At 44.4% G+C, this 54,212-nt stretch overlaps 3 protein-coding genes and 1 pseudogene across 4 annotated transcripts; all 4 read left to right on the top strand.

The window, feature by feature from the left end:
• The first annotated feature begins 3,338 nt into the window (after nucleotides 1-3,338).
• LOC138814567 (sulfotransferase 2A1-like) lies at nucleotides 3,339-11,904 on the top strand. 2 transcript variants are annotated; one of them, XM_070003563.1, is made up of 6 exons: nucleotides 3,339-3,503; nucleotides 4,508-4,710; nucleotides 6,199-6,325; nucleotides 7,959-8,053; nucleotides 8,474-8,651; nucleotides 9,852-11,904. In XM_070003563.1, exons 1-6 carry the CDS (start codon nucleotides 3,368-3,370, stop codon nucleotides 9,962-9,964), a joined length of 852 nt encoding a protein of 283 aa, XP_069859664.1. In that variant the 5' UTR covers nucleotides 3,339-3,367; the 3' UTR covers nucleotides 9,965-11,904. The 2 variants fall into 2 exon arrangements, with proteins under 2 accessions (XP_069859664.1, XP_069859674.1); XM_070003573.1 differs by lacking the exon at nucleotides 3,339-3,503 and adding an exon at nucleotides 3,541-4,398.
• Nucleotides 11,905-18,079: 6,175 nt separating this feature from the next.
• Nucleotides 18,080-26,477, top strand: LOC138814563 (sulfotransferase 2A1-like). The gene is made up of 6 exons (XM_070003549.1): nucleotides 18,080-18,270; nucleotides 19,623-19,834; nucleotides 21,128-21,254; nucleotides 23,305-23,399; nucleotides 23,803-23,980; nucleotides 25,733-26,477. The coding sequence occupies exons 1-6, from the start codon at nucleotides 18,135-18,137 to the stop codon at nucleotides 25,843-25,845; spliced, it is 861 nt and encodes a 286-aa protein (XP_069859650.1). The 5' UTR covers nucleotides 18,080-18,134; the 3' UTR covers nucleotides 25,846-26,477.
• Nucleotides 26,478-34,879: 8,402 nt separating this feature from the next.
• Nucleotides 34,880-41,439, top strand: LOC138814556 (sulfotransferase 2A1-like). Its single transcript, XM_070003536.1, has 6 exons — nucleotides 34,880-35,069; nucleotides 36,417-36,628; nucleotides 37,885-38,011; nucleotides 39,579-39,673; nucleotides 40,049-40,226; nucleotides 41,085-41,439. Exons 1-6 carry the CDS (start codon nucleotides 34,934-34,936, stop codon nucleotides 41,195-41,197), a joined length of 861 nt encoding a protein of 286 aa, XP_069859637.1. The 5' UTR covers nucleotides 34,880-34,933; the 3' UTR covers nucleotides 41,198-41,439.
• Nucleotides 41,440-48,791: 7,352 nt separating this feature from the next.
• Nucleotides 48,792-50,145, top strand: LOC138812098 (GRAM domain-containing protein 2B pseudogene; annotated as a pseudogene).
• The last annotated feature ends 4,067 nt before the right edge of the window (nucleotides 50,146-54,212 follow it).

The raw sequence follows: 54,212 nt of genomic DNA, 5'->3' as shown, positions 1-54,212 counted from the left end.
GAGCCACATCTCCTCTTCTGGGGTTTGGATTAACTGGAAACGAGAGCTTCATGGACTTTTCTGCCTGGCTTGGCTTCCAGGTACGGTCTTCAGATCTCAGCCTCCTGAGTAGCTGAGATTACAGATTTGAGCCACCAGTTCCAGGCTACAGTACTGAGAGGTAAGAGATGTTGGATGAGGGGAGAAACAGTTCATCAAGCTTTTCTACTGGTTGCAAAGATTAACTCCCATCCTTTATATGTAACTCAGGCCATGGAGCCCTGACAGAACCATGGAGAAATGACAAAATTACAAGTGTGAGGAATGACCCAGAACTTTGCATGACTAGAAATACAGGAATTTCAGATTCAAGTGAGCAACTCTGAAACCCACAGCCATTAAATTCTTTTTTAAAAAAGAAAAATAGCAAGATGCTGGTGGCTCATGCCTGCCATCCTAGCTATTCAGGAGGTTGAGATCTGAGGATCACGGTTCAAACCCAGCCTGGGCAGGAAAGTCCGGGAAACTCTTATCTCCAATAACCCACCAGAAAACTGGAAGTGGCGCTGTGGCTCAAGGGGTAGAGCACTCTCCTTTAGCTGAAGAGCTGAGGGACAGCATCAAGACCCAAAGTTCAAGCCCCAAGATTGACAAAAAAGAAAAAGAAAAAATATATATGAAAGATAGAGTTTGGTTATCTGGGAAGCCACTGAGAAGCTCTCTCAACACCTGGGAGTAGAAAAAAGAACAGGGGACTTAGATCTGACGCTCACAGTTGGAAGCCAACCCAGGCAGGAAGTCCTTCAGGAGCTCATCTCCAGTTAATCAAAACACTAGAGCCGGGCGCTGGTGGCTCACGCCTGTAATCCTAGCTACTCAGGAGGCTGAGATCTGAGGATTGCGGTTCAAAGCCAGCCCGGGCAGGAAAGACCGTGAGACTCCTATCTCCAATAAACCACTAGAAAACCGGAAGTGGCGCTGTAGCTCAAGTGGTAGAGCGCTTGCCTTGAGCTGAAGAGCTAAGGGACAGCGCCCAGGCCCAGAGTTCAAGCCCCATGACCGACAAAAAAAAAAAAAACAAAAAAAAAAAAAAACACTAGAAGTGGCTCTGCAGCTCAACTAGTAGAGAGCTCGCCTTGAGCTGGAGCTCAGGGACAGCTCACAGGCCCTGACTTCAAGCCCAGAAGTGGAATAAAACAAATAAACAATCAGTTTTGACTCTGACCTAAAAAGTGTTTGTTTGTTTTTGGCCAAAATGGTATTTCACTGTGTCTTGCAGTGTTTTCAAGTAGAATAACCCACACCAATGCCTCAGCAGACTGCCCTGCTGGGAGCCGTGGGCACGGGTGGGAGGTGCCTTGTGTGTGTGTCACAGCTCAGACCTTGCACTCAGACTTGTGTTCCGTTGTGCAAATGATGGATTTGGGCCAAGTTGGCATGGAAGGCACTCAGCTTGGGTTCTGTGAGGGCCTGCAGAGCTTTTTGTCCCAGTGAGAGGCATTGGTGCTGCCTTTGGTGACCTGCTTCACATGGGCAAAGGTTGTGCCACAATAAAAGAAAATTATTTGGAAAGCCACATCCTGGCTGCACTGTGCCAGGAGAGGAGGGGAGAGGAGAGGGGAGGAGAGGAGAGGAGAGGAGAGGAGAGGAGAGGAGAGGAGAGGAGAGGAGAGGAGAGGAGAGGAGAGGAGAGGAGAGGAGAGGAGAGGAGAGGAGAGGAAGAAGACACAGTGACCCCATCCTGACTGAGAGCTTACCATGGCGCACAGCCCAGGCCCTGGGTGGATGTGTGGTCACTGCTCCCATGATGCTCTGTGAGTCATTCATGTACTGTGGGTTCCATACTTCACCGGGTCTGGCACAAGAATGCCAAGGAGGAATGTACATTGTGAATGTATCAAACCATACACTATTTCTGTTTTTAGTGTGTGCTGGTCCTGAGGCTTGAACTCAGGACCTGGGCGCTGCCCTTAGTGTTTTGCTCTAGGCTCACGGTCTACCACCTGAGCCACAGCTTCACTTCTGGTGTTCTGCTTGACTAGATGCACTAAAAGATTACCAACGGTGTATTTTAAGCCAGGCACCAGTGGCTCACACCTGTAATCCCAGCTACTCAGGAGGCTGAGATCTGAAGATCAAGGTTGGAAGCCAGCCCAGGCAGGAAAGACTGTTATCTCCAATGAGCCACCAACAAGTGGAGCTGTGGCTAAAGTGGTAGAGCACCAGTCTTAAGCACAAAAACACAGGGATAGTGCCCAGGCCCTGAGTTCAAGCCCCAGGAGTGGCCAAAAAACGAATGGCTTTGTCCTCCAGAGAGAACATCCCACTTCCTGGGTACAGCCTACACCAGGCACAACTCAAACAGTTCCCAGTGCAATGCAACCTAGATTTGTTTGCCCCTGAACATCACAGACATGGGTTCCTTTGGTGTGAACACACGCGCTCAGGCATAGGTACAAACACATGTGAACCTGTGTACCCACATGCACACACGCAATCCCAGTGATGTTACAGAAGTATTGCTCAAACCTGCAAGTTAAGGACAAAGAAAGGAAGCCTGAGAAACTCTCCCTGCCCCCAGGAGCCTGAGGAGCTATGGAGATCTCGACCCAGAGAATCATGGCTGAGATCCTAGAATGGAGAGATACCCTGGGGGAAGCAGAGGAAATCAGAAGGAAAATGCATTATGGAATCTTGGCAAAGATTTTTGAGTAATTCTAGTGGATTGAACTTAGGGCCTTGATCTAGAAGTCCAGGCCTCCTCTCTGTCATTTTTCAGATATGTATGCCTCTTTTTAAAATAAAATATTAGGGTCTGGGAATGTGGCTTAGTGGTACAGTGCTTGTGTAGCATGCATGAAGCCCTGGGTTTGAATCCTCAGTAGCACATACACAGAAAAAGCCAGAAATGGCGCTAAGGCTCAAGTGGTAGAGTGCTAGCCTTGAGCACAGACAGGCTCAGGGACAGTGCTCAGGCCCTGAGTTCAAGTCCCAGGACTGGCCCCCAGAAATAAATAAATAAATAAATAAATAAATAAATAAATAAATAAATAAATAAATAAATAAATAAATGGGATTGGGACATTTAAAACTATATTTTTTCATTCTGTGCTCAAGCCTATTTCCTCTTCTCGTTCAGGTTCCCTGCCGTGACCTGACGATCACATGAGCAGAGACCACCCTTGAATGATTTCACAGCTGCATACAAATCCCCAGGGACAATCACCTTGGTTTTGTTTGTTTCTTTCTTTACCATCAATATAGTTTTAAAAGGAAAGGAAGAAAGTTAATGATTGGCTTTACCACCTAGGATGATATTAAAGACTCTGCCTCCCCCTCTAGAGTGCCAGTGGCCTGTGACCAAGATCCAGGCACGCAGGGCTCTGCCATGGCTCAGGACTACGTGTGGTACCAGGGCATTCCTTTCCCTATCAAGGTATACAACCCTGAATTCATAAAAGCAACACATGAGAAGCTGGTGCTGAAGGACGAGGACATCATCACGGTGACCTGCCCCAAATCAGGTGAGCAGACGGGTCTGCAGCTACATGGGAAAGGCCAGGCCTGTGCCCCACTCCCTCCAGCCTTCTGCGTGGGAATGGTATAGTAGCTCATTATTGAAGATCTGTGGCCCATGTGGTAGAGCGGCCAGCCCTGAGCACAACAGTTCAGAGACAGCACCCAGGCCCTGTTCAAGCTCCAGGATGGGCACTATTTAAAAAAAAAAAAAGTGTTTTTGAGATGCTCCATGTGCATTAAAATGAGGATGACTTTGAGGTTACCTAGAGAAGAGGCATGATCTCACATAGAAGAATCATCAGGGGCCATAGTTGGGAACTGGAAAACTTGGGGTAAATACAAGGCACTGGCAGGCCAGGGAGCTCAGGGGTTTGTGTGTGAAGGAGCCTGGGGAGTGGGGAGGGAGCTCTGAGGGCACACTGCAAGGGAAATGTGCTGAAAACCACAGCCAGTGGGGGCACTGCAGGATTTCAGCAACAGCTGACAGCTGCATTAAACCCAAATATCCACAGACAAACGGCTGCACAATCCCAAACAGGTTGAGAGATCAAAATGGAATATTATTGAGTGTTGAAAACACAGATGACTCAGACCCATGCTCCACTATTTTCAGGACATTTGCCCATTTGAGCACATGAGACAAGGCCATAGTGCAAAAACAAAACAATGTATATTGCACTCACATACAAGGCTCAGGACTGCCAAAGTGATGGAGGAGATAAGAAGATGGTGGGGGTCAGGGCAGATAGCAAGCAAATCAATGCTCAGTTGTCATAGACAGTGAATATTTATAAGATGCCAAAATACTGGCGTTGAGTGAGCTATGATTAAAATAAACTAAACACTTCTTATCCGCATCAGATTGCATGCTTGAGAAAGTTTACATCAGTAAGGTTTATGGTATGTATACTTTACCATTATATAATATATATTATACATTATATATTATATTTATAATGTTCTATATTCAGACAGAAATGAGTGACCTTCACTTTTCTTTCTTTCCAAGGAACCCATTGGTTGGTTGACATTCTCTCTCTGATTCACACCAAGGGCGATCCCAAGCGGATCCGATCTGTGCCCATGTTTGTTCGCTCCCCATGGATCGAGAATAAAAGTAGATCAGTTGAGAGGAAGGAGGGTCCCCCCCTCCTCACCTCCCACCTCCCTATCCAACTCTTCCCCAAGTCTTTCTTCACTTCCAAGGCCAAGGTCAGTGCTCAGTGCTCAATAACTGTTTAATCAATGCCTTTTAAACATAAAACTGTACATAGTCAGCAGATCTGGCATTCTCCTTCTGTAGTTCACAGAGGATCGAGACTCTCCTTTATGAGGTGAGGGTCCTCAGACCAAACCAGAGTCATAGATGTGGACTATGGCTGCATAATCCCTGACAGATAAACTGGATGCACTGAAAGACTAACCAAACTGTGTTTTAAGCGGATACTCAGGCCTCATGTAGTCAACCCAGCTAAACAGGAGGCTGAGATTTGAGGTTCAAGATCAGAAGTCAGCCTAGGCAGGAAAGGCTAGGAGATGCTTGAACCACAAAAAAAAACAGCACAAATGGAACCGTGGCTCAAGTGGTAGAGCACCAGCCTTGAGCACAAAAATGAAGGACAGCACCCAGGCCCTGAGTTCAAGCTCCAGGAATGGCAATTAATAATAATAATAATAATAATTTAAAAAGTAAGATTGTATGGTTCCAGTGTCATGTCACCTGGTGTCTGTGGCCTGACTCTGAACGTTGTACAGTGAATAAACACCTGGTGCTCAGGGCCAGATACACCAGGAGCCTTTGTGCACCAGACAGAGGTCCTCATTGCCCTGCCTGCCCACACCAGGCATGATGCAAACACTTCCCAGGTGCAATGGGACCTAGATTTGTTTCTTCCTGTACATCAAAAAATGGGTGGGGCTGGAAAGGTGGCTCAGTGGTAAAGTGTTTGCCTTGCATGCATGAGGCCCTGGGTTCGATTCCTCAGCAGCACATAAGCAGAAAAAGCTGGAAGTGGAGCTGTGACTCAAGTGGTAGGGTGCTAGTCTTGAGCTGAAAAGATGAGGGACAGCGTCCAGGCCCAGAGTTCAGGCCTTATGACCAACAACAACAACAAAAAAGTGTTCATGTGGTGTGAACACTCTGATACTGTATTATTTCATACCTCCTGCCCCTCGCCTTTAAATAGTTTTTATTTTGTTTTGTTTTTGTTCCCCTTCTGGGGCTTGAACTTGGGGCCTAGGTGCTGTCCCTGAGCTTTTGTGCTCAAAGCCGTCACTCTACCACTTTGAGCCACAGCTCCTTTTCTGCGTTTCAGGTAGTTAACTGGAGACAGGTGTTTCTTGGGCTGTTCTACCTGGGCTGACCTGAAATCACAACCCTCAGATCTCAGCCTACTGAGTAGCTGGGATTACAGGCGCAAGCCACTGATGCCCAGATCCTCCCATGATTTTTACACAATGACTTATAAATCTATGGCCAGCAAATGCTAACCAGCATCTGCTCTCCTGTGCTTTATAGATAAATATCCCAGATACATTTAGGAAATGCATTGTCCTTCCATTGCTTTATTCCTAGCAAGGTAAACCAAAAGACCAACAGATATTTTGATATTGGAGCAAAATTTTCTAGAATTTCTCTGAACACCAAGAAATTATGGGAATGTTTCTTGTTTGTTTAATTCTTTTCCTTCTCTCTTGAAGGTGATCTATGTCATCAGAAATCCCAAGGATGTCCTTATATCTGGTTATCATTTCTGGGGTTTTACAAATCTGGCTAAGAAACCAGAGTCACTGCAACAATACTTTGAATGGTTCTTGCAAGGACATGGTGAGTGGGTTGTGAAGAGAGCACACAAGGATTTAAACATCTTTCAGGACCTCATGTGACCCTCCCCTCCCACCATGTTTTATCTTCAAATATCACCATCTGTGGGTCCAAAGCTTCCTCATCCTAGAACTCATATTGGCTAAAGGCAACACCAGACTTCTCCCATGATGGAAGGTCCCAAGGTGTTTTGAGCCCCTGGAGCTTCCGTAGCCATGGAGGACCCACCCCCGCCCTGTGTGCTCTACTCCCAGATGTTGGCTCACAGCTTCTCACTGGCTTCCCACACAGCCCAACTCTACCTTCCATACATATATTTATGTTTTAAAACGTTTTGCTGTCCGTGTTAGAGTTTCTCACTTGAAGTTGGGATCGCTCTGTTTCTAGTCATGCAGAAGTTCTGGGTCAGTCCTCATGCTTGTAATTTTGTCATTTCTCCACATTTCTGTCAGGGGTCCATGGCCTGAGCTGGGTATGAAGGGAGGGGGACCCTACATCTGTGCTTTACCTCATCATTTGTTGTCCCAAGCCCTGTGGGTTTATCTTTACAACCAGTAGATGTTCTTGATGAACTGCTTCTCCTCTACATCTCTTATCACTCAGAACTATGGTCCAGGGCTGGTGGCTCACACCTGTAATCACAGCTACACCGGAGCTGAGAGCTGAGGATCACAATTGGAAGCTCAAGCCAGGAAGGAAGTCCTTGAGGCTCTCATCTCCACTTAGTCATCATAACACAGGCAGTGGAGGTGTGGCTCAAGTGGTAGAGTGGCAGCCTTAAGTATATAAACTCAAGGATGAAGCCCAGGTCCAGAAGCAGCACACAAAAATTAGTTTCACTATGATCTACAAAGTGTGATTCATGAAACGGAGACCCTGAATAGTATTTGAATGTTATTTCACTCTGTCTTACGGTGTTTTCAAGTAGAATAAAGCACACCAAGGCCTCTGCAGACTGACCTGCTGGGAGCCATGGGCAGGGATGGGAGGAGCGTCATGTGTGTGTGTCACAGCTCAGACCTTGCACTGGGACTTGTGCTCAGCTGTGCAAATGATGGATTTGGGCCAACTTGGCATGGAAGGCCCTCAGCTTGGGTTCTGTGAGGGCCCGCGGAGCTCTTTGTCCCAGTGAGAGGCGTTGGTGCTGCCTTTGGTGACCTGCTTCACATGGGGCAAAGGTTGTGCCACAATAAAAGAAAACTATTTGGGTTGGGAGCCGGTGGCTCACGCCTGTCATCCTAGCTATTCAGGAGGCTGAGATCTGAGGATCATGATTCAAAGCCAGCCCGGGCAGCAAAGTCCATGAGACTCTTATCTCCAATAACCCACCAGAAAACTGGAAATAGTGCTGTGGCTCAAGTGGAAGAGTGCTTGTCTTGAGCTGAAGAGCTGAGGGACAGCAGCCAGGCCCAGAGTTCAAACCCCAGGACTGACAAGAGAAATAGAAAGAAAATTATTTGGAAAGCCATGTCCTGGCTCCACAGTGTCCTCTCTTTGAGGCTATAAAGAGACAGGACTTATTTGTCAGTTACACCCTGTTGAAGGTGACAGGGATCAAAGCGATCGGTGCTGAGACCACCATGCAGATCAGGAATGGTGGAGACTTTTCACGCTGCCCCACTGTCCCCCCCTGCAGTGCCTTACGGGTCATGGTTTGATCACGTCCGGGGCTGGATGTCCATGAGGGAAAAGGAGAACGTGCTGGTCCTCAGTTATGAGCAGATGAAAAAGGTAACAATTTTATAAGCACCCCATTCCACCATCCTCCTCACCCCCTCCTACCATCTCCCCTTCTTCTGACCGCCCCTCCTCCAGTTCACACGTGCACATGCACACACACACACATACACACACACGCACACACGCGCACACACAAAGAGTGCCATCTCACATTCTCTATCAAGTTTCTACATCGTGGTGTGTCATTCTTTCCCTTCATCCTCCTTTCCTTTCTTTTTTGTTTTGAAATGGAGTCTTGAACTCAGTACCTGATGCTTTGCTATTTGTCTGGTGCTCTACCCACTGAGCCATGCCCCCAACTCCCACACTCCACTCATCCTTTTTCCTGCCAGTTTCTTCTGATGTTTTTCCCTTCTCCTGCTCCCTCCTCCTGTGCTGCCCCCTCTCCTATCCCTGTTTTTCTCACATTAGGATCCCAGGAGCATGATAGAGAAGATCTGCAGGTTCCTGGGGAAGGCGCTGGAGCCGGGAGAGCTGGACTTGGTCCTGGAGAACAGTTCCTTCCAGGCGATGAAGGAGAACAAGATGTCCAATTTCAATAATGTGGCAGTGGGGTATATTCCTGCCGATCTCAAAATCATCAGGAAAGGTATGGAAATGTCCCAGGGAAGAAGGTGCTGGAGTTCAGGAAACAGAAATCTGGTCTCCAACCACAGGCTCCTGGCCAGAGATCAGCCAAGGACAAGTTGGCTGTTCATTTTCAGCTGGTGTCAAAAAAAGTAGATTGGAAGTGGAGCTGTGGCTCAAGTGGTAAAGTACCAGTCTTTAGCAAAAGAAGCTCAAGGTCAGCACCCAGGCCCTGAGTTCAAGTCCCACAAGTAACAGACAAGCAAACAAACAAATTAAAAATGTGATAATAATAATATCTGAAAAGAAAACAAAATATAAATTCCAGCTTGGTGTCCATGGCTCAGGCTTGTAATCCTAGCTGCCCAGGAACCTGAGATCTGAGGATCACAGTTCAAAGCCAGCTCAGGCAGGAAAATCCAATCCAAGAGACTCTTTCTCCCCAGTTAACTACCAAAAAAAAAAACAACAACAACAAAAACAGAAAATAGAGCTGTGGCTCAAGTGGTAGAGCACTAGGCTTGAGCAGAAAATAACTCCCAAACAGCACCTAGGCCCTGAGTTCAAGTTCCTGTATAGGCATACACTTGTACACACATGCACACACATTTAACTCTATTATATAAGAAATCTATCAAATACCCATGCACACCTGACCTATGTGCACACATGTACATTTAACTCTTATATAAGTACTCTATGGCACTCTCTCTCACACACACACACACACACACTTAACTTTCTATTATAGAAAAACACTATCGTGCGGGGGGGGGGGGGAGATTGGTTGGGGGGGCGGGGGAGGCTGGGAAGGGATGTGAAGGGTAAAAAAAAGAGGAGGTTGCAATGCTTGATAAGAAATGTACTCATTATCTAACCCATGTAATTGTAACCTTCTGTACAGTATGTTCACAAAAATTAAAAAGAAAAAGAAAAAAGAAAAACACTATCGTGTGCATGCAGATATTAAAGGGCCCTGAGTTCTCTGAGAACACATCCTGAGTTTCTTGATTCCACATATCTGGAACAGGAATAGAGCCCATGGTGGCAGAGGGTTACTTGAGAGGAGAGCACTGGACATGGAGCGTGGTAGCTGTGGAGTCCATCTCACAGGGAGATCTATGGCCTCACCCTCGGGCCAGGCAGAGGGAAGAAGGGACACGAGGGGACAGCGCCTTCCTGCCCTGACCCAGTCTGGTGTCATTGTTTTTCCACGGCCTAGGTATCACGGGGGACTGGAAGAACCACTTCACCCCAGCCCAGACCCAAGCCTTCGAGGAAACATTCCGGGAAAAGATGGCGGGACTTCCTCCTGAGCTGTTCCCGTGGGACTAAGCCCAGATTTTGCTCCTTGTCTGTGGGGATGAAGACTTGTGTCCCCATCTTATGGAAGTGACAGGACTGGTTGTGCATCATACCATAAGTCTCTCACTCAAATCTGGAGATCTGAATTTTCTTTCTTTTTTTTTTGTGTCCGTCATGGAGCTTGAACTCAGGGCCTTGGGCACTGTCCCTTAGCTTCGTTTGCTCAAGGTTAGCACTCTACCACGTGAAGCACAGCACCACTTCTGGCTTTTTCTGCGTATGTGGCACTGAGGAAGTGGACCCAGGGCTTCATGCATGCTAGGCAAACACTCTACCACTAAGCCACATTCCCAGTCTGACTTTGCCTGTCACATCTTTGGTGCAATCACCAGGACAGGTGGCAGCCAATGCAGGTGAGGAGAACAAAGGGACCAGTGTATGTTCTTGCTGAAATAAATGGGGCCACGGCACCGAGGGCTGACAAACATGCCTTAGTGTGCTGCTTAGCAAAGACGACCTGGGTGAAAGGCCACGGAGGTCCCTCGGGTGGGGACAGGGGGCTGCCCAAGGCAGGAGGCTTCCTGAGGGTTTGCAGGATGTCCTGGGGAAGGGATTTCTTCCCCCGCATTGATCTTCGGTGGAAGCTCTGTCCCAACTTGGGACAACCTGGGATGAGGCCGGAACAGAAACCAGCTCCTGGAATTGAGTTTGGGGCACCAGGAGCCTGAAGCCTTTTGCCAGCTTCCAGTGCCCTGAGTCCATTTGACAAGGTATTTATTGAGTAGAGCACAGGGGCGGATGTATACAAAGTAAGATCACAATTTCCCTGACATCACAAGCATCAATACTACAATACAATCTTAATCACAAGCACCCATTGTGTGGTATCATCTCCCTCAAGTGATACATAACTCCTTCATCTTAAGCAGCAGGTGTAAGCAGCAAATGACTTAGAGTACACATAGATTTTTGTCTATCCCAAAGATCCCAGAAGGTCTGCTGTGGAATTAGCCTACACCCAAGAAAGAAATCTGAAGTCCTATCAATCCAGAAGGGATTGACCTTTCCAGGAAGCTCTCAGGATTCTAAGAGTTCATGTTCAGAGGAGGCCTTCCAACCTCCCAATCCTTTCAGCTCTCACAGCTCAGCTTTTGGGGGCTCTCACAATCCCCCCTTTTCCTATGATTTCAGAAAGCATAATTCTCATTTCTGTTTGAACTAGCGTATGCTGCATGCTAGAAGATAAATATTGAAATAGACAGGAGGCTAGCCGGATAATCCATAAAATAGAGGATCTTGGGCCCAGAAAAGACAAAAAAAAAACAGGAAAACTATTCTGGAAGTTATCACTGAATTTTAACTTTTTCAGTTCCTGTTTGAGCTGCTCTAGCTGCTTCTGAATCCTTTGAGAATTGCCAGTTATCTTAAAGCAGCTCAGTCCTTCAAACAGTTCTCATCCTAAATGGTTTTCAACGGCAAATAATCTGTGGCAGTTCCAATGTGTCAAATTATTGTTCTTCCTTTTTCATTGATTGATTGATTGATTGATTTGTTGATTGATTTCTTGATTTATTTATCTGTCAAACTTGGTTGAAAATACAAGGTAATCTGCTGCCTTCTTTCTGGACACCTTCTTCAAGTCTAGGGACAGACAGAATATAAGCTGCAGCTACAGCCCTATCCACAGTATTTAACAACATTAAGTTATCACCATTTTGTGTGAGATCTTGTCTTATGCATCTCTTATTCTGTTGGGTCAAATTACTAAGACAGACAGGCACCATTCTCCTAACATAACAGCAACAGATAATTTGACTTTAGAGTGCCATATGCCTTTCCTCCACAAAAGAAAGACCAGCCAATGCCGACTTTTTTTCCTTGAGGCAAACAGAGTCTTGTCACTGATGAGCAGTTGCTAAGGTCATTTGCACAGCAGAAGCATGAACACTCACAATAAACTATGAATTCAAGGTCCAAAGTTAATTCATTCTCTAAAATCTCATCTTCTTGACAACTAATTTCATCCTGAGTTATATTTGTTCCTCTTTTAAACTGACAACATGTCCTACTAAACTTTGTGTTAGAACATTTTGCACAGAAGAGCCTTCTTTGATACAAAAGGAAGTTTCATTCATTCATTTTTTTTTTTTTTGGTCATAGGGCTTGAACTTTGAGCCTGGGTACTGTCTCTGAGCTCTTTAGCTCAAAGCTAGCACTCTATGACTTCAGCCACAGCACCACTTCCAGTTTTCACCACTTCCCGCCTGGGCTGCCTTTGAACTGTGTTCCTCAGATCTCAGCCTCCTGAGTAGCTAGGATGACAGGCATGAACCACTGGCACCCAACCTGACTAAATATCTTAACTCCATCTTTATATCAGTGGACAGGTCCGATTTCTGAGTTGTTACATATCACAGTACAATTTAAGTGCAACAGTTTACCCAGCATAGGAACCTCCCAAACAGAGGCTTATACTGAGCAGGAGGCACCAACCACCTGAATAAGCACCATCTTTATTATCAACAACGATGATGCATTCACTTCCTGTCCCTTGTCCTTTGAGCATCTCTCAGCTTCTAGAAAAAGCTTCTTCATTGGTCCCCAGGTGGGAAGGGTCCCTGTTTCTATTTCTCCCTGAGCCTTTAGTTATCCTCACCCTCTTGAAGATTTTCTCCAGAGGTTCCTGGAGTTTGGATGCATTTTCTCTTTATTTCTGGGTTTTCATTTCAGGGTAGGTAGACAGATGTCTGCTGAACCTGTGCACACACAAGAATAACCACCACCCCATACTTTGACAGTTCCAGGCCTCTAGTTATTACCAGTGTCATCCTTTCAGCATATAGGTTGAGGTAAAGAAGCAATTTTTTCAGGTCTTTCCAAAGTTTATCTGCTGCTGATATATTGGGTGGAAAAAGTAAATTTTCAAAAATAAGGGTATAGAATGCCATTGCTATCTGTTCTTGGGGGTTCTAGTGACCTACACCTATCTCCTCCCCCCCTCCCCCACACTTTTTTTGTCAGTCCAGAGGCCTGAACTCAGGGCCTGGGCACTGACCCTGTGCTCTTCAGCTCTAAGCTAGCACTCTATCACTTGAAACACAGCACTACTTTCAGCTTTTTCTGAGTAGTTTATTGAAGATCAGACTCTCACTGACTTTCCTGCTCAAGGCTGGCTTTAAACTGCGATCCTCAGATCTCAGCCTCTTGAGTAGCTAGGATTACAGGTGTGAACCACCAGCGCCCGGCTGGAAGTGAACGTTAAGTAGTCCTAATATTCCCTTTTCCACTTTGAAACAAATACTTTGGATAACATTTCTTTCCAAGTCCTCATTTTAAGGCCAATCCCATTGCTCATTTGCATTTAAGTTCACACTTTTGAAACCTAGAACCACTGGGAAACAACCATTTCTCTCCTGGCCATCTGGAATTTAAAGCTGACACTTTTTTTTCCTGTAGTCTGAGTTAACTCTTAGAACACCTTTAAACTCAAATAGCATAGTTTTTCTTTACATGTACGAATCAATGTACCAAGAACCCAGACTTAATAAACTAAGGATCTCAGAACAAGCTTGTTCTTCCTAATTTGTATCTAATTGCAGAATAGCATTGAAACCAAATTACATTATACAGATTAACCCTTTCTTCTTTTTAATTCTCCTTTTAAAGGTTTTAACTTTTAATACATCTCAAGGGGCAGTTTTTAGGAATACTAATCACATTGCCTATATTACTGTTACTTTTTAGTGTCTGTCTGAAAGGGAAAGAAAGAATCATCTATATGAAATTGGTATAAAGTATGAAGTATTGGTATTGGGGCTGGGAAGGTGGCTCAGTGATAGAGCACTTGCCTTGCATGCATGAGGCCCTGGGTTCGATTCCTCAGCACCACATAAGCAGAAAAAGCCATTAGTGGCGCTGTGGCTCAAGTGGTGATGCTAGCCTTGACCTGAAGAGCTGAGGGACAGCGCCCAGGCCCAGAGTTCAGGCCCCACAACTGATGGAAAAAAAAAGAAGAAATGAAATATTTTAACCTTATTTAAATCACAGCCAATGTGGTTACATGTCAACTTTACTAATAAGTTCTTTATCTTATAGATTTAAGACATACTCATACCATCACACACTTACTTGAACCTTAAGTGGTTAGTCTTACTCATTTCTATATTTTGAAACGAACATTTAATACAGGTCTTACCTCCCAAATCCTTTTCTCAGCGCAAGGAAACTTATTTTGGTTTTTGGTTTTGTATTTGTTTGTTTTTGTTGGTCATGGGGCCTGAACTCTTGGCCTAAGTGCTGTCCCTGAGCTCTTCAGCTCAAGACTAGTGCTCTACCACTTGAGCCACAGCACCACTTCTGGCTTTTTCTGCTCATATGGTGCAAGAGGAATCAAACCCAGGACCTCATGAATGCAAGGCAAGCACTCTAGAACTGAACCACCTTCCCAGAACTGTTTTGTTTCACCATCATAACAGATTTTAAGCAGAAATACTAGATTATTTTGAACATTTTCACATACACTTACACTCATACTTATGTGCAAGAGTTTTAAAGCTCAATTAGATTATAAAAATGAAAGTTGGCCATGTGCCTGTGGCTCACACCTGTAATCCTAGCTACTGAGGAGGCTGAGACTGAAGATCTAGGTTCAAAGCCAGCCCATGCAAGGAAGTCCATGAGACTCTTATCTCCAATTAACAACCAGGAAACTGGAATTGTCACAGTAGCTACACTTGAGCTGAAGAGAACAAAGACAATGCTCAGGCCCAAAGTTCAAGCCCTATGACTGACTATATATATATCTGCCATAGATTCTTTTGGAATTCCAATGGCAAAGTGACATTATTTTGTCCAATATGATAAAACTGTGTGGTCAGTATTAGACAGACAAAACAAAGCAAACTATGAGGCAAAATACAAACACAACAAGTAACATTATACATAGCTATTTGAGTACTAGATGACAAAAAACAGAAAATGTTTAGACAACTTTGTTAGCAAGGCATATTAGTATACAAATGGATCTTTGAACATGTCCGAGGCTTCTAGTCTTCAGGGTCTGTAAAGAAAATGGGGCAAAAAGAGGGAACTCTTCCTAAATCAATTTATAGATGTAAGAGAAGTTTATACAAGGGTCTGGCAACCCCCACTCCCAAGAGGGTTATTTAACTTGTACAAGGCTCTGAATTTGCTAGGAGTTCTTACCTTTTGAACAATTTCTTTTTATGTATCCCATTTTTTTCACATCTAAAACATTTTAAGACGTTTTATGGTGGGTCCCATTATGGCTGCAGCAGAGGAGCCAATGTCATTACAGACTTCAATATGATTTGTAACATCGCTGTTTGCAGCCTTGATGGAGTGTAAACCTTTGGAAACTGAATTAGCATTCTTCAATGGTATATATTTGGAGAAGTTAGTATCTTACCTCAGTTTGCAGTTACATTTTTATGAAGATTATCTTTAACCGGGCTCTGAAATCAACCAAAGGTTCCAGGCCTCCTTGCCTGCTATGTACAGATGTGATAGCTGTTTATCCTGGCTGGGTTACCTCTTCCCTGTTCTGATTCCTGATCAATCACTTCCGTTTTACACAGTACCTGTAGGACCACTCCCAGTCTGGTAAGCTGGTCCTCCTCAGTTACTGTGGAAGGGTACACATGTTGATTTTTTGTTGTTGTTGTTCAGTCCTGGGGCTTGAATTCTGGGCCGAGGTACTGTCCCTTAGATCTTCAACTCAAGGCTAGCAGTCTACCACTTGAGCCACAGCACCACTTCTGGCTTTTTCTGCTTATGTGGTCTTGAGGAATTGAACCCAGGGCCTCATGCATACAAGGCAAGCACCCTACCACTGAGCCACCTTCCCAGCCCCAAGAATGTCTATGGTGATTTTTTTGTTTTCGTGTTTGTTGTACTTTTTATCGCTCATGGGGACATGTTGATTTTTCAAAGACTGGAGATGAACTTTCTCATTCACTACATTTCAAATTATAGCTAATGACTGGGCTTTAGACAGGCTTTGCTCAAGTTTTCCTATTCAGGAGTGGAGGAGAGATCGCCTCTCAGGGGACCCCATCACACCTGAGAGGGCGTGATGACATCACAGCCTAGGTCTCACGGGGTCACAGCCCAGGCCCTGGGTGGATATGTGGGTGGTCACCACCCCATAATACCCTGTGAGACATTCATGTCTTGTGGGTGCCAGACTACTGGGTCTGGCACAAAAAGGTCAGTAAGAAATGTAAGTATGGGAATGCATCAAGTGCCATGTTATTCAAGTGTTTGCTGGTCTTGAGACTTGAACTCAGGGCCTGGGCACTGTCCCTCATTTATTCGCTCAAGGCTCACACTCTACCACCCGAGCCAGCGCTCCACTTCCAGTGCTCTGCCTTGGAACCTCCAGGCCTGAAGCCCCCATTCCCTCCTGCTGTCTACAACATATGGACCAAATAGTAGCTCCGTTATTGAAGATCTGTGGCTATCACGGTAGAGCGCCAGGAAATTAAACCCAAATATCCACAGAGAAATGGCTGCATCATCCAAACCAGGTTAAGAGATCAAAATAGAATATTACTCAGTGTTGAAAATGCAGACAACTCAGACCCATGGGAAGCACATAACACAAGACTGGCATTAACAAAAACCTGAGCATTACCTTACTCATGTAACTGTAACCTCACTGTCCAGTATCTTTACAATAAAATTAAATTTAAAAAAATTAGCACTGGGTAGTTGGCTCAGTGGTAGAGTGCTTTCCTCATATGAGTGAGGCTCTGGATTCAATTCCTTGGCATCACATAAACAAAAAAAGCCGGCCGTGGTCCTATGACTCAAGTGGTAGAGTGCTAGCCTTTAGCAAAAGAAGCTCAGGATTAGGACCTTGACCCAGAGTTCAAGCCCAGGACTTGAAGAGAAAAAGAAAAAAGCCAGGCCCCAGTGACACACACCTGTAATCCCAGCTAATTAGGAAGTAAGGATCAAAGTTGGAAGCCAGCCCAGGCAGCAAGGGCCAAGAGACACTTAACTCCAACAAGACAAGAAGTGGAGCTGTGGCTAAAGTGGTAGAGCACTAATCTTAAGCATAAAAACTCAGGGACAGTGCCCAGGACCTGAGTTCAAGCCACAGGAAAAAAAATGGCTTCATCCTCCAGAGAGAACAACCCACTTCCCAGGTACAGCCTACACCAGGCCAACCCCAAAGAGTTCTCAGTGCAATGCTACCTAGATTTCATCGCTCCTGAACATCATAGACACGGATTCCTGGGGGTTGGGAAGGTGGTTCAGTGGTAGAGCATTTGCCTCACATTCATGAGGCCCTGGGTTCACTTCCTTAGCACCACATAAACAGAAAAGGCAGGAAGTGGTGCTGTGGATCAAGTGGTAGAGCACTAGCCATGAGCTAAAGAACGAAGAGACCCAGGGCAAGTTCAAGCCCCATGGCCAACTACAAAAAAAAGAAAAGGAGGAAGGAAGGAAAGAAGGAAGGAAAGAAGGAAGGAAGGAAGGAAAGAAGGAGAGAAATCAGTTTCTGTGGTGTGTATACACACACACACACACACACACACACACACACACACACACACACACACACACTAACACCATACCCATAAAGTTACAGAAGTTTTTGTTGTTTGTCAAATATGCAAGGTCAGGATAAAGAAAAGAAGTCTGAGAAACTGTCCCTGTGTCCAGGGGCCTGAGGAACCTGGAGACCCATGGTCTGGGGGATCATGGCTGACATCCTGGAGTGGAGAGAGATCCTAGGGGAAACAGAGGAAATTGGAAGGACAATGCATTGAGGAACCTTGGCAAAGATCTTGGAGTGATATTAGTAGATTGAACTTGGAGTTTTGTTCCAGAAGTCCAGCCCTTCCCTCTCTACGATTTTTTCTGATATCTACACCTCTTCTCAAAATAAAGGATTAGTACATTAAAAATATTAGTTAATCTTATGCCCTAGCTTATTTCCTCTTGTATTTCTAGTTTTCTGCCATGAACTGAAGATCAGATGAGCACAGTTCACCCTTTGCATGATATCACAGTTGGCCAATAAAAATCACTGGTAACAATTACAGGATTTTTTTTAAATCACCAATTCATCTTAGTTAATGATTCTCTTCACCATCCAGACTCTGTCACCACTTCCACGGTGGCAGTGCCAGTGGCCTGGGACCAAGAGCCAGGGACCCAAGACTCTGCCATGGCTCAGGACTACGTGTGGTACCAGGGCATTCCTTTCCCTGTTGTGGATACCTGCCCTGAACATGTAAAAGCAGTCCATGAGGAGCTGGTGCTGAAGGATGAGGACATCATCACGGTGACCTACCCCAAATCAGGTGAGCAGAGGGGGCTGTGGCTGTGTGGGAAAGGCCAGACCTGTGGCCTTACTCCCAACTGTGCCCATTTAGGAATGGTGTAGTAGCTCATTATTGAAGACCCGAGGCCCTGTGATTTTGGGCCAGTCTTGAGCACAACAGCTCATGGAGAGTGCCCAGGCCCTGTTCAAGCTCCAGGGTTGGCAGCATAGTTTTTTAAATAGGTGTTTTTAAGGTGCTCCATAGCTCATAAAATGAAAAGGATGATTTTGAGGTTACCTGGAGAAAAGGCATGATCTCAAATAGAAGAATCATGATGGGCCATAGTTAGGACCTGGAAAACCTGGGGTAAACACAAGGCACTGCCAGGCCAGGGAGCCTGTGTGAAGGGGCACGGGGAGTGGGGAGGGAGCTCTGAGGGCACACTGCAAGGGAAATGTGCTGAAAACCACAGCCAGTGGGGGCACTGCAGGATTTCAGCAACAGCTGACAGCTGCATTAAACCCAAATATCCACAGAGAAATGGCTGCACAATCCCAAACAAGTTGAGAGATCAAAGTGGAATATTATACACTGTTGAAAATGCAGACAGCTCAGGAAAGGATCCATCACATGCTTCCCAGGGGACCATGTGAAGGCAGGCAGGCACAGTAGAATGATGGTTACAAGGTTTATTACAGGAGCCATTTCTCCCCCAGAGAGAGAGCTCATGACCATCTCCACTATCTAGCAGCAGCAGGGGCTGGGGGTAGGAAGTAAGGTAGGTGGGAGCTCAGGTGGGTCTGGGTGGAGAGAGGGAGGGGCCAGCTGTATGGCAAGATCTCTAGGGCAGGGAGCAGCTCAGAAATGGGTGGAGCTGAGGACCAAAGGTGAGCATAATGTTTCCAACTTAGACCCATGCTCTACTATTATCAGGACATTTTGCCATTTGAAACCACATGAGTCAAGGCCAAAGTGCAAAAACAAACAAACAAAAAAAAAAAACCTGTGTACTATTGCACTCACATACTAGGCCCAGAACTACAAAAGTCATGCAGGTGATAAGAAAATGATGTGGGTAAATGCAGGTGTCAAGCAAATCATTATTCAGTTGTCATGGACAGTGTAGACTTAATAGATGACAAAATACTGGCACTGAGTGAGCTATGATTAAAATACACTAAACACTACTTATCCATATCAGATTGCATGCCTGAAAAAGTTTATATCCGTAAGGTCTATGTTACATATGCTTTACCATTATATATGTGTGTGTGTGCATGTATGTATATGTGTGTCTGTGTGTGTGTATATATGTATATATATATATATAAATATATAATATTGTGTATTCAGATAGAAATGAGTGACCTCTGCTTTTCTTTCTGCCCCAGGAACCCATTGGTTGATTGAGGTTCTCTCTCTGATTCACACCAAGGGGGATCCCAACTGGATTCGATCTGTGCCCATATACGTTCGTTCCCCATGGATTGAGACTGCAAGTGGATATGAATTCAAAGTGGAGAGGAAGGAGGGCCCCCCCCTCATCTCCTCCCACCTCCCCATCCAACTCTTCCCCAAGTCTTTCTTCACTTCCAAGGCCAAGGTCAGTGATCAGTGCCCAATAACTGTTCCATCAAGGCATTTTCCTCTTAAAAATGCACATAGCCAGCAGGTCTGGAATTCTCCCTCTGTAGTTCATGGAGGACCCCAGACTCTCCTTCATGAATTCACGATCCTCAGACCAAACCAGATTCTAAGATGTGGACCATGGCTGTGTAATCCCTGACAGATGAACTGGATGACTAACTGAAAGACTAACCAAACTGTGCTTTAAATGGATACCCAGGCATTGTGTGGTCATCCCAGCTAAACAGGAGGCTGAGATCTGAGGATCAAGATCAGAAGTCAGCCCATGTAGGAAAGGCCAGGTGATCCTTATCTCTGATGAGCTATCCAAAATAAAGCCAGAAGTGGAGCAGCAGCTCAAGTGGTAAAGCACCAGACTGAACACAAAAACACAGGGACAGTACCTAGGCCCTGAGTAAAAAAAAAAAAAAGAAAAGAAAAGAAAAAAGAAAAAAAAAATTGAGCTTGTGTGGTTTCAATGTCATGTGACCTGGTGTCAGTGGCCTGACTCTGAAGGCTGTGCAGTGAATAAACACCTGGTGCTCATGGCCAGATCAGACCAGGAGCCTTTGTCCTGCTTCCCCGGCCCAACCCACAACACACAGGATGTACACTCTTCCCTGGCACAACGCTACCTAGATTTGCTCCTGAACACCATAGAAATGGGCGCCTCTGCTGTGAAATCTCTGTTGTTGTATCATTTCAACTCCCTCCTTCAATGGATTTTTCTTGTTTTGTTTTTGTACCACTCCTGGGACTTGAACTACAGCTGTCCCTGAGCTTTTGTACTCAAAGCTGTTATTCTACCAGTTTGTGCCACAGCTCCCTTGACGTTTTCAGGTAGTTAATTGGAGATGGGTGTCTCATGAGCTGTTCTGCCTGGGCTAGCTTCAAACTATGATCCTCAGATCTGCGCTGCCTGAGTAGCTGTGGTTACAGGTGAGAGCCACCCATGCCCAGATGTTTCAATGATGTTCACAGAACAACTCATAAATCTGCAGCCAAGAAAAGCTAACCAGCATCTGCTCTCCTGTGTTTAGTAGATAAATATCCCAGATATGTTTAGGAAATGTGTTGTCCCACCATTGTTTTATTCCTGGCTAAGTGATTGGATTGTAGGAACTCTCAAAATTATTTCACAAACTAATGTACAACCAAAAGATCACCAGATATTTCAATGTTGGAGAAAAATATGGCTAGAATTTTCTGAACACAAAGAGTGCAAGAAAAGATGGGAATATTGTTTAATTCTCTCCTTTCTTCCTTGAAGATGATCTATGTCATCAGAAATCCTAAGGATGTCCTTATATCTGGTTATTATTTCTGGCATTTTACAAATCTGGCTAAGAAACCAGAGTCACTGGAACAATATTTTGAATGGTTCTTGCAAGGACATGGTGAGTAGACTGTGAAGTGAATGGAGAAGAATTTAAACCTCTTTGAGTGTTCCCTCTCTCCAAGATCTCCTTTAAATCTCACCATCTGTGGGCCCAATGCTTCCTTCTCCCAGAACTCACATTGGCTAAAGGCAGCACCAGACTTTTCCCATGATGGAAGGTCCCAAGGTGTTTTGAGCCCCTGGAGCTTCCGTAGCCATGGAGGACCCGCCCCCTCCTGGGTGCTCTACTCCCAGATGTTGGCTCACGGTTTCTCACTGGCTTCCCACACAATCCAACTCTACCTTCCCTATATATTTTTATGTTTTAAATTTGTTTTGCTGTCCGTGTCAGAGTTTCTCACTTGAAGTTGAGGTCCCTCTGTTTCTACTCATGCAAAAGTTCTGGGTCATTCCTCATGCTTGTAATTTTGTCACTTCTCCATGGTTCTGTCAGGGGTCCATGGCCTGAGTTGGGTATGAAGGGTGGGGGGAACACACATCTGTGCTCTACGTACGTCATCATCTGGTGTCTCAGGCCCTCTGGGTTTAGCTTCACAACCAGTAGAAGTGCTTGGTGAGCTGTTTCTCCCCTGATTCCACATCTCTTACCACTTGGATCTAAAATCAGTGCTATAGATCACGACTATAGGCTGGGAAGGTGGCTCAGTGGTAGAGTGCTTGCCTTGCATGCTCTAGGCCCTGGGTTCGATTCCTCAGCACCATATAAGCAAAAAGAAAAAAGCTGGAAGTGGTGCTATGGCTCAGTGGTAGAGCGCTAGCCTTGAGCTGAAGAGCTGAGGGATAGCGTCCAGGCCCAGATTTCAGGCCCCACAACCGGACCCAATAAAATAAAATAAAATAAAAATAGATCACCACTATAATCTCAGCTACTCAGAAGCTGAGAGCTGAGGGTCAGAGTTGGAAGCCAACCCAGGCAGAAAGTCCCTGAGGTTCTCATACCCACTCAATCATCATGATGCAGGGAGTGGAAGGGTGGCTCAAGTGTTAGAGAGGAGCATAAAAACCCAGGTACAGTGCTCTGGCCCTGATTTCAAGCAAAGATGTTTCAAGTAGAATAAAGCACACCAAGGCCTCTGCAGACTGACCTGCTGGGAGCCATGGGCAGGGATGGGAGGTGCCTCTTGTGCGTGTGTCACAGCTCAGGCCTGACACTCGGACTTGTGCTCAGTTGTGCAAGTGATGGATTTGGGCCAAGCTGGCATGGAAGGCACTCAGCCTGAGTTCTGTCAGGGCCTGCGGAGCTCTTTGTCCAGGTCAGAGGTTTTGGTGTTGCCTTTGGTGACCTGCTTCAGCTGGAGCAAAGGCTGTGCTATAGGAAAAAATTGCTTAGAAATCCATGTCCTGGCTCCACAGTGCTTGTGTTTGCTCTCTTTCTCTCTCTCTCTGTCCCTTCCTCTCTCTCTCTCCTTCCCCCTTTCTCTCTCTCCCTCCACTCCATTTCTCTCTCAGTCATGGGGCTTGAACTCTGGGCCTGGGTGCTATTCCTCAGCTCTTCTTCGGGGGGAAGGGACTGTGGTCGTGGGGCCTAAACTCTGGGCCTAGGTCCTGTCCCTCAGCTCTTCGGCTCAAGGCTAGTGCTCTAACGCTTGAGCAACAGTGCCACTTCCAGCTTTTTTCTTTTTGCTTATCTGGTGCTGGGGAATTGAACCCAGGGCCTCAGGCATGCAAGGCAAGCCCTCTACCACTGAACCACTTTCCCAGCCCCTATTCCTCAACTCTTTAGCTCAAGGCGAGCACTCTACCACTGGAGCCAAAGCGCCACTTCTGCTTTTGTGGTGGTGCATTGGCAATAAGAGTCTCATGGCCTTTCTTGCCCAGGCTGGTTTGAACAGTGATCCTCAAATCTCAGTGTCCTAAGTAGCTAGGATGAGAGGCATGAGCCACCAATACTCGGTAGTGCTCTCTCTTTGAGGCTATAAAGAGACAGGACTTATTTCTCAGTTACACCCTGGTGAAGATGACAGGGACCAGAGCAATCAGTGCTGAGACCACCATGCAGATCGGGAATGGTGGAGACTTTGCACAATGCCACACTGTTCCCCCTGCAGTGCCTTACGGGTCATGGTTTGATCATGTCCGGGGCTGGATGTCCATGAGGGAAAAGGAGAACGTGCTGGTCCTCAGTTATGAGCAGATGAAAAAGGTAAAGATTGATTTTATATGCACCCCACCACGGCCCTCTTCACCCCTTCTCCCATCTCCCCTGTTTCTCAAGTATCTTCTTCCCCAGTATCCTCCCCCCAGTCTCCATCCCACCTTCTATGTCAACTTTCTACATCCTGTTGTGTGTTATTCCTTCCTGCATTCCTCTCATTCTCCCTTTCTTTCTTGTTTATTTTTGTTTTAAGATAGAGGCTTGAACTCAGTACGTGATGTTTTTCTTTTTGGCTGGTGCTCTACCCACTGAGTCACGCCCCCAACTCCACAGGACACCCATCCTCTCATCAGCCAGTGCCTTCTGCTGTTTCTCTCTTCTCCTGCTCCCTCCTCCTCACTCCTTTTCTGTTGTCCCCTCTCATACTCGAGCTGTGTTTTTCTCTCCTTAGGACCCGAGGAGCATGGTAGAGAGGATCTGTGGGTTCTTGGGGAAGGTGCTGGAACCCGGAGAGCTGGACTTGGTCCTGGAGAACAGTTCCTTCCAGGCAATGAAGGAGAACAAGATGTCCAACCTCCCTGATGTCCCAGAGGAGCTTGTTCCTGCTGGTTTCAAAATCACCAGGAAAGGTATGGAAATGTCCCAGGGAAGGAGGTGCTGGAAGCCAGGGAAAGAAATCTGGTCTCCTATCACCTCACTCCAGTTAGAACGGCAAAAATCAAGATCTCTAACAACAGATGCTGGAGGGGATGTGGACAGAAAGGAACCTTACTTCATTGTTGGTGGGAATGTAAACTTGTTCAACCACTTTGGAAAGTAGTATGGAGCTTCCTCAAAAGACTTCACATAGAACTCCCCTATGACCCAGCAATCCCACTTTTGGGCATTTACCCAAATGTTTACAAACAAGACCACACTAAAGCTACCAGCACAACTATGTTTATTGCAGCATTATTTACCATAGCTAAGATCTGGAACCAACCCAGATGCCCCTCAGTAGATGAATGGATCAAGAAAATGTGGTATATATACACAATGGAATTCTATGCTTCCATCAGAAAGAATGAAATTGCCCCATTTGTTAGGAAATGGAAAAACTTGGAAAAAACTATGTTAAGTGAAGTAAGCCAGGCCCAAAGAAACATAGGTCCCATGGTTTCCCTTATTTATAATATCTAGTAGATGTATGAGTCAAGCGGAAAAGGTCAGATAATGTGATGTCAGGAAAATGAACCCATAGATATGTATTTTAATGTTTTTTTCTTTCATGCATGTGTTTCTAACGCATTTGTAAGATTATCTCTTTGTTACTTTGTATGTCCCTCCCCCACAGTATAACCCCTGCTTTCACTATATTTGATGTCAGTATAACTTGTGGAGGAGATGGGGAAAAACCAGTTGTTTAAGGATACAGGTGGACCTGTTCCAACAATGAGAAGTACAAGCTGTCATGTCCAAAACGAGCTTTACAATGTCGGTGCGGGGGGGCGGCGCATTGTCCTGCCCATGTAATTGTAACTCCTCTGTACAGTATGTTCACAAATAAAATTAAATTAAATTTTAAAAAAAAATCTGCTCTCCAACCACACACACCTGGCCAGGGATCAGCCAGGATCAAGCTGGCCGTTCACTTCCAGCTTGTGTTAAAACAAAGTAAACTGGAAGTGGAGCTGGGGCTCACATGGTAGAGTGCCAAGCCTTCAGCAAAAGAAGCTCAAGATCAGTGCCCAGGCCCAGACTTTAAGTCCTACAACAGACAAACAAGTAATGTGATAGTAAGTAGATCTGAAAAGAAAACAAAGTGTAAGTACCAGCTGGGTGTCCATGGCTCAGGCCTGTAATCCTAGCTGCCCAGGAACCTGAGATCTGAGCATCACAGTTCAAATCCAGATGGTGTAACATAATCCAGGAGATTCCTTCTCTCCAGTTAACTACCAAAAAAACAGAAAATGGAGTTGTGGCTCAAGTAGTAGAGCATGAGGCTTGAGCAGAAAATAACTCCCAAACAGCACCTAGGCCCTGAGTGCAAACTCTTGTATAGACACACACTTGCACACACATGCACACATGTACACACACTTAACTCTATTATACAAAAACTCTATTCAACTTCCTATTAAATGAAAATGCTATTGTGTAACTATGAGACCACATCCTGAGCTTCCTGACTCCCACACATCTGGGGAGGATGTGCCCCTCTGGTGGCAGGGGATAGAACTTGAGAGGAGAGCCATGGACATGGAGTGTGGTTGCTGTGGAGTCCATCTCCCAGCGAGATCTATGGCCTCACCCCCGGGGTAGGCAGAGGACAGAGGGGACACGAGGGGACAGCGCCTTCCTGCCCTGACCCAGTCTGGTGTCATTGTTTTTCCACGGCCTAGGTATCACGGGGGACTGGAAGAACCACTTCACCCCAGCCCAGACCCAAGCCTTCGAGAAAACATTCCAGGAGAAGATGGCAGGACTTCCTCCAGAGCTGTTCTCGTGGGACTAAGCCCAGATTTAGCTCCTTGTCTGTGGGGATGAAGACTTGTGTCCCCATCTTATGGAGGTGACAGGACTGGACAGAGATCATAGCATTAGTCTGTCACTCGAATCAGGAGGTCTGACTTTGCCTGTCTCATCTTTGGTGCAATCACCAGGACGGGTGGCAGCCACATGTAGGTGAGGAGCACAAAGGGACCCATGTGTGTTCTTGCTGAAATAAATGGGGCCACCGCACCGAGGGCTGACAAACATGCCTTAGTGTTCTGCTTAGCAAAGACGACCTGGGTGAAAGGCTGAAGAAGTTCCTTTAGGTGGGGACAGTGGGCTCCCCATGACAGGAGGCTGCCTGATGGTTTGCTGGATGTTCTGGGGAAAGGATTCCCCCCGCCCCCATTGATCTTGAGTGGAAGCTCTGTCCAACTTGGGACAAACAGGGATGGAGCCGGAACAGACACCAGGCCCTGGAATTGAGGTTTGGGGTACCAGGAGCCTGAAGCCTTTTGCCAGCTTCCGGTGCCCTGAGTCCATTTGACAAGGTATTTATTGAGTAGAGCACAGGGGCGAACGTGTACAACATGAGATCACCATTTCCCTGACATCACAAGCACCAATACTACAATACAATCTTAATCACAAACACCCATTGTGTGGTATCATCTCCCTCAAGTGATAAATAACTCCTTCATCTTAAGCAGCAGGTGTAAGCAGCAAATGACTTAGAGTTCACATAGATTTTTGTCTATCCCAAAGATCCCAGAAGGTCTGCTGTGGAATTAGCCTACACCCAAGAAAGAAATCTGAAGTCCTATCAATCCAGAAGGGATTGACCTTTCCAGGAAGCTCTCCGGATTCTAAGAGTTCATGTTCAGAGGAGGCCTTCCATCCTCCCAATCCTTTCAGCTCTCACAGCTCAGCTTATGGAGGCTCTCACAATCCCCCCTTTTGCTATGATTTCAGAAAGCATAATTCTCATTTTTGTTTGAGCTAGCATATGCTGCATGCTAGAAGATAAATATTGAAATAGACAGGAGGCTGGCTGGATAATCCGAAAAATAGAGGATCTTGCACCCAGAAAAGGCAAAAAAAAAAAAAAAAAAAACCAGGAAAACTATTCTGGAAGTCCCCAGTTATCACTGAATTTTAACTTTTTCAGCTCTTGTTTGAGCTGCTCTAGCTGGTTCTGAATCCTTTGAGAATTGTCAGTTATCTTAAAGCAGCTCAGTCCTTCAAACAGTTCACAGCCTAAATGGTTTGTCAACAGCAAACAATCTGTGGTGGTTCCAATGTGTCAAATTATTGTTCTTCCTTTTTCATTTCTTGATTGATTAATTGATTTCCTGATTGATTTCTTGATTGATTTCTTGATTTATTTATCTGTCACTTGGTTGAATATACAAGGTTGTCTGCTGCACTCTTTCTGGACACCTTCTTCAAGTCTAGGGACAGGCAGAATAAAAGCTGCAGCTATATCCCTATCCACATTATTTAACAGAATTACGTTATCACAATTTCGAGTGAGATCTTGTCTTATGCATCTCTTATTCTGATGGGTCAAATTACTAAGACGGACAGGCACCATACTCCTAACATAACAGTGACAGATAATTTGTCTTTAGAGCTCCATATGCCTTTCCTCCACAAAAGAAAGACCAGCCAGTGCCGACTTTTTTTCCTTGAGGCAAACAGAGTCTTGTCACAGATGAACAGTTGCTAAGGTCATTTGCACAGCAGAAGCATGAACACTCACAATGAACTATAAATTCAAGGTCCAAAGTTAATTCATTCTCTCAACTCTCATCTTCTTGATGACCAATTACATCCTGAGTTATATTTTTACCTCTTTTAAACTGACAGCATGTCCTACTAAACTTTATATTAGAACATTTTGCACAGAAGAGCCTTCTTTGATACAAAAGGAAGTTTCATTCATGGTCTTTTTTATTTGTTTTTGATTGGTCATAGTGCTTGAAATTTGGGCCTGGGCATTGTCCCCGAGCTCTTTAGTTCAAAACTAGCACTCTATGACTTGAGCCACAGCACCACTTCCTGTTTTCACACTTCCTACCTGGGTTGGCTTTGAATTGCAATCCTCAGATCTCAGCCTCCTGAGTAGCTAGGATGACAGGCATGAACCACTGGCACCCGGCCTGACTAAATATTTTAACTCCATCTTTATATCAGTGGACAGGTCCGATTTCTGAGTTGTTACATATCACAGTACAATTTAAGTGCAACAGTTTACCCAGCATAGGAATCCCCCAAACAGAGGCTTATACTAAGCAGGAGGCACCAGCACTCTGAATAAGCATCATTATAAACAACGACGACAACGATGCATTCACTTCCTGTCCCTTGTATTTTTAGCATCTCTCAGCTTGTAAAGAAAGCTTCTTCACTGGTCCCCGGGTGGGAAGGGTCGCTTTTTCTCTTTCTCCCCGAACCATTAGATATCCTCATGCTCTTGCTGGTTTTCTTCAGAAGTTCCTGGAGGTTGGATGCATTTTCTCTTTATTTCTGGGTTTTCACTTCAGGGTAGGTAGACAGATGTCTGCTGAACCTGTGCAAACACAGGAATAACCACCACCCCATACTTTGACGGTTCCGGGTCTCTAGTTATTATCAATGTCATCCTTTCAGTGTATAGGTTGAGGTGAAGATATCAATATTTGGGTGGGATACGGTCCAGTCGTGGGGCCTGAACTCTGGGCCTGGGCGCTGTCCCTCAGCTCTTCAGCTCAAGGCTAGCACTCTACCACTTGAGCCATAGCACCACTTCCCGCTTTTTTCTTTTTGCTTGTGTGGTGCTGAGGAATAGACCCCAGGGCCCCAGGCATGCAAGGCAAGCACTCTACCACTAAGCCACCTTCCCAGCCCAAGAAGATAGCAATTTTTTCAGGTCTTTCCAAAGTTTATCTGCTGCTGAAGTATTCGATGGAAAAAGGAAACTTTCAAAATTAAGGGTATAGAATGCCATTGCTATCTGTTCTTTGGGGCTCTAGTAACCTACACCTATCTCCTCCCCCCCCCCTTTTACTCGTCAGACCTGGAGCCTGAACTCAGGGCCTGGGCACTGGGCTCAAAGCTAGTGCTCTATCACTTGATCCACAGCGCCACATTCAGCTTTTTCTGAGTAGTTTATAGAAAATAAGACTCTCATGGACTTTCATGCCCAAGGATGGCTTTGAACTTTGATCCTGAGACCTCAGCCTCTTGAGTAGCTAGGTTTACAGGTGTGAACCACCAGTGCCCGACTTGAAGTGAATGTTAAGTAGTCCTAATTTTCCCTTTTCCACTTTGAAACAAATACCTTGGATAACTTTTCTTTCCAAGTCCTCATTTTAAGGCCAATCCCATTGCTCATTTGCATTTTAGTTCACACTTTTGAAACCAAGAACCACTGGGCAGCACCCATTTCTCTCCTGGCCATCTGGAATTTAAAGCTGACACTTTTTTTTTTCTGTAGTCTGAGTTAACTCTTAGAACACCTTTAAACTCAAATAGCATAGTTTTTCTTTACATGTAGGAATCACTGTACCAAGAACCCAGACTTAATAAACTAAGGATCTCAGAACAAGCTTGTTCTTCCCAATTTGTATCTAATTGCAGAATAGCATTGAAACCAAATTACATTATACAGATTAACCCTTTTTTCTTATTAATTCTCCTTTTAAAGGTTTTAATTTTTAATACATCCCAATGAGCAGTTTTTAGGAATACTAATCACATTGCCTATATTACTGTTAGTTTTTAGTGTCTGTCTGAAAGGGAAAGGGAGAAGCATCTATATGAAATTGGAATAAAGTAGGAAATATTGGTATTATAGTGCATTACTTTTAATCTTATTTAAATCACAGCCAATGTAGCTACATATCAACTTTACTAATAAGTTCTTTATCTTATAGATTTAAGACATACTCATACCATCAGACATTTACTTGAACCTTAAGTGGTTAGTCTTACTCATTTCTATATTTTGAAATGAACATTTAAAACAGGTCTTACCTCCCAAATCCTTTTCTCAGCTCAAGGAAACTTGTTTTGGTTTTTGGTTTTGTATTTGTTTGTTTTTGTCGGTCATGGGGACTGAACTCTTGGCCTAAGTGCTGTCCTTGAGCTCTTCAGCTCAAGGCTAGTGCTCTACCACTTGAGCCACAGCACCACTTCTGGCTTTTCTGCTTATATCGTGTGGAGGAATCCAACCCAGGATCTCATGTATGCAAGGCGAGCACTCTGGCACTGAACCATCTTCCCAGATATGTTTTTTTTTAACACCATCTTGACAGACTTTAAGCATTAAAATACTAGATTATTTTGAACAGTTTCACATACACTTACACTCATACTTATGTACAAGAGTTTTTTTTTGTTGTTGTTGTTTTATTTTTGGGGTTTTTTTTTTGTTTTGGGTCTGGTCGTGGACCCTGTACTCTGGGCCTAGGCACTGTCCCTCAGCTCTTCAGCTCAAGTTTAGTGCTCTACCACTTGAGCCACAGTGCAACTTCCGGTTTTTTCTTTTTGCTTATATGGTGCTGAGGAATCAAACCCAGAGCCTCAGGCATGCAAGGCAAGCGCTCTACCACTAAGCCACTTTCCCTGCCCTTATGTACAAGAGTTCTAATGCTCAATAAAGTTATAAAAATGAAATTTGGCCATGTGCCTAGCTACTCAGGAGGCTGAGACTGAAGATCCAAGTTCAAAGCCAGCCCAGACAGGAAAGTCCATGAGACTCTTATCTCCAATTAACAACCAGGAAAGTGGAAGTGACACAGTGGTTAGCCTTGAGCTGAAGAGCTAAGGGACAATGCTCAGGCCCAAAGTTCAAGCCCTATGACTGACAAAAAAATATATATATATATAGATATAGATATAGATATAGATATATAGATATATATATAGGCAATAGATTTTTTGGAATTCCAATGCAAAGTATCATTGTTTTGTTTGATATGATAAAACTGTGTGGTCAGTATTAGACAGACAACATAAAGCAAACTTTGAGGCAAAATACAAACACAACAAACAACATTTTTCACAGCTATTTGAGAACTAGATGACAAAGAACAGAAAATGTCTAGACAACTTTGTTAGCATGGCATATTAGTATACAAATGGATCTTTGAACATGTCCGAGGCTTCTAGTCTTCAGGGTCTGTAAAGAAAATTGGGCAAAAAGAGGGAATTCTTCCTAAATCAATATATAGATGTAAGAGAAGTTTATAGAAGGTTCTGGCAACCCCCATCCTACCACAAGAGGGTTATTTAACTTGTACAAGGCTCTGAATTTGCTAAGAGTTCTTACCTTTTGAACAATTTCTTTTTATGTATCCCATTTTTTTCACATCTAAAACATTTAAAGAGGTTTTATGGTGGGTCCCATTATGGCTGCAGCAGAGGAGCCAATGTCATTACAGACTTCAATATGATTTGTAACATCGCCATTTGCAGCCTTGATGGAGTGTAAACCTTTGGACACTGAATTAGCATTCTTCAATGGTATATATTTGGAGAAGTTAGTCTCTTACCTCAGTTTGCAGTTACGGTTTTATGAAGATTATCTTTAACCGGGCTCTGAAATCAACCAAAGGTTCCAGGCCTCCTTGCCAGCTATGTACAGAGGTGATAGCTGTTTATCCTGGCTGGGTTACCTCTTCCCTGATCAATCACTTCATTTTTTCCCAGTACCTGTAGGACTACTCCCAGTCTGGTAAGCTGGTCCTCCTCAGTTACTATGGTACAGTAGACATGTTGATTTTTTTTTTCTGATCAGTCCTGGGCCTTGAACTCTGGGTTGTGGCACTGTCCCTTAGATCTTCAACTCAAGGCTAGCACTCTAACACTTGAGCTACAGCGCTGCTTCTGGCTTTTTCTGCTTATGTGGTCCTGAGGAATTGAACCCAGGGCCTCATGCATAAAACGCAAGCATCCTACCACTGAGCCACCTCCCAGCCCGAAGAATGTCTGTGGTGCTTTTTTTTGTTTGTGTGTTTGTTGTTCTTTTTGTCAATCATGGGGACGTGTTGATTTTTCAAAGCCTGGAGATGAGCTTCCTCACTCACCACATTTAAATTGTAGCTATTGACTGGGTTTTAGGCAGGCTTTGGTCACGTTTTCCTATTCAGGAGTGGAAGAGAGATCGCCTCTCAGGTGACCCCATCACACCTGAGAGGGTGCGATGACATCACAGCCCAGGACTCACGGGATCACATCCCAGGCCCTGGGTGGATATGTGGGTGGTCACCACCCCCATAATACCCTGCGAGACATTCATGTCCTGCGAGTTCCAGACTGCTGGGTCTGGCACAAAAATGTCAGTAAGAAATGTAAGTATGGGAATGCATCAAGCGCTATATTATTCAGGTGTTTGCTAGTCCTGAGACTTGAACTCAGGGCCTGGGCACTGTCCCTCAGTTTTTCACTCAAGGCTCACATTCTACCACCCGAGCCAGAGCTCCACTTCCAGTGCTCTGCCTTGGAACCTCCAGGCCTGCAGCCCCAATTCCCTCCTGCTGTCTACAACATAGGGAACATATAGTAGCTCCGTTATTGAAGACCTGTGCCTAACACGGTAGAGCGCCAGGCAATTAAACCCAAATATCCACAGAGAAATGGCTGCATCATCCAAACCAGGTTAAGAGATCAAAATGGAATATTGCTCAGTGTTGAAAATGCAGACAACTCAGACCCATGGGAAACACATAACACAAGAGTGGCATTAACAAAATCCTGAGCATTACAGTACTCATGTAACTGTATCCTCCCTGTCCAGTATCTTTACAGTAAAATGAAAGCCAAAAACAAATTAGCACTGGGAAGTTGGCTCAGTGGTAGACTGCTTGCCTCATAAGTGTGAGGCCCTGGATTCAATTCCTTGCCATCACATAAACAGAAAAAACTGGCAGTGCCGCTATGACTCAAGTGGTAGATTGCTAGCCTTGAGCAAAAGAAGATTAGGAATACCACCTTGACCAGAGTTCAAGCCCAGGACTGGAAGAGAAAAAAAAGAAAAAGAAAAAGCCAGGCACCAGTGGCATGCACCTGTAATCCCAGCTAATCAGGAAGTAAGGGACAAAGTAAGGATCAAAGCCCAGGCAGCAAAGGCCAAGAGACTCTTATCTCCAAGACAAGAAGTGGAGCTGTGGCTAAAGTGATAGAGTACTAATTTTAAGTACAAAAACACAGAGACAGTGCCCAGGCCCTGAGTTCAAGCCCCAGGAACACACACAAAAAAATGGCTTTATCGTCCAGAGAGAATATCCCACTTCCCAGGTACAGCCTACACAAGGCACAACCCCAAAAAGTTCTCAGTGCAATGCTACCTAGATTTAATCACTCCTGAACATCATAGAAATTGGTTCCTGGGGGTTGAGAAGGTGGCGCAGTGGTAGAGCATTTGCCTCACATTCATGAGGCCCTGGGTTCCCTTCCTTAGCACCACATAAACAGAAAAGGCAGGAAGTGCTGCTGTGGATCAAGTGGTAGAGCACTTGCCTTGAGCTAAAGAACTGAGAGACCCAGGGCCAGTTCAATCCCCATGACCAACTACAAAAGAAAGAAAAGAAGGAAGGAAAGAAGGAAGGCAGGAAGGAAGGAAGGAAGGAAGGAAGGAAGGAAAGAAGGAAGGAAGGAAGGAAGAAGAGAAATCAGTTTCTGTGGTGTGTACACACACACACACACACACACACACACTCACACCATACCCATTAAGTTACAGAAGTTTTTGTTGTTTTTCAAATCTGCATGGTCACCATAAAGAAAAGAAGTCTGAGAAACTGTCCCTGTGTCCGGGGCCTGAGGAACCCTGGAGACCCATGACCTGGGGGATCATGGCTGCCATTCTGGAGTGGAGAAAAATACTAGGGGAAACAGATGAAATTGGAAGGACAATGCATTCAGGTATCTTGGCAAAGATCTTGGAGTGATATTAGTAGATTGAACTTGGAGTGTTGATCCAGAAGTCCAGCCCTGCCCTCTCTACAATTTTTTCTGATATCTATACCTCTTCTCAAAATAAAGGATTAGTACATTAGAAAATATTAGTTAATCTTATGCCCTAGCCTATTTCCTCTTGTATTTCTAGTTTTCTGCCATGAACTGAGGATCAGATGAGCATAGTTCACCCTTTGCATGATTTCATAGTTGCCCAATAAAAATCACTGGGAACCAAATGTTTACAAACAAGACCACACGAAAGCTACCAGCACAACTATGTTTATTGCAGCATTATTTACCACAGCTAAGATATGGAACCAACCCAGATGCCCCTCAGTAGATGAATGTATCAAGAAAGTGAGGTATATATACACAATGGAATTCTATGCCTCCATCAGAAAGAACGACATTGCCCCATTTGTTAGGAAATGGAAAAACTTGGAAAAAATTATATTAAGTGAAGTAAGCCAGGCCCAAAGAAATATAGGTCCCATGGTTTCCCTTATTTGCAATATCTAGTATATGTATGAGTCAAGTGGAAAATGACAGATAATGTTATGTTAGGAAAATGAACCCTTAGATATGTATGTTAAAGTCTTTTTTTCTTTCATGCATTTGTTTCTATCGCATTTAAAAGATTATTTTATTGTTGTTTTGTATGTCCCTCCTCCACAGTATAACCCCTGCTTTCACTATATTTGATGTCAGTATAACTTGTGGAGGAGATGGGGAAAAACAAGTCGATTAAGTATACAGGTGGACCTGTTGCAACAATGAGAAGTACAAGTTGTCATGTCCAAAACTAAATTTACAACGTTGGCGCGGTGATGGGGGGGGGGTGAACGGAGGGGGAGGAGGGAGCATTGAGTGGAGGAGTGGGGGAGGAGGCTGGGAAGGGATGTGAAGGGTAAACAAAGGAGGAGGCTGCAATGCTTGATGAGAAATGTGTGCATTATCCTGCCCATGTAATTGTAACCCTCTGTACAGTATGTTCACCAAAAAAAATAATAAAATAAAAAAAACACTGGGAACAATTACAGGCTTTTTTTTTTAATCACCAATTCATCTTAGTTAATGATTGCCTTGACCATCCAGACACTGTCACCACTTCCACGGTGGCAGTGCCAGTGGCCTGGGACAAAGAGCCAGGGACCCAGGACTCTGCCATGGCTGAGGACTACGTGTGGTACCAGGGAATTCCTTTCCCTGTTGTGTATATCTGTCCTGAACATCTAAAAGCTGTCCATGAGGAGCTGGTGCTGAAGGATGAGGACATCATCACGGTGACCTACCCCAAATCAGGTGAGCAGAGGGGGCTGTGGCTGCGTGGGAAAGGCCAGAGCTGTGGCCTCACTCCCAACTGTGTCCCAGGTAGGAATGGTGTAGTAGCTGATTATTGAAGACCTGTGGCCCTCTGGTATTGTGCCACTCTTGAGCACAACAGCTCATGGAGAGTACCCAGGAGCTGTTCAAGCTCCAGGGTTGGCAGCACAGTTTTTTAAATAGGCGTTTTAGAGGTGCTTCATAGATCATAAAATGAAAAGGATGATTTTGAGGTTACCTGGAGAAAAAGCATGATCTCAAATAGAAGAATCATGATGGGCCATAGTTAGGACCTGGAAAACTTGGGGTAAACACAAGGCACTGGCAGGCCAGGGAGCCTGTGTGAAGGGGCACGGGGAGTGGGGAGGGAGCACTGAGGGCACACTGCAAGGGAATGTGCTGAAAACCACAGCCAGTGGGGGCACTGCAGGATTTCAGCAACAGCTGACAGCTGCATTAAACCCAAATATCCACAGAGAAATGGCTGCACAATCCCAAACAAGTTGAGAGATCAAAGTGGAATATTATACACTGTTGAAAATGCAGACAGCTCAGGGAAGGATCCATCACATGCTTCCCAGGGGACCATGCAGAGGCAGGCAGGCACAGGAGAAAGATGGTCACAAGGTTTATTACAGGAGCCATTTCTCCCCCAGAGAGACAGCTCATGACGACCTCCACTATCTAGCAGCAGCAGGGGCTGGGGGTAGGAAGTGAGGTAGGTGGGAGCTCAGGTGGGTTGGGTAGAGAGAGGAAGGGGCCAGCTGTATGCCAAGAACTCCAGGGCAGGGAGCAGCTCAGAAATGGGTGGAGCTGAGGAAACAAAGGTGAGCATAATGCTTCCTACTTAGACCCATGCTCTACTATTATCAGGACATTTTGCCATTTGAAACCACATGAGTCCAGGCCATAGTGCAAAAAACAAACAAACAAACAAACAAACAAACTGTGTACTATTGCACTCACATACAAGGCCCAGAAAAGCCAAAGTCCTGGTATGATAAGAGAATGATGGGGCAGGTGGCAAGCAAATCAATATTCAGTTGTCATGGGCAGTGTAGACTTATTAGATGACAAAATACTGGCACTGAGTGAGCTATGATTAAAATACACTAAACACTACTTATCCATATCAGATTGCACACCTGAGAAAGTTTATATCCGTAAGGTCTATGTTACATATGTTTTACCATTATCTATGTGTGTGTATGCATGTATGTATGTATGTGTGTGTGTGTGTATATATATATATATATAAATATACATATACATAATATTGTGAATTCAGATAGAAATGAGTGACCTCTGCTTTTCTTTCTGCCCCAGGAACCCATTGGTTGATTGAGGTTCTCTCTCTGATTCACACCAAGGGGGATCCCAACTGGATTCGATCTGTGCCCACAGGTCTTCGTTCTCCATGGATTGAGAGTGAAGTTGGATTCCAAACCATAAAAGACAGGAACGAGGGTCCCCCCCTCATCACCTCCCACCTCCCCATCCAACTCTTCCCCAAGTCTTTCTTCACTTCCAAGGCCAAGGTCAGTGCTCAGTGCCAATAGCTGTCCCATCAAGGCCTTTTCTTCTTAAAAATGCACATAGCCAGCAGGTCTGGCATTCTCCCTCTGTAGTTCATGGAGGACCCCAGACTCTCCTTCATGAATTGAGGGTCCTCAGACCAAACAGGGTCCAAAATGCGGACCATGGCTCTGTAATCCCTGCCAGATGAACTGGATGACTAACGGAAAGACTAACAAAACTGTGTTTTAAGTGGATACCCAGATCTCATGCAGTCATCCCAGGTAAAAAGGAGGCTGAGATCTAAGGATCAAGATCAGAAGTCAGCCCAGGTAGGAAAGGCCAGGTGATTCTTATCTCTGATGAGCTATCAAAAGTAAAGCCAGAAGTGGAGCAGCAGCTCAAGTGGTAAAGCACCAGCCTGAGCACAAAAACACAGGGACATCACATAGGTCCTGAGTAAAAAAAAGAAAAGAAAAACATGACACCATGTCATGTGACCTGGTATCAGTGGCCTGACTCTGAAGGCTGTGCAGTGAATAAATACCTGGTGCTCATGGCCAGATCAGACCAGGAGCCTTTGTCCCACTTCCCCAGCCCAGCCCACACCACACACGGTGCACACTCTTCCCTGGCACAACGCAAATAGATTTGCTCCTGAACACCATAGAAAAGAGCGCCTATGCTGTGAAATCTCTGTTGTATCATTTCAGCTCCCTCCTTCAATGGATTTTTGTTGTTTTGTTTTTGTACCACTCCTGGGACTTGAACTCACAGCTGTCCCTGAGCTTTTGTACTCAAAGCTGTTATTCTACCAGTTTGCGCCATAGCTCCCCTTGAGGTTTTCAGGTAGTTAATTGGAGATGGGTGTCTCATGAGCTGTTCTGCCTGGGCTAGCTTCAAACTATGATCCTCATATCTGAGCTGCCTGAGTAGCTGTGGTGACAGGTGAGAGCCACCCATGCCCAGATGTTTCAATGATGTTTACAGAACGACTCATAAATCTGCAGCCAGCAAAGGCTAACCAGCATCTGTTCTCCTGTGCTTTCTACTTAAATATCCCAGATACGTTTAGGAAATGCATTGTCCCACCATTTTTTATTCCTGGCAAAGTGATTTGATTGTAGAAATTCTGAAAAGTATTTCACAAACTAATGCACAACCAAAAGACCAACAGATACTTCAATGTTGGAGCAAAAAATGGCTAGAATTTCTTTGAACACCAAGAGGGCAAGAAATGATGGGAAAATTGTTTAATTCTCTCCTTTCTCCCTTGAAGATGATCTATGTCATCAGAAATCCTAAGGATGTCCTTATATCTGGTTATTATTTCTGGAGTTTTACAAATCTGGCTAAGAAACCAGAGTCACTGGAACAATATTTTGAATGGTTCTTGCAAGGATATGGTGAGTAGACTGTGAAGTGAATGGAGAAGGATGTAAACCTCTTTGAGTGCCTATGCGACCCTACTCTCCAAGGTCTCCTTTAAATCTCACCATCTGTGGGTCCAATGCTTCCTCCTCCCAGAACTCACATTGGCTAAAGGCAGCACCAGACTTTTCCCATGATGGAAGGTCCCAAGGTATTTTGAGCCCCTGGAGCTTCCGTAGCCATGGAGGACCCGCCCCCTCCTGGGTGCTCTTCTCCCAGATGTTGGCTCACAGCTTCTCACTGGCTTCCCACACAACCCAACTCTACCTTCCATACATATATTTATGTTTTAAAACGTTTTGCTGTCCGTGTCAGAGTTTCTCACTTGAAGTTGGGGTCGCTCTGTTTCTAGTCATGCAAAAGTTCTGGGTCATTCCTCATGCTTGTAATTTTGTCACTTCTCCATGGTTCTGGCAGGGGTCCATGGCCTGAGTTGGGTATGAAGGGTGGGGGGACCCCACATCTGTGCTCTATGTACCTCATCATCTGGGGTCTCAGGCCCTCTGGGTTTAGCTTCACAACCAGTAGAAGCACTTGATGAGCTATTTCTCCCCTGATTCAACATCTCTTACCACTTGTATCTATAGTCAGGGATAGTGGATCACGACTATAATCTCAACTACTCAGGAGCTGAGAGCTGAGGGTCAGAGTTGGAAGCCAACCCAGGCAGAAAGTCCTTGAGGCTCTCATTCCCACTCAATCATCATGATGCAGGGAGTGAAGTTGTGGCTCACGTGGTAGTGAGGAGTGTAGAAACCGAGGGACAGTGCTCTGGCCCTGATTTCAAGCAAAGATGTTTCAAGTAGAATAAAGCACACCAAGGCCTCTGCAGACTGACCTGCTGGGAGCCATGGGAAGGGATGGGAGGTGCCTCGTGTGCGTGTTTCACAGCTCAGGCCTTGCACTCAGACTTGTGCTCAGCTGTGCAAATGATGGATTTGGGCCAACTTGGTATGGAAGGCCCTCAGCCTGAGTTCTGTGAGGGCCTGCGGAACTCTTTGTCCGGGTCAGATGTTTTGGTGTGGCCTTTGGTGACCTGCTTCAGATGGGCCAAAGGTTGTGCTACAGGAAAAATAGCTTAGAAATGCATGTCCTGACTCCACATTGCCTGTGTTTGCTCTCTTTCTCTCTCCCTCCCTCACTTTCCCTCCCTTCCCCTTTTCTCCCAGTCATGGAGCTTGTACTTTGGGCCTGGGTGCTGTCCCTCAGCTCTTTAGCTCAAGGCAAGTACTCTACCACTTGAGCCACAGCGCCACTTCTGGTTTTTTCGTGGTGCATTGGCAATAAGAGTCTCATAGACTTTCTTGCCCAGGCTGGTTTGGACAGTGATCCTCAAATCTCAGTGTCCTAAGTAGCTAGGATGACAGGCGTGAGACACCAGTACTCAGTAGTGCTCTCTCTTTGAGGCTATAAAGAGACAGGACTTATTTGTCGGTTACACCCTGGTGAAGGTGACAGCAACCAGAGCGATCAGTGCTGAGACCACCATGCAGATCGGGAATGGTGGAGACTTTTCACGCTGCCCCACTGTTCCTCCTGCAGTGCCTTACGGGTCATGGTTTGATCACGTCCGGGGCTGGATGTCCATGAGGGAAAAGGAGAACATGCTGGTAATCAGTTATGAGCAGATGAAAAAGGTAACCATTGATTGTACATGCACCCCACCCCACCATGGCCCTGTTCACCCCTTCTACCACCTCCCCTGTTTCTCCAGTATCTTCTTCCCCAATATCCTTCCCCCAGTCTCCATCCCAACTTTCTATGTCAACTTTCTACATCCTGTTGTGTGTTATTCCTTCCTGCATTCCTCTCATCCTCCTTTTCTTTCTTTTTTATTTTTGTTTCAAGTAGAGCTGGTGTTCTACCCACTGAGTCACGCCCCCAACTCCACAGGCCACACATCCTCTCTCCTGCCAGTGTCTTCTGCTGTTTCTCTCTTCTCCTTCTCCCTCCTCCTCACTCCTGCTCTGTTGTCCCATCTCATACCCGAGCCCTTGTTTTTCTCTCCTTAGGACCCGAGGAGCATGGTAGAGAGGATCTGTGGGTTCCTAGGGAAGGCGCTGGAACCCGGAGAGCTGGACTTGGTCCTGGAGAACAGTTCCTTCCAGGCTATGAAGGAGAACAAGATGTCCAACCTCCCTGATGTCCCAGAGGAGCTTGTTCCCGCTGGTGTCAAAATCACCAGGAAAGGTATGATAATGTCCCAGGGAAGGAGGTGCTGGAAGCCAGGGAAAGAAATCTGGTCTCCAACCACACACTCCTGGCCAGGGATCAGCCAGGAACAGGCTGGCTGTTCACTTCCAGCTTGTGTTAAAACAAAGTAAACTGGAAGTGCAGCTGGGGCTCACATGGTAGAGTGTCAAGCCTTCAGCAAAAGAAGCTCAAGATCACTGCCCAGGCCCAGAGTTTAAGTCCTACAACAGACAAACAATTAATGTGATAGTAAGTGGATCTAAAAAGAAAACAAAGTGTAAGTACCAGCTGGGTGTCCATGGCTCAGGCCTGTAATCCTAGCTGCCCAGGAACCTGAGATCTGAGCATCACAGTTCAAATCCAGATGGCGTAGCATAATCCAGGAGATTCCTTCTCTCCAGTTAACTACCAAAAAAACAGAAAATGGAGTTGTGTCTCAAGTAGTAGAGCATGAGGCTTGTGCAGAAAATAACTCCCAAACAGCACCTATGCCCTGAGTTCAAACTCCTGTATAGACACACAATTGCACACACATTCACACATGTACACATACTTAACTCTATTATATAAAACATCTATTCACCTTCGTATTAAATGAAAAAGCTATTGTGTGACTATGAGACCATATCCTGAGCTTCCTGGCTCCCACACATCTGGGGAGGATGTGCCCCTCTGGTGGCAGGGGGCAGAACTTGAGAGGAGAGCCCTGGACATGGAGCGTGGTAGCTGTGGAGTCCATCTCCCAGGGAGATCTGTGGCCTCACCCCCGGGGCAGGCAGAGGGCAGAAGGGACACTAGGAGACAGCGCCTTCCTGCCCTGACCCAGTCTGGTGTCATTGTTTTTCCACGGCCTAGGTACCATGGGGGACTGGCAGAACCACTTCACCCCAGCCCAGACACAAGCCTTCGAGGAAACATTCCGGGAGAAGATGGCGGGACTTCCTCTGGAGCTGTTCTTGTGGGACTAAGCCCAGATTTAGCTCCTTGTCTGTGGGGATGAAGACTTGTGTCCCCATCTTATGGAGGTGACAGGACTGGGCGGAGATCATAGCATTAGTCTGTCACTCCAATCAGGAGGTCTGACTTTGCCTGTCTCATCTTTGGTGTACTCACTAGGACGGGTGGTAGCCACATGCAGGTGAGGAGCACAAAGGGACCCATGTGTGTTCTTGCTGAAATAAATTGTGCCACGGCACTGAGGGCTGACAAACATGGCTCAGTGTTCTGCTTAGCAAAACCGACGTGTGTGAAAGCCTGAAGAAGTTCCTTTAGGCGGGGACAGTGGGATCCCCATGGCAGGAGGCTGCCTGATGGTTTGCTGGATGTTCTGGGGAAGGGAATTTTCCCCACATTGATCTTGAGTGGAAGCTCTGTCCCAACTTGGGACAACCTGGGATGGAGATAGAACAGACACCAGGTCGGGGAATTGAGGTTTGGGGCACCAGGAGCCTGAAGCCTTTTGCCAGCTTCCAGTGCCCTGTTTGCATTTGACAAGGTATTTATTGAGTAGGGCACATGGTCGTACGTGTACAAAGTGAGATCACCATTTCCCTGACATCACAAGCACCAATACTACAATACAATCTTAATCACAAGCACCCATTGTGTGGTATCATCTCCCTCAAGTGATAAATATATCCTTTATCTTTTTTTCAAATTTTATTTTATTTTATTTGTGAACATACTGTACAGAGGGGTTACAATTACATGGGCTGGATAATGCATACATTTCTTACCAAGCATTGCAGCCTCCTCCTTTGGTTTACACTTCACATCCCTTCCCAGCCTCCCCCCTCTCCCCAATCCCAATCCTTCTCCTTCCCCCCCATTACCCCCACACACACACCGACGTTGTAAAACTCGTTTTGGACATGACAACTTGTACTTCTCATTGTTGCAACAGGTCCACCTGTATCCGTAAACAACTGGTTGTTCCACATCTCCTCCACAAGTTATACTGACATCAAATATAGTTGAAGCAGGGGTTATACTGTGGGGGAGGGACATACAAAGCAACAAAGAGATAATCTTATAAATGCCTTAGAAACACATACATGAAAGAAAAAAACATTAAAATACATATATAAGGGTTCATTTTCCTGACATCACATTATCTGACCTTTTCCGCTTGACTCATACATATACTAGATATTGCAAATAAGGAAAATCATGGGACCTATGTTTCTTTACGCCTGGCTTACTTCACTTAATATAATTTTTTCCAAGTTTTTCCATTTCCTAACAAATGGGGCAATGTCATTCTTTCTGATGGAGGCATAGAATTCCATTATGTATATATACCACATTTTCTTGATCCATTCATCTACTGAGGGGCATCTGGGTTGGTTCCAGATCTTAGCTATGGTAAATAATGCTGCAATAAACATAGTTGTGCTGGTAGCTTTAGTGTGGTCTTGTTTGTAAACATTTGGGTAAATGCCCAAAAGTGGGATTGCTGGGTCATAGGGGAGTTCTATTTGAAGTCTTTTGAGGAACCTCCATACTGCTTTCCAAAGTGGTTCAACAAGTTCACATTTCCACCAACAATGAAGTAAGGTTCCTTTCTGTCCACATCCCCTCCAGCTTCTGTTGTTGTTAGAGTTCTTGATTTTTGCCGTTCTAACTGGGGTGAGGTGATATCTCAATGTTGTTTTGATTTACATTTCTTTTATGGCTAGGGATGTTGAACATTTCTTCATGTGTCTATTGGCCCTCCTTCTTTCATCTTCAGAGAAGTTTCTCTTCAAGTCTTTTGCCCACTTATTTATTGGGCAATTGTTTCTTTGAGGATTTGTTGTTGGGGGGTTTAATTTTTTGAGTTCCAAGTATATTTTCGATATGAGACCCTTGTCCGTTGTATGGCTAGTAAAGATCTTCTCCCAATCGGTGGGCTTTCTATTGATCTTGCTAGCTATGTCCTTTGCCATGCAGAAGCTCTGCAACTTTATGCAATCCCATTTGTCCAACCTTTCTTTGATTTGTTGTGTTTCTGGGTCTCTATTCAAAAAATTTCGGCCTGAGCCAAGGAGACCTAGGGTTTCTCCTATTCCATCCTGTAATGTTTTCAGATTGTCTGCTTTGACTTCAAGGTCTTTGATCCATTTGGAGTTGATTCTGGTGCAGTTTGATATATAAGGATCTAGCTTTAGTTTTCTACATGTAGTTAACCAATTTTGCCAGCACCATTTACTGAAGAGGCTGTCTTTCTTCCATTCTATTGTTGTAGCTCCCTTATCGAAGATTAGATGGCTATAGGTCTGTAGGTTCATTTCTGGGTTTTCAATTCTATTCCATTGGTCTTGAGGTCTGTTCTTATGCCAATACCAAGCTGTTTTGATTACCATGGCTTTATAGTAGAGTTTGAAATTTGGTATTGATATTCCTCCAGCAGTGTTCTTTCCGTTGAGGAGCGTTTTTGCTATTCGGGGTCTTTTATTGTTCCATATGAATTTTTGGATTGCCTCTTCTATTTCCTTGAAGAATGAGGTTGCAATTTTGATAGGTATTGCGTTGAATTTGTAGATAGCCTTGGGAAGTATTGCCATTTTCACGATGTTAATCTTTCTAATCCAGGAGCATGGGAGGCTTTGCCATTTTTTTAGTTCTGTGTTGATTTCCTTTTTCAAGATTTTAAAGTTTTCATCATAGAGGTCCTTCACTTCTTTAGTTAAGTTAATTCCTAGATATTTCACTTTTTTGTGGGGCTATTACAAATGGAGTTGCTTTCCTTATTTCAGCCACACTTTTCTCACAGTTGGCATACAGAAAAGCCACTGATTTTTGGGGGTTAATTTTATAAACTGCTACTTGGCCAAAGTTTTGAATCAGCTTGAGTACTTTGGGAGTGGAGTCTATGGGATTCTTTAATACAAGATCATGTCATCTGCAAAGAGGGAGAGTTTTATTTCTTCTTTCCCTATTTGGATCCCCTTTATGTCTGCATCTTGTCTTATTGCTGTAGCTAGGCATTCTAATACTAGATTGAAGAGAAGTGGAGAGAGTGGGCATCCTTGTCTTGTTCCTGAGTTAAGAGGAAATGGCTTCAGTTTTTCACCATTGAGTATAATGCTGGCTGTAGGTTTGTCATATACAGCCTTTATTGTATTGAGGAATGTTCCATGGATTCCTAATTTTTCCAAAACCTTCATCATGAAGGGGTGTTGGATCTTGTCGAATGCTTTTTCTGCATCTATTGAGATAACCATGTGGTTCTTATTCTTGCTCCTGTTGATGTGATGAATAATATTAATTGATTTGCGTATATTGAACCAGCTTTGCATCCCTGAAATGAATCCTGTTTGATCGTGGTGTACGACTTTTTGGATGAATTGTTGAAGTCGATTGGCCAAAATTTTGTTGAGAAGTTTTGCATCAATATTCATCAAAGAAATGGGTCTATAGTTCTCTTTCTTTGATGAGTCCCTGCCTGGTTTTGGGATGAGGGTTATGATGGCTTCATAGAATGTGTTCAGTAGTGAGCTTTCTCTTTCAATTTCATTGAAGAGTTGGAGGAGTATTGGTGTGAGCTCTGCTTTGATGGCCTTGTAAAATTCCGCTGTAAAACCATCTGGTCCTGGACTTTTCTTAGCTGGGAGGTCTCTTATTGCTGTTTCTATTTCAATGCTTGATATGGGCCTGTTAGGCTGGTTTAACTCATCTTGGTTTAGTTTTGGCATGTCAATATTTGCTAGGAAAAGGTCCATTTCTGTCAAGTTCTCAAACTTATTAGCATAAAGATTTGAGAATTATTCCCTTATAATGTTCTGAATCTTGGTTGTTTCCGTGGTGATGTTTCCATTCTCATCTCTGAGTTTATTAATTTGGGTGTGTTCTCTTCTTTTTCTGATAAGATTTGCTAAGGGTCTGTCAATTTTGTTAATTTTTTCGAAGAACCAACTCTTTGTTTTGTTGATTCTTTCTATAGTTTTTTTGGATTCTAATTCATTTAATTCTGATTTAATTTTGATTATTTCTTTCCGTCTACTGGATTGGGGTTTATCTTGCTGCTCTTTTTCAAGGAGGTTTAGATGTGTCATTAAAGTGCTAGTTTCAGATCTCTCCAATTTGTTGATGTAGGAGCTCAGAGCTATAAACTTGCCTCTGAGTACTGCCTTTGCTGTGTCCCAGAGGAGCTGGTAATTTGTGTGTTCATTTTTGTTGAATAGCATGAACATTTGAATTTCCTTTCTAATCTCTTCCATGACCCACTCATGATTCAGCAGTGTGTTGTTCAGCCTCCATGTGATGCCAGACTTTCTTTGGTGGTTTTTGGAGTTGAGTTCTAATTTTATTCCCTTGTGGTCAGAGAGGATGCAAGGTATAACTTCAATGTTTCTGAATTTAGACAGGTTTGCTTTGTGGCCTAAAATGTGGTCTATTTTAGAAAACGTTCCATGTGCTGCTGAGAAAAACGTGTATTCTGATGCTGCTGGGTGAAATGTTCAGTAGATGTCTGTTAAGTCTAGTTGATCTATGCAGCTGTTTAGATCTGCGTTTTCCCTGTTGAATTTTTGCCGAGTTGATCTATCTAGTGGGGAGAGTGGTGTGTTAAAATCCCCAACAATTAATGTCTTTGGATCTATATGGGATTTGAGGGAAAGTAGTGTTTCTTTGATAAATTTGGGTGCTCCATGGTTTGGCGAATAGATATTTAGAATTGTAATATCCTCTTGAAGGAGAGATCCTTTAATTAGTATGTAGCGACCTTCTTTATCTCTTCTCATGAATTTTAATTTGAAGTCTATTTTATCTGATATTAGGATTGCAACTCCCGCCTGTTTATGGGGGCTGTTTGCTTGGTAGATTTTGTTCCAGCCTTTAACATTGAAAATGTGTTTGTTTTTACGGGCAAGATGTGACTCCTGCAGGCAGCAGATAGAAGGGTCTTGTTTTTTAATCCAACTAGACAGTCTATGTCGCTTAATTGGAGAGTTCAGTCCATTAACGTTAAGGGATAGGACTGAGAGGTATTTGGGAGTTCCTGCCATGTTATCCACCTTCTTGGGGGCTGCGAAAACTGGGTTCTTCCTATGGCCAGTGCTAATTTAATTTAATTTTATTGTAAAGATACTGGACAGAGAGGTTACAGTTACATGAGTAAGGTAATGTTCAGGTTTTTGTTAATGCCAGTCTTGTGTTATGTGCTTCCCATGGGTCTGAGTTTAATTGCCTGGCGCTCTACCGTGTTAGCCACAGGTCTTCAATAACAGAGCTACTATTTGGTCCCTATGTTGTAGACAGCAGGAGGGAATGGGGGCTGCAGGCCTGGAGGTTAAAAGACAGAGCACTGGAAGTGGAGCTCTGACTCAGGTGGTAGAATGTGAGCCTTGAGCGAAAAACTGAGGGACAGTGCCCAGGCCCTGAGTTCAAGTCTCAGGACCAGCAAACACTTGAATAACATAACGCTTGATGCATTCCCATCCTTTCATTTCTTACTGACGTTTTTGTGCCAGACCCAGCAGTCTGGCACCTACAGGACATGAATGTCTCGCAGGGTATTATGGGGGTGGTGACCAACCACATATCCACTCAGGGCCTGGGCTGTGACCCTGTGAGACCTAGGCTGTGATGTCATCGCACCCTCTCAGGTGTGATGGGGTCCCCTGAGAGGTGATCTCTCTTCGACTCCTGATGGGGAAAACGTGACCAAAGCCTGCCTAAAGCCCAGTCATTAGCTACAATTTGAAATGTGGTGAGTGAGGAAGCTCATCTCCAGGCTTTGAAAAATCAACACGTCCCCACGATTGAGAAAAAGAACAACAAACACACAAACAAAAAAAAGCACCATAGACATTCTTGGGGCTGGGAAGGTGGCTGAGTGGTAGGGTGCTTGCCTTGTATGCATGAGGCCCTGGGTTCAATTCCTCAGCACCACATAAGCAGAAAAAGCCAGAAGCGGTGCTGTGGCTCAAGTGTTAGATCTAAGGGACAGTGCCTTGGCCCAGAGTTCAAGCCGCAGGACTGATAAAAAAAATCAACATGTCTACTGTACCATAGTAATTGAGGAGGACCAGCTTACCAGATGGGGAGTGGTCCTACAGGTACTGGGACAAAATGAAGTGATTGATCAGGTATCAAAACAGGGAAGATGTAACCCAGCCAGGATAAATAGCTATCACCTCTGTACATAGCAGGCAAGGAGGCCTGGAACCTTCGGTTGATTTCAGAGGCCAGTTAAAGATAATCTTCATAAAACTGTAACTGCAAACTGAGTTAAGAGACTAACTTCTCCAAATATATACCATTTAAGGATGCTAACTTAGTGTCCAGAGGCTTTACACTCCATCAAGGCTGCAAACAGCGATGTTACAAATCATATTGAAGTCTGTAATGACATTGGCTCCTCTGCTGCAGCCATAATGGGTTCCACCATAATACGTCTTAAAATGTTTTAGATGTGAAAAAAATGGGATACATAAAAAGAAATTGTTCAAAAGGTAAGAACTCCTAACAAATTCAGAGCCTTGTACAAGTTAAATAACCCTCTTGGGATAGGATGGGGGTTGCCAGACCTTTCTATAAACTTCTCTGACATTATAAGTTGATTTAGGAAGAGTTCCCTCTTTTTGCCCAATTTTCCTTACAGACCCTGAAGACTAGAAGCCTCAGACATGTTCAAAGATCCCTTTGTATACTAATATGCCATGCTAACAAAGTTGTCTAAACATTTTCTGCTCTTTGTCATCTAGTTCTCAAATAACTGTGAAAAATGTTTGTTGTGTTTGTATTTTGCCTCATAGTTGCCTTTGTGTTGTCTGTCTAATAATGACCACACAGTTTTATCATATTGGACAAAATAATGTCACTTTGAATTGGAATTCCAAAAGAATCTATGGCCAATTTATATATATATATATATATATATATATATATATATATATATATATATATATATATATTTTTTTTTTTTTTTTTTTTTTTTTTTGTCAGTCATAGGGCTTGAACTTTGGGCCTGAGCATTGTCCCTTAGCTCTTCAGCTCACGGCTAGCCACTGTGTCACTTCCAGTTTCCTGGTTTTTAATGGAGATAAGCGTCTCATGGACTTTCCTCCCTGGGCTGGCTTTGAACCTGGATCTTCAGTCTCAGCCTCCTGAGTATATAGGATTACAGGTGTGAGCCCCAGGCACATGGCCAACTTTCTTTTTTTTTAATTTTAATTTTTATATTTTGTGAACATACTGTACAGCGCGGTTACAATTACATGGGCAGGATAATGCATTCATTTCTTATCAAGCATTGCAGCCTCCTCCTTTGTTTATCCTTCACATCCCTTCCCAGCCTACGCCCCCCCCCAATCTTCCCCCCCAAACCTCCCCCCTCACCCCCCCCCCCCGCAGCTAATGTTGTAAAGCTCGTTTTTGACGTGACATCTTGTACTTCTCATTGCCAACTTTCATTTTTATAATCTAATTGAGCATTAAAACTCCTGTACAGCGTGCGCGGGGGGCGGCCGGCGATGGTGCGCGTGGAGGGCGCTGCGGGGGCGCGGCAAGGCCAGGCGAGGTGCGGGGCAGCCAGGTGCCTGCGCCCTGGAGGCTGGCAGCCCACCGACGAGGACTCTAGGTGTGCAGACGCGGCCCTGATCCCTGATGACTGAACTACAGCAAGAAGTGGACAACATGAGGCCTGCGAAGGTGCTCGGGAAGAGGGAGAGCAAAGCCTCACTCCGAGGCTGAGAATGGTATGGAGGACAGAAAGAAAGTGTGCAGGTCCCCACAGTCCAGTCGCCTGCCCCATCCACGGAAGCTGAATCTCCAGACCAGAAAAAGAGCATCTGCCTGCGGTCAAAATCCAGTTTTGAGGGTGCAGCTGTGTCAGGTGACAAGAACGGATGCAAAACAGAAAGCAGAAATGTCCCTAAGACTGAAAGGAAAAAATCTTCATCTTCCAGCCAGTACAAGGCAAACATGCAGTTTCACAAGTTGTTCCTTGAAGTCCCAACCGAGGAGCCTCTGAGACACAGTGTTACATGTGCTCTACAGAAAGAAATACTGTGCCAAGGAAAGCTCTTTGTATCAGAGAACTGGATTTGTTTTCATTCCAAGGTCTTTGGAAAAGACACTAAGATCACTATTCCAGTTTTCTCAGTACCCTAATAAAGAAAACCAAAACTGCTCTTCTGGTGCCAAATGCTCTGATCATAACAACAGTCACAGACAGGTACATATTCATCTGTTACTCTCCAGAGATTCCACATACAAACTGCTCAGATCTGTGTGTGGACACTTAGACAATTTGAGTGTTGGTAACAGTCCCAATCCATCTTCTCCTGAAAACAGCTTCCGGGAAGACCGCCCTTCATCTTTGCCTCTGGACTTCAATGATGAATTCTCAGACCTCGATGGAGTGGTTGAACAAAGAAGGCAGGACACGGAAGGATACAGCAGTTCAGGTTCTCAGACTCTGTAATCAGAGAACTCCCGAGACTTCCACGTGACACAATCCCAGACAGTTCTGAATGCCACCAAAGTGGAGGCAAAACCACCTTGGGCCGACACCCATTTGAACAGAGTGCCTGATGGTAAAGCCAAGAACCTTCCCACACATGGTCAGTCAGAAACAATTGGAATCTTACCTAAAGTCAAGTCTGAGAAATGTCCAGCTGTTCAGCATATTCTTATATTCTATGCAATTGTTGTGTGTGCATTTATCATCTCCACTTTCTACATGAGATACAGAATTAACACTCTGGAGGAGCAGCTGGGGTCCCTGACATCCATTGTGGACACCCACAGTACTGAACAGACTGTCTCATTGGGCTGGGGTCTGAAGTACAGTTAAACGTGGAGGTCCTCTGCCAAGAGCTCACAGCCAACACAGTGAAACCAGAAAAGATTCAAAACAACTTTCAAAAGCTGCTAGAGAATGGTGACTGACCAACCAGACCCGCTGGGGCCAATGTAATACCTCAGTTTCCCCTGAAGAAGGTGCTCACGAGGGGTTCTTATTGAGGGCCTGTACTGGTCGGAGGCACAAGCGGATAAGAATCAGCTTGTTTGTGTTTGCCCTTGAAGAGCTCCAGCTCAGGAAAAGGGAGAAGGGGAATCGTTTGCTTCTTGTGCAATAAAAGTTGATCTTGTCTCTCTGAGAAAGTGTTTGCTGTTCTTGTTTCTGCTGCTGTGTAAGAAAACAGACCCATCTCGGGAGGCCTCAGGAGGGGCCAGGAGGACACTGTGGAATGCCTGTAGTTCCAGATTATCTTGACTGTCAATGAACACTCCACTTCATGCCTTTTTAACCCTTCCTCTCTTCCTTCTCTCTCCCTCCATCTCTAAGTCACCAGCCTTCAGACTAAGGGATACATGGTGACCCACAAGGCCCATGTGGTTCTTTACAAATTAGCCATGAGTCTCCAGAAATGCAATGAATGTCTAACTAGACATGCTTGCTTCAAACAGAACCGACATTTCTCTTTTTCTCTCTCTTTCTCATTCTTTTGCTGATATGTTCTGATGTAAATCATATCTGTATCATAATTTCTCAATGCAGTTTTAGTAAGAATGCTAAATAGAGTGGATTAAACTATAAAAAAAAAACAAACTCCTGTACATAGGGGCTGGGAAGGTGGCTCTGTTGTAGAGCGCTTGCCTTGCATGCCTGAGGCCCTGGGTTCGATTACTCAGCACCATATAAGCAAAAAGAAGAAACTGGAAGTGGCACTGTTGCTCAAGTGGTAGAGCACTGAACTTGAGCTAAAGAGCTGAGGGACAGCGCCCAGGCCCAGAGTTCAGGATCCATGACCCGACCCACAAAAACAAAAAAACCAAAAAAAAACAAAAAAATTCTTGTACATAAGTAGGAGTATAAGTGTATGTGAAACTGTTCAAAATAATCTAATATTTTAATGCTTAAAATCTGTCATGATGGTGTAAAAAAAAAACATGTCTGGGAAGGTGGTTCAGTGCTAGAGTGCTTGCCTTGCATGCATGAGATCCTGGGTTCAATTCCTCCGCACCATATAAGCAGAAAAAGCCAGAAGTGGGGCTGTGGCTCAACTGGTAGAGTACTAGCCTTGAGCTGAAGAGCTCAGGGACAGCACTTAGGCCCAGAATTCAGGCCCCATGACCAACAACAAAAAAAAAAATACAAAACCAAAAACCAAAACAAGTTTCCTTGAGCTGAGAAAAAGATTTGGGAGGTAAGACTTGTCTTAAATGTTCATTTCAAAATATAGAAATGAATAAGACTAACCACTTAAGGTTCAAGTAAATGTCTGATGGTATGAGTATGTCTTAAATCTATAAGATAAAGAACTTATTAGTAAAGTTGATATGTAGCTACATTGGCTGTGATTTAAATAAGGTTAAAAGTAATGTAGTATAATACCTATATTTCCTACTTTATGCCAATTTCATATAGATGCTTCTCTCTTTCTCTTTCAGACACTAAAAACTAACAGTAATATAGGCAATGTGATTAGTATTCCTAAAAACTGCCCCATGGGATGTCTTAAAAATTAAAACCTTTAAAAGGAGAATTAAAAAGAAAAAAGGGTTAATTTGGTTTCAATGCTATTCTGCAATTAGATACAAATTGGGAAGAACAAGCTTGTTCTGAGATCCTTAGTTTATTAAGTCTGGGTTCTTGGTACAGTGATTCCTACATGTAAAGAAAAACTATGCTATTAGAGTTTAAAGGTTTTCTACGAGTTAACTCAGACTACAGAAAAAAAAAAGTGTCAGCTTTAAATTCCAGATGGCCAGGAGAGAAATGGGTGCTGCCCAGTGGTTCTAGGTTTCCAAAGGGTTAATTGAATGCTAATTAACAATGGGAGTAGCCTTAAAATCAGGACTTGGAAAGAAAAGTTATCCAAAATATTTGTTTCAAAGTGGAAAAGGGAAAATTAGGACTATTTAAAATTCACTTCAAGTTGTTTGCTGGTGTTTCACACCTGTAATCCTAGCTACTCAAGAGGCTGAGATCTGAGGATCTCAGTTGAAAGCCATCTTTGGGCAGAAACTCTGTGAGAGTCTTATATTTGATAAACTACTCAGAAAAATCTGGATGTGGCGCTGTGGCTCAAGTCGTAGAGCGCTAGCTTTGAGCTGAAGAGCACAGGGTCAGTGCCCAGGCCCTGAGTTTAGGCCCCAGGACTGACAAAAAAAGGGGGGGGGGAGGAGATAGGTGTAGGTCATGGAGCCCCAAAGAACAGATAGCAATGGCATTCTATACTTAATTATGAAAATTTACTTTTTCCATCCAATACTTCAGCAGCAGATAAACTTTGGAAAGATCTGAAAAAATTGCTTCTTCACCTCAACCTATAAGCTGAAAGGATGACATTGGAAATAACTAGAGACCCAAAACAGTGAAAGCATGGGGTGGTGGTTATTCCTGTGTGTGCAGAGGTTCAGCGGACTTCTATATACCTACCCTGAAATGAAAACCCAGAAATAAAGAGAAAATGCATCCAATGTCCAGGAACCTCTGGAGAAAACCTTCAAGAGGATGAGGATAACTAAAGCCTCAGGGAGAAAGAGAAACAGGGAACCTTCCCACCTGGAGACCAGTGAAGTTTCTCTAGAAGCTGAGAGATGCTAAAAGGACAATGGACGGGAAGTAAATGCATCGTCGTTGTTGATAATGATGATGGTGCTTATTCAGACTGCTGGTGCCTTCTGCCTCTGTTTGCAGGGTTCCTATGCTGGGTAAACTGTTGCACTGAAATTGTACTGTGATATGTAACAAGTCAGAAAATGGACTTGTCCAGTGATATAAAGATATTTAGTCAGGTTGTGTACCAGTGGTTCATTCCTGTCATCCTAGCTACTCAGGAGGCTGAGATCTGAGGATTGCAGTTCAAATCCAGCCCAGGCAGGAAGTGGTGAAAACTGGAAGTGGTGCTGTGGCTCAAGTCATAGAGTGCTAGCTTTGAGCAAAAGAGCTCAGGGACAGTGCAAGCCAAGCCCCATGATCAAAAAAAAAAAAAAGACCATGAATGAAACTTCCTTTTGTATCAAAGAAGGCTCTTCTGTGCAAAATGTTCTAACACAAAGTTTAGTAGGACATGTTGTCAGTTTAAAAGAGGTAAAAATAGGAAGTAGCGCTGTAGCTCAAGTGGTAGAGTGCTCGTTTTGAGCTGAAGAGCTGAGGTACAGCGCTCAGGCCCAGAGTTCAAGCCCCATGACCGACAAAGTATAAAACAAAACAATAACAAAAAAAGACTGTCAAAAGAGGTAAAAATATAACTCAGAATGAAATTAGTCTTCAAGAAGATTTGAGTTTAGAGAATGAATTAACTTTTGATCTTGAATTTATAGTTCATTGTGAGTTTTCATGCTTCTGTTGTGCAACTGTTCATCGGTGACAAGACTCTGTTTGCCTCAAGGAAAAAGAGTCGGCATTGGCTGGTTTTTCTTTTGTGGATGAAATGCAGGTGGCGCTCTAAAGAAAAATTATCCATGACTGTTATGTTAGGAGAATGGTGCCTGTCTGTCTTAGTAATTTGACCCATCACAATAAGAGATGCATGAGACAAGGTCTCACTGGAAATTGTGATAACTTAATGTTGTTAAATACTGTGGATAGGGCTGTAGCTGCAGCTTTTATTCTGCCTGTCCCTAGATTGGAGGAGTTGTCTAGAATGAAGGCAAAAGACTACCTTGTAATTTCAACCAAGTGACAGATGAATAAATCAAGAAATCAATCAAGGAATCAATCAATCAATCAATCAAGAAATGAAAAAGGGAAGAAAAATAATTTGACACGTTGGAACCACCACAGATTGTTTGCTGTTGAAAAACCGTTTAGGATGTGAACTGTTTGAAGGACTGAGCTGCTTTAAGATAACTAGCAATACTCAAAGGATTCAGAACCAGCTAGAGCAGCTCAAACAGGAACTGAAAAAGTTAAAATTCATTGATAACTGGGGACTTCCAGAGTAGTTTTCCTTTTATTTATTTATTTATTTTTGCCTCTCCTGGGCCCAAGATCCTCTATTTTATGGATTATCCGGCTAGCCTCTGTCTATTTCAATGTTTATC

Source organism: Dipodomys merriami, unplaced genomic scaffold, assembly GCF_024711535.1.
Source record: "Dipodomys merriami isolate MVZ:Mamm:240054 unplaced genomic scaffold, mDipMer1.0.p SCAF_106, whole genome shotgun sequence".
NCBI lineage: Eukaryota > Metazoa > Chordata > Mammalia > Rodentia > Heteromyidae > Dipodomys > Dipodomys merriami.
Note: the sequence above shows the minus strand (reverse complement) of the source record. Positions and strands in the feature narration are given on the sequence as shown.

Bases quoted from the DNA above. Each gene is read 5' to 3' on its own strand.
- LOC138814567 (XM_070003563.1), top strand. From the start codon at position 3,368: ATGGCTCAGGACTACGTGTGGTACCAGGGCATTCCTTTCCCTATCAAG. The intron at 6,326-7,958 runs GTGAGTGGGTTG...CCCCCCCTGCAG, and splicing joins ATGGTTCTTGCAAGGACATG to TGCCTTACGGGTCATGGTTT. The intron at 8,652-9,851 runs GTATGGAAATGT...TCCACGGCCTAG, and splicing joins TCTCAAAATCATCAGGAAAG to GTATCACGGGGGACTGGAAG.
- LOC138814563 (XM_070003549.1), top strand. From the start codon at position 18,135: ATGGCTCAGGACTACGTGTGGTACCAGGGCATTCCTTTCCCTGTTGTG. The intron at 19,835-21,127 runs GTCAGTGATCAG...TCTTCCTTGAAG, and splicing joins TCTTCACTTCCAAGGCCAAG to ATGATCTATGTCATCAGAAA. The intron at 21,255-23,304 runs GTGAGTAGACTG...TTCCCCCTGCAG, and splicing joins ATGGTTCTTGCAAGGACATG to TGCCTTACGGGTCATGGTTT.
- LOC138814556 (XM_070003536.1), top strand. From the start codon at position 34,934: ATGGCTGAGGACTACGTGTGGTACCAGGGAATTCCTTTCCCTGTTGTG. The intron at 39,674-40,048 runs GTAACCATTGAT...TTCTCTCCTTAG, and splicing joins GTTATGAGCAGATGAAAAAG to GACCCGAGGAGCATGGTAGA. The intron at 40,227-41,084 runs GTATGATAATGT...TCCACGGCCTAG, and splicing joins TGTCAAAATCACCAGGAAAG to GTACCATGGGGGACTGGCAG.